This window comes from Ursus arctos, chromosome Y (assembly GCF_023065955.2).
Source record: "Ursus arctos isolate Adak ecotype North America chromosome Y, UrsArc2.0, whole genome shotgun sequence".
In the NCBI taxonomy this organism is placed as follows: Eukaryota; Metazoa; Chordata; class Mammalia; order Carnivora; family Ursidae; genus Ursus; species Ursus arctos.
The window spans coordinates 28,599,487-28,671,575 of record NC_079874.1 but is presented as its reverse complement, the minus strand read 5'-3'; positions in this window follow the sequence as shown (position 1 = coordinate 28,671,575).

Sequence of the window (72,089 nt, the reverse complement as noted above, 5' to 3'; positions counted from 1 at the left end):
CTTTCGCATTGTGCATGGTGCGTATATTTGTTGTTCTTCAACTTTTTTTTTTAATATAATGAACTTTGAAAAATTAAATTTTAAAAAAGCAAATTATCGAAACTGTGGAATCCAAATCCGACAGTAGACAGGGTTGAATATGCACAGGGTGTCTGTCTCGATGGCTCGAATAAATACAGGAAATGCTCGGAACTTCAGCATATTATTGAAAAATATTCCTACATCTGTCTTAGGAGAGAAACATTTTCAAATGGAAAATAACATTGATTGAACATCCCGTTTGTCTCAAGACGGTCACTGAATGGGGGGTCGCCTCTCTGACAACACGAGACCTGCAGAGGTTGCTTTTTTCCCCTGTAACTTTAAATATTGCTTGTAGCTCAGAGACCACTTTTTTTAAATTAAGGTAAGCCAACCTGTGTCCTCTAGCTCTAGGTTTCGCCGTAAATTGTAAGATAGGCATTTCAGCTGCAGCCGGGATGATAAAGGTCTTCAGACAGAGCTTAAACGCTGAGTTGCAAACTTAAAGGCGATGGTCGTGCTTAGTCAGCTTCTCGTGTAATGGTCGCTTAAAAATATTATGTCACCTGCCCTGAAGAAACCTCTCAGGTTATTTGTGGCTGACTTTGACGTTGGGATGAAATGCGCATTAGCAAAGATTTTTATCTCGAATGAGAACTATTGCAACGATAAGAGATTCTGTCGGAGGAGGAGCTAGAGAATGTATCAAGTCGTGTTTGCAAAGCAATTGCTTTTCTCTTTTTTACTTAGAGGGGATTTTCTTTCCTTTCTCCGTTCAGTCTGTCTAGGTGGTCTCCTGCAGCGCGTGGTTTTAAATGTCGTGTTCAGTCATGATCCTCACATTTGTACAGGAAACTTGGACCTCGTTGCCTCTGAGCTGTTGTGGAATCCATCACTGTGCCTGAGCGTGCCACCAACGTCCCACATAAACCACGTTCAGGATGGAGCTTAGATTTTCATTTATTACTGGCATGATTAAGAGAAACTTACTTGTGGATATACAAGGATGTACTGAGTTTTCCCTGTGATATGCTTCATTACTATTTCATTAATTTTTCTTTTGATGTTTATTGTTTCCCTTACATTTATTCAGGGATTCCTCTAGTGTTCTTTTACTGATTTCTGTAATTGAACTTTTAAGTTACTTCAAAAGACTGACCAGTGTCTATGCATTTATGTATCTTTTAGGAGATCTATCTGTTTTCTGTCTATATCCATCTATCCAACCATCCATCTATCATCTATCTATCCAACCATCCATCCATCCATCATCTATCCATCCATCCATCCATCCATCCATCCATCCATCCATCCATCCATCCATCGTATCTATCTATCTATCTATCTATCTATCTATCTATCTATCTATCCATCCATCCATCCATCCATCCATCCATCCATCGTATCTATCTATCTATCTATCTATCTATCTATCTATCTATCTATCTATCCATCCATCCATCCATCCATCCATCCATCCATCCATCCATCCCTCCTCGTATCGACATCTACACCTCTCTCTGTATCTCAATCTACATCTATCCCGGAACTCCTCTGTCACCAGAGCATCCTCAGTATGTGAATATGTGGTAATTAGAACTCTATATGGTGGGGCAGATAGCAAAAAGCTAGCCAGAAATTCCTCATCCCAACTGGTATACCTCTTTTCAGTGTGATCCTCTTGCCCCTTCTACTGAGAGATGGATTTTACTCCTTCATCCCCTTGAATCTGGTCTTGTCCCATGATTTACCCTGAACAAGAGATTGTTAGCCGTGAAGCCAGGTGGGAGCCCTGGGCAGAGATCTTACAGCTCTCTCTCTTGTCTGCTTGGGGTCTGAGACCAGTTGGGAAGGATCCTGCACTGACCTCATCCTGTCCCCATGGTGCTGGCAAATGGTGGCAGACTCCTGAGGAATCCAAAAGGGAAGGAGCAGAAGAACCGCCTAGCTGAAACCAACCGAACATGCTGAGTAATAGAATAATGAGCAAGTAAAACTATCGTTGTTTTAAGTAACTTCATTTTGTGAGCAGAAATTGACCACTGATTTTCTTTACACAGCACAAATTAATAAGGATTGCATATTTTATTACTCCAAATATACATTTTTATATTACTTTTTTTATTCTAAACATACAATCTGCTTTTTAAAAAAACAATCTTTTTTTCTTACTGCTGTCTCATTTAATTGCTATGATCAGAGAGGGAATTTGTATGCTCTAGATTATTTTAAATGCATTGACATTTCCCTTATATTCTGGTAGATGGCTGAATTTTGTGACTATTTTCAAAGGAATTATTTAGTCTCTGTTCAATTTCCAAGTACTCTAGATTCTCTCTGTTTTGTTTTAAAAATTGTGTTCTCAGCATATACAAGAGCAATTTATAAAATATAAATAAATTCAAGGTTTTCAAAATACATAGAACATCCATGAACCAATCGCCATTTTTTCCAGTTACCCTGTTTAAAGAAGATAACGCTCTCATGTTTGACTTCTTGTCTCCATTAACTTCTGTCTGCATGCAGGAGGAAGCACTCTGCAGAGTTTCATATTTTTAATTGCCTAAGTTTATTTAGAGCGTAACCTCGTGCCTATGTATCAACATACAACATAGTCGGTGTTTTGTGCCTTTGACTTTATACCCATGGAATCATTCTCTATGTCTTGTATGAAACTTGCCTTTCCTGTGGATAGTAGTTGTTTAGAAGAAGCCACATTCTTAGGCGATGGAAACCACACATGGAACCCAATCCAGCAGTCTACATAACATTTTGGTAGAGACATCAGCTCCTAATTTTTCAGATTGTCACACATTTTGTCTTCGCATCGCCAAAATTATTTCATTTTTCAGTTCATAGAGTTGGGTTAGAAAGGGTTTCTCACTGTGAGTTTGTCATGCTTGATTGCAAAGCATGTGAGAGAGGGTTTTGCATACTATTTTCATTTTTCATAACTTCATTCTCTCTGACTGTTCCAGGAGAGCATATTCCTAAACATTAAAGAGTGAATAAGTTCCTGGTTTTTGTTGTCTTCATTTTGGCTTGATGCTAAGAAATGTAAAGCTTAGTAATGGCTTTCTTTCTCAAGCGAATAATACAGAACATTTTTTTAGAACGCAGAGGCAAAGCAAACAAGAAATTAAATCAGATAATTATTCGGGAGACCGTGTCAAACCACACTCAAGTAAGTCTTTCATGAATTAAAAAGATTGTTCTGAATGATCTAAGCAAAAGCTGAAGATGAACTAACACGGGATAAAAAAAAAAAAAGACATTTCCTCTGGGAGGACATAGTCTGTTTATTTGCCCATCCACCTGCCTGCCTACGTATTTATTTGTCCATCTACCTCTATATTCATGGGAGGGCATAGAACCTCGGCCATGAATGGCATGTACACTTATCAGGAAAGATATTCATTCTTATTGCCTTAAGGATTTGTGCTAGTGTTGATCGGCGCCTTTATGTTTTTCAGTAGTAATGTATGTCCCCAAAAAGAGTCTGTTTACACCTTACAAAGTGATAAGACAATGACAGAAGGAAGTTGTTAGAAGGAGGTTGTCGAGGGAATGAAATTAGAGCAGAAAATAGTTATGAAATGATGAATCAACTCTCTGTGTGAGTGTCTCTCTTCTGAATCCTTAGCGAAGCTTGGGATTCTGTAGCTCTCGTCTGCTGTGGGGTCCGGAATGGTCCCAGAACTCATTTCGTGCAGCAAAGCTTTGCAATAATATTCTCCTTGGGCAGTTGACTTTTGTCAGTCACGTGTACAACTATTTTCGGCACCCTACTTTGATTACAATCTTCTCTGAGATCGGAGAAGTGAATTTAAACAACTTGGCCATGGGGCGCCTGGGTGGCACAGCAGTTAAGCGTCTGCCTTTGGCTCAGGGCGTGATCCCGGTGTTGTGGGATCGAGCCCCACATCAGGCTCCTCCACTGTGAGCCTGCTTCTTCCTCTCCCACTCCCCCTGCTTGTGTTCCTTCTCTCGCTGGCTGTCTCTATCTCTGTCAAATAAATAAATAAAATCTTTAAAAAACAAACAACAACAACAACAAAAAAACCAACTTGGCCATGGTCACGGTGTAACTTGGCATTGTCCCAAACATTTGGAGCTGACAGGAATTTAGGGATTCATACGGTGAATTTCATGTAACATATAATTAACTATTTAAATATGCAACTCAGTGGTGTTTAGTTCATCCATAATGTTGAGCGACCCTTATGTCTTGTAGTTCCAAAATATTTTTATCACCCCAAACTGGACCCCATACCCATTAAGCAGTCTCTGCTCATTGTCTGCTACCAGCCCCTGGCAAACACTGGTTTACTTTCTGTCTCTATGGATTTGTGGATTCAGGTCACTTTATATAAATGGAGTAACGCAATATGTGGTCTTTTGGGTCGGGCTTCCTCCATTGAGCGTCATGTTTTCAAGGCCCATCCATGTTGGAACACATGTGAAGGCTTCACTGCTTTTTATTTGGTGACTAATATTCCACTGTGTGGACATACGGCATTGTGCTCATCCATCCTTCCGTTGAGGGACAGTTGAGTTGTTTCCACATTTTCGGCGACTCTGAATCACAGTGCTGAGAACATGGATGTACATGCATTAGAGTTCTCGGTTTCACGCCTATCAATTTCTTTTTACATGGAACCCAGTGTGGCTTCCTTATATCAGAGAAGACCAAACTTTCCCTGATAAAGTGAATGCAAGGTAGGCACCAAGTCCCCGTGTTCGGTGTCTTTCCATCTCTGCCAACTCTACACCCAGGAAGACACCCAGGCATGTGTGGTGAGCAGCCCTTGGAGACTAAATGATTCCATAAACCATGGCGGTTACTTGGACAGAGGACCTGGTCTCATCTGTGTTTGGCAGGGCAGGGTGGAAACCCCCAATTCCCCACTTGCTGGGCTGTGTTCCATGGAGCGGTATTTAAGCTGTTAAGAAAGAGTGTAAATATCAACATGCCTTTTCTCATGTGGGTTACAGTGATTCCTATAAAGTGAGTCAGGGGTTGGAAGTATGTGAAAGTCACTTGGGGCATTTCCCCCCGCTATTTCTTTAAAAGCTGACATTTAAAAAATCAGAATGTTTGAGTTTGCCTCTACTGGATTCCGCCACCTTGCCCAGTCCACCTGCTTTCAAAACTTCAGATGGCTGCTGGCATCACTCGGCATGAGGCTCAGTGGGGGTTTTCTATATCCAAATCTTGCGAAGGGAGATGCCTTGCTGACTTTGAAAGAGATACATCTTGAGATGAGAGATGCCAGTATTGCATTACCTGTTGTAAAAATACCGACATCATCCTTTGCATTTTCCCTGACAGGACACTCCTTGATTTATTATTTAACACTATCGTTAAATAGTTGGGTTTAGCTTTTTTTCCAAAAAAGAGAGATAGAGATGTAGAGGAAAAGCGTATATGCAGGAAAAGGCAGCTTAAATGTTCTGTTCCCCTTCCCCGTGTCATCTACTTAATTCTGCACACCGGACTGGAGTCATGAAGAAATGCCGTTGCACGCACCGTAGTTCTTTTCACCCCAAACCATTTTTCGGTGTCCGCAACCCAACACAGAGGCATCATTCTGCAAGTCATTTTCATGCAAAGATTGTTTTTTTGTTTTGTTGTTGTTGCTGTTGTTCCCTGGATGGACTCTTAGTCGCCATGCGGAGGGGGAGAGACATTCTTTGAAAATTCTCAGCAAGGCAACATTTGTGTTATTGTGATATCAGAGGCTCTGATCGGGGTCCCAGCGGATGCAGGTAAAAGTCACTTAACCGGTGATGGTCCTTGGTGAATAAAGACTGGCGTCCGTTCTTTTCAGGCCGGGCGTTGAGGACGCTCACCAGAAAACGGCAGTTGAAAAGATTATCTTAGAGCCGTCTTCAATAATAGAGCGCACTTGAGCCTGGAAGGGTTCGCCGCTCCCTGCGGTCTGAGTGACATTTGTACAACAAGCCTTCTGGTTGACACAAAAGAGTCTGCGAGAAAAAGAGCTGCAGGGAATGTGAACGCGTCCCCCCCCTCGTCTTCGTCAAAGAAGTTTAAGGCAGGCTTCCGTTGCTCGGTTTTTGGGGAATGCAATTACACGACGTGACAGTGTCATAGGAGAATGTGGGGCCCCGAAAGACCATCCGCTGCGGAGAGGTTTGGAATTAGAAGTGTGCGTCACACGGCACCATGAGCGGAATACTTTCAAGGGGTTGATTTTATGTTTTTGTGAAATTTGCCTTAATAAACGCTGAGGGTCAAGTAGCTGTTATTCTTTGCAATATCAAAAGAATGGCTTGTTCCCTTAAGGAGTAAACATGATTGTTTGGGAAGAAATAGCGCCAGTGAGAGCTTTCATTCAGCATGAGGCTGAACTTGAAAATTTCCCCGAGTGAATAAAGAAGATATGTCTTAACCGAACAATGATCTCTTTCAATCCTGCGCCGGACTTCAAAGCATCTTGAAACGTTTAACCATCATGGTCTGTGGAAGAAGGTGATGATTGTAGAGTCTGCATTTTGCACAAAGGACCTTTTAATGCTTCTGAAATATGTGCATTTTTCTGTCTTGTCCAAAGGTCAATACGGCGATGCTGGCTTTTGAGTTTTGCGATTTGGACTTCCTTAAAAGCATTCCTAAAATACAAGTGCAATCCCCTTGCAGAGGCCATGCCAAGCACTGCCAATCTTGCACCCCACCTCCCACGTCAGCGAGGAACAAGATGGGGGGGATGGTCCCAATCTGTGTCCCTGGGTGTGAGGTCTTTGGAGCATGTCACTGACATTAGTCTCCTGTGTGTATTCCCCAAGGATCTTCCAGTGCTTTCCGTCTGATGTTCTCGGGGACCTGGTTGCATGCACTCTGCCCCCTCTACACTAACCAGTGATTCATCCAACTCGCCATGCTTGAAATACTCGCTCACCCTCATCCCTTTCCCCCCAGGCACAGCTATGTGCAGAGGGGAAGTGTAGAGGTCTAGGAATTGGGGAAGGGGCAATGTCAGGGTCAAGAACATGTCACCTAGATGGTGGAGAATAAGTCAATATGCGGCCGACATCGCTGTAGCACGGTAATGGAATTCTTATAAAGAATCAGCGGTCCTCCTCCTCTTCCCACTTCTCCTCCTCTCCTTCCCCCCTTCCCTTCCTTCCCCTCCCCTTCCTGCTCTTCCTCCTTGTACCCTCTCCTCCTCCCACCCCTCCTCCTGCTACCAGTTCCTCCTACCTTTCCCCTCCTCCCCTTCATTCTCCTCCTTCCCTTCATGCCCCCTCCTCTTCCCCCTCCTCCTCCTCTTCCTCCTTCTTCCTCTTCTTTGAAAACCAAAACAGAACAGAAAGCAAACCCTTTGAATTCTTTTAACAGGCAGGTACCATGCTTGAAGTGGCTGCTTCAGAAATGAGTCAAAGTGGATTTCATCTCACACTGACCCCAAAATATTGATTACAAGCCAGCAAAGGAGCCTGAGGTGGCTTAATGAAGCCGTGTGGAGAAAATGCATTCTGTTTAGAAAAAGAAATGCAATGGGCGTACATGCAGACTGCACAACTGAACGTGTTCCTTTCCTGTTTCTTGAAGTGAAGGGAAGATTCTGGAAGCCACAGTAAATGGTGAAGCAAAACCTATAAGGTACCAGAGTTAGGCTGGAACAATTTGTGTTTCCATTCTGTATTTCTCCTGAATTGCTATGTGAGTGCGTTCCTTCTGGTTCTTTCTCCGTGTCTTGATTTCCCCTAAATATCGTTCTTCACCCATTTCTGGTGATGCTCAAAGATGGGTAAAGAAGCCAAGAGACTGGGGTGCCTGGGTGGCTCAGTCGTTAAGCGTCTGCCTCCGGCTCAGGGCATGATCCCGGCGTTATGGGATCGAGCCCCACATCAGGCTCCTCCGCTATGAGCCTGCTTCTTCCTCTCCCACTCCCCCTGCTTGTGTTCCCTCTCTCGCTGGTTGTCACTAACTCTTCAAAAAAATAAAAAATAAAATCTTTAAAAAAAAAAAAAAAAAGAAACCAAGAGACTGCAAAACGCTGTCCATGGCAAAATGATTGTGGTTATTACCATTATTATACTGCGATTGATCAACTGGGATCAGGCAGGCGAACACCACTGAGTTGGGAAAAAATAAGAAATGCCAAGGGTTTGGAACCAAAGTGATCTCAAGCCCCTGTGCCCTGAAATGGGGAGCTTTCTGTGGGAAGTTGAAGGAATCAACGTGCAGGTTTCCTGCTCAGGCTGGTTGTAAAGCAAGCAGTTGTACGACCATTCCGAAACGGTGCACGAAATTAAGTGATTATAGTGTTATATTGCTTAATTGCCTTTCGGATTAGAGGGTTGTGTGGGGCTGCCACTGGCAGAGAGTTGGTGGACCCCAGGGATGTTACTCAGCGTCCTGCAATGCACAAAACAGCCCCCACCACTGACGACTGTGTGTCCTCAAATGTCAATAGTGCTGAGGTTCACAAACTCTGATCGATGCGTATGTATTTCAAGGCTCAGGTGTCTATTTCAGTCCATATTGATTGAGTGTAGCTAAGGTTGTTTTGTTTTTAAGTAAGCTCTACGCCCAGCGTGAGGGTTGAATTCATGACCCCAAGATCAAGCATTGCGTGGTGTACGACTGAGCCAGCTGGGTGCCCTAAGTGTAGCTGTTTTGATAAAATGCTGTGATGGTTAATTTTATGTGTCTGGGTCATGAGGTGCCCAGATATTTGGCTAAACATTATTTCTGGGTGTGTCAGTGAGGGTGTTTCTGGATGAGATTAGCATGTCCATTGGGAGATCCAGGAAAGCAGATGGCCCTCCCCAATGTGGGTGGCCTTCATGAAATCTTTGAGGGTCTGAATAAAACACAAATGGTGGAAGAAGGGAGGATTTGTTCTCTGCCTGATGGCTTGAGCTTGGCCGTTGATCTTCTCCTTTCCTTGGACTGGGACTTAAGTGTTTGACTTTCTTGGACTCAGACTGGGATTGACACCATTGGCTCTCCCAGGTCTCCAGATTATAGACAGCATATCCTGGAACTTCTCAGGCTCCGTTATTACTTGAGCCAATTCCCATAATAAATCTCTTTCCATGACTATCCATACATATTCGTTCTGTTTCTCTGGGGAACTTGAATACCTATTTTATTCATATCAGATGTGTCTCTTGAGTGGATCGGCCGCCACTGTCTTTCTTTATCTTGATCCTTTCCCTGCTGACTGGGACATCATTAATACTTCTGCACTGGCTGCTCCAAGCCCAGCAAGGGCGTCATTGTGTGGATCGGGTTTTCAACAATGAGCTTGTGAATCAAAGCTGATTCTTAACTTGTAAAGAGTCTGTGTGTTCTAATGAGAATCAAAGCATAGCTCTATCCAACATTCATTTTGAGGACCTTCAGCTGCCATTGCCAAATTCTGCTTGGGAGCCTGGAACATACAATTATGCCAAGGTAGGCAATGATTCTACAGATCCTTTTAAGACAAGTTGCTTCTTGTACTCTATGGGGCCCTTCTCTTTGTCCCTTCTGAGAAATTAGCCATGCTAAATAAACTGCCTTATCTCCACTATTAAAGGCTCCCAAAGGCAGTAAGTATTGCCTGGCTAGGTTGTCTTGGTTGGAAATTATAGCCAAATATAAACCTAATTAAAATTTGCAACCAACATTTTGCAACATCATTCCCCTCCCCCGATATTAGATATAACTGCAGTTTTTATTGTTTGCTGCGTAATGGATTTTTGCGGCAATTTACTCAGGTAGAAGAAGCCAAGAATTTAATTTGAGATAATAAGTTTATGGGTTATGTTTATAACTGATAAACATACTCTTTGGCCATCCTGAGAAGAGAGAGCGAGTTGCTATGGTACTGATGTCATGTCCATGTTGTGTGTCATTGGCAGCTCGATTTTTTCCATTTATGGGTTTATGAAACAGAGACATTGGTCTAAAAGTATCAGCCATCTCGGACCTGGGAGTGGAGTGACAGACACATGGGATCTCAGGATGAATACCTTTCTCTGCTTTCACCGAGCTGTGATTTCTAAAGCAGAGAATTGGTGTGTGCACTGCTCAACTTTGCGATAGACACCAGGAACACGTCAGCTACACTTCGCTGTGTTAACATGACAATAGAAGCAGCAAGGCACGATGAAGTTTGTGTCATCAGTGGTTAAGGGAGATTGACATGAAAATCAGCCCATCTTTGAGAGTTTTATCTTTATAGATCACTGCAGCGAATGGCCAAAGAGCGTGCAGTGGATTCCATTCTCTCTTGGAGTCTAGAGAATGCTTATCATGAACAGACATTAGGCGGCAAGATCTATTTTTCTTTTTCTTTTTTGGAAATGGGAATAACAAATGTAAATATCAGCTTTGGAGGTTAGCATGGTCTGTCTGGAGACTGTGGTGGCTGGAGGTTTTGCTCACTGGGGGCTGGCAAGTTCTGTTTCATGGAGATTGACTTGAATTGGCTAATGAACACTCAGGACCCCACAGCCACCTCCCTGATCCAGGCAGAGCAGAGGGGAAGCATGGTAGCTGCAAACTAATGAGACAGGGACCAAACATGCCAGAGACTCCAATCTGGCTGAGGAGGCTGATGTAGAAATGAAATCTTGACTGTAATGTGATCAACCAAATAGGGTTCTTCACCTTGGCACTGTGAGCATTGGGGCTGGGTGGCTGTCTAATATGGGGCATCCTGGGTAGTGTAAAGTGTTGAACAGCATCTCTGGTTTCCACCCACCTGATGTCAGGAGCATCCCATCTCAAGGCTTGACAACCAGAAATGTTTCTGGACATTGCCAAGTGCCCCCTAGGGATAAAGTCACCCCAGTTGCAAATAACTGACATAGATGGTGGGCTAGCTGGCTGGCTGGATAGAAGACATAGGGATGGATGGGTGGATGGATAGATAGATAGATAGATAGATAGATAGATAGATAGATAATAGATAAGATGGATGGACAGACATAGGGATGGATGGATGGACAGATGGATGGATAGATAGAATTGATGGATGAATGAATGGATAGATAGATGATAGATAGATGATAGATATGATGGATGCATAGATAGATGATAGATGGATAGATGGATGAAAGAATGGATGGATGGATGGATGGATGGATGGATGGATGGATGGATGAAAGAACAGATGGATGAATGGATGGATGGATGGATGGATGGATGGATGGATGGATGAAAGGACAGATGGATGGATGGATGGATGGATGGATGGATGGATGGATGGATGAAAGGACAGATGGATGAATGGATAGATGGATGGATGGATGGATGGATGGATGGATGAAAGAATGGATGGATGGATGAATGGATGGATGGACAGCTAAGGCAGCAAGAGTGACCTCAGCAATAGTGACATTCGGGGATGGATCTTTCTGTGGTACGTGGGGTGCCCTGTGCTGTGTAGGGCACTGAGCAACATCTCTGGTCTCCACCCACCAGATGACAGTAGCACCTGTGCCACAGCAGAAAATGTCCCCAGACACTGCTAAGTGTCCCCTGGAGGACAGAGTTGCCCACACTTGGGAACCACTGAGCTAGAATTCAGTCTACCTGCTCTTGGAGGACAGGGGAGCTTTTACTAGAGGCTGCACTGAGTCATATCAGAAGCAAAAGCAACCAGAAAAATCAGTCCTGTGGATGCTGTTGTTATTCAATGTTTTGATACCGTTTTCATCATGGATATTTTATTTTATATTTTACAATTTGTTTCTATTTCTTTAGATGTTGCATTACATGTTATTTACTCAGTGTTTGCATTACATTTCTGTGTCGTGATATTTACATTATATTATTTCTTAAGTTTGTTTGCCTCTTTATCTTTTTACTTTTAACTGTGGTTCAAAAAAAATTCATGAAAGTGACCACCTTGACGATTTTCAAGGATACAGGTTGATGGTGCGAAGTACATTCACAATACTGTGCATCCGTCTCTAGACCATGTTCACCCTGCAGACTGAAGCTCTGTCCCCATCAAACGCTAACTCTCGTCCCCCTGCCCAGCTCCTGGTGACCCCCATCCCACGTTCTGTCTCTATGGATGTGACCCTTCAGCAGCACCATATGTGGAATCATAGTATTTGCCTTTTTCTGACCGACTAATTTCACTTAACATCGCATCCTCAAGGTTCACCAGTATTGTAGCAGGTGTCCGAGGTTCTTTCCTTTTCAGGGCTGAGTGACAGTCTGTTGCGTACTATCGATGTTTTGTTTACCCATTGACCCACCAAAGCATTTGGGTTTTTCCCCACTTTACAGCAATTGTGAATAATGCTGTGTGAATAATGGGTGTGCCAATATTTCTTTGCTACCCTGCTCTCCATTCTTTTTAGCCATATATTCAGAAGTGGGATTCCTGCATCATATGGCATTTCTGTTTTTAATTTTTTGATGAACAGCCATTCTGTGTCCCACCGCATCCATACTATTTTACATCCCTGCTAGCAATGCTCGAGGGGTCCAACTAAAACAAGTGGCAACATCACATTTAAAATTGAAAGTCTGCTGTACAGGGGCTCTGCAGCAGACAAAAACATTTGTTTACTCTCAGTAAGTCATAAATAGTCACAGTAGTGATTGTAGGTTCCTGCCTACATCTAACAAGTCCTACATCATGGCCATAATGGTCCCAAGAGTCTAACTTTTGCCAGGGCAACTGGTATAGTTACTGGTGATCTCTGATGGCTTACTTCTGATCTTGTCTTAAACTTTATTCATTTTTTAAATTCACACTAGGCAAGTTTTCTTTATTATTGTCTCCCTAGACTTCATAAAGGTAAGGCACTCATCTGAGTCCTACCACTGGAAAGAGATGCACCTGTCAAATGCAGGCCGCACACCTGGGGGCTCCCACCTGCCGTGTGAAAGCCACATGTGGGCAAGACCCGTGGACCAGACGCCCACGTGTACCCAATAGGTATTTCTTTTTTTTTTTTTTAAAGATTTTATTTATTTATTTGACAGAGATAGAGACAGCCAGCGAGAGAGGGAACACAAGCAGGGGGAGTGGGAGAGGAAGAAGCAGGTTCATAGCAGAGGAGCTTGATGTGGGGCTCGATCTCATCACGCCGGGACCACGCCCTGAGCCGAAGGCAGACGCTTAACCGCTGTGCCACCCAGGCGCCCCCCCCCAATGGGTATTTCTGATTGAGTTCGTGGTTATTTTTTCTCTTACACTTTCTTTGTATTCCTTAAATGTAAATAATGGAAAAACACTATGAATAGTTATTAACTGATTTTAAAAAAGTCATTTTTAAAACATTTCTTCTGTCCATTGAATTGTTTCAGATTTTCGAGGAAAACTAAGCCTCATGAGCATTTAACAGAGCAATGCATTTCTATTAACATAAGTTTACACGTTTTCTTTTTTTTTTTTACACGTTTTCTTAGAGAGAAAATGATGGAAATTGACATACCCCTTGGAAATACGTAATGCAATATTTCTAGATCTCACGAAAATGTTGTTTCTTCTGAGAGGCAAGAATTAAGAGATTGCCTCGTCCTGTGACGTATTTGTGTGTGATTACTGTGTCGGATTAGACAACAGAATACCTTAAAAAAAAAAAAAGCACAAGCAGGTAGTGCACTGATGAACATATGTATAAAGGAAAATTGCCTTCTGTATTCTAACATAACAATGGAATGATGTCATATAGGCAACATTAAATAAAATAATTTTATATATTTAAAAATAATGGATAGGAGAAACTCCATGCTGTCTATGGAAAAATTAAAATTTTTTGGTAGGATTTAAAGGGTTCAAGAAATTTTGGGTTCTTTACCCAAAATTATTGGTTTTACTCGTTTGCTATGGCTTAGGGAATCCTTCTCCCCGAACTCACCATGTGACGTTTGTAGGGGGACAGCCCCACAGGGAAGGGAAACTTGGCATTCCATAGGAAGGGAAGGAGGCAGACAAGCCAACGGCCATGGGAGCTGACCTGGGCACAATGGCCAGGAGACAGAGAGGGAGCAAGAGTCCAGTTCTGGACATTGTAGAGTCATCATGGGCCGTACAAACTCCCAGCTATGAGATGACTCGGTCTGGGGGTCTCGTGTACAGCATGGTGACTGAAGTTAACAATACCGTCTTAGGATTGCTTGAAAGTAGATTTAAATGTTCTCGTTAAAAAAGAAAAAGGAAAGAAACTGATAGTCATGGGAGATGATGGGAGTGTTAGCTAATCTATTGTGGTAATCGTTTTGCAACATTTACTGAAAAATTTTTTTTAATTTAAATTCGATTTAGTTAACATATAGTGTATTATTAGTTTCAGAAGTAGAATTTAGGGATTCATCAGTTGCATATAACACCCAGTGCTTATCACATCACGTGCCCTCCTTAATGCCCATCCCCAACCCACCTCCCTTTCAGCAACCCTCAGTTTTTTTCCTACAGTTAACAGTCTCTTATGCTTTGTCTCCCTCTCTGATTTCATCTTATTTTTTTTCTTCCCTTCCCCTATGTTCATCTGTTTTGTTTCTTAAATTCCACATGAGTGAAATGTCTTTCTCTGACCTATTTCCCTGAGCATAATACCCTCTAGTTTCATCCATGTCATTGCAAATGGCAAGATGTCATTCTTTATATGGCTGAGTCGTATTCCATTGTGTGTGTGTGTGTGTGTGTGTGTGTGTGTATAATATATCTTCTTTATCGTCTTTATCCAGTCATCTGTTGATGGACATCTCAGCTCTTTCCACAGTTTGGCTATTGTGGACATTGCTGCTGTGAACATTGGGGTGCACGTGCCCCTTCAGATCACTGTGTTTGTATTCTCTGGATGAATACCTAGTCGTGCAGTTGCTGGGTCATGGGATGGCTCTATGTTTAGCTTTTTGAGGAACCTCCACACAGTTTTCCACAGTGGCTGCACCAGCTTGTGTTCCCCAATTTTATCAAACCATCCCATGGCGTACCTGACACATACACGATGTGATGTGTCCATTATATTCCAATAAGATCGATCCAAAAATGGATCAGTTCTCCGTAATGAAAGAAAATGTCTCAAATGCCTATTTGACCAATGAGTTCCATCGATGTATTTCAGATTCGACTCTTTTTGGGGGGCAGGGCACGGCATTAATACTTTTACTCCACAGTCCAGCTAAATTATCACAGGGTCCTTATTGTAGATCTCACTGAGACTCAAAACTTAGTCGTATCACAAATTGGAGTGAAAAGGTGGTCAGACCGGCGGTCCAGCTGGCGTGGTCTTGATGGCTTTACCACGCTCCAATCGTCCGTGGCTATACGGGCTCCAAATGTTTTTCCAGGAAAGGCTGGTTTCTTTGCATAGGAGAGGGGAGACAGTCTTCATTACTCTTTGTGACTATTCTACTCCTTTGTAACAGATTATGGGGTTTTATCAGTATATGCAGTTACGTAAGTTAATGCATGTCCTGTTTCACACATCTAGATTGATTCTAAACGTACACGGATTAATCTCAAATTGGGATGCCTCGTTCCAATCGCCAGTGTTGCTTAGGCGTGTTTCAGGAGAGGTCATTTAAACCTATGCAGGACTAATGTCTCCATATATAAATGGGTGAGTCGGGGGCGCCTCAGAGGCTCTGTCAGTTAAGCATCTGACTCTTGATTTTGGCTCATGACCTCGGGGTTTGAGATCGAGCCCCAGGTCAGGCTCTGTGCTCAGCGGGGAATCTGCTTGAGATTGTGTCTCTCTTCCTCGACCCCTAACCTCCCCCACTCTCTCTCTCCATCTCAGATAAATAAATAAATCTTTAAAAAAGTTGGATGAATCAAATACCTGCTTCAGTCTAACCCAGACTGACTTTCCTGGGTAGAATCCGTTTTATACTGATATTCGTTCTTCTGCCTGCTTTCAGTTCGTATTTACAAGTTTTAGCTGAAGCATTTCTACAGCTGCCGAAATTGAAGTTTTACGCTTTCAATGAGAGATTGCATGTCACGGGTCTCTCCACGTTTGTGGTTTTCAGTAGTGACAATGGAGAAGATCCCGTAGACTGCTGTCTGGACGGGACTGCTGTTTGTAAATCATGTGCCCATGCTGACAATGCTAAGACTTTACATTTCTGCAGGATGATAATGCCTATTCTTATGAGAAGGTGACAGCTTCTGCTCATGGTGGCTCTCGTGTGTGGGGTCCTTGGTCCTGTCCCAGACGAACACCCTGAAAATGACAACTGGACACCAAGAGATGGCTTTGGAGACGTGGCCGCCACATGGCGCTGATGGAAACCACGTCATGTGCAGTCATATAAATGATGAGATAAACAGTTTTTCCCTTGGAGGTGCTGCCTTTCCCCAGCAGACGAGGCACTCAGGCAGCAATGAATGGAAACCGTGCTCTGCAAACTCCAAGGACTTCATAGGTGGCTCCGTCTAAAGTTTATGTCGTCTCTTCTGTAGATTCCTGGTATCCGTGAATCTCGTGTGCCCAGGGGGCCTACCTGGAGTCCAATGGAGGACTGAGGAGGGACATTCAGAGAGACCCACCACCCTCAGAAATTGCATGGAAAATGATGTCCATAATGAGCTTTTTACAGAAGAGGTTGGTTAAGGCTGCGCCTGATTCCCCAGGAAATCCACGATCGAAATTAGAACTAAGGAAGGAATCTCGATGTATTTTAGAATTTGTATGTGCGATGTTGATACATTGCTGTCTAAGATCTTCCAAAAAGGGTGGATTTTTTTGCTTCTAAGGGATGAGAGATATTTTTAATTTTTTATCGACTGGTTGATTTCTAGGAAAATGTTTTCAAGGTGTGGCATAATAAATAGTTAGGTACTGTTTTTATTGCAAAAGTCTCTTGACATAACATGTGATACTGGCTGCATTTGGAGCAAACATTTATAGGCTAATTAGTGGAAAGTGAATCGTTAACAAATGTTGTGCTGTTTTTCTCTGCTTCTGCCCCTGGGCAGAACATGTGGAGTTTTGAGGCAGTGTAAATGGCCAAGGATTAAGGACATCAAGACCCTACAGAGACATGTGAAGGGGGCAGGTATCTTCGTCTGTGCACATATATTCAGGGAAGTCTTACTGCAGCGAAGATGCTTCATGTCAGAGGCAGAATGATGTCTGGCAATGATGTCCACACCTTAAATCTCTGGACCTGTGAATGTGGCCCCATGGCGTAAACTGTGCCATTTTGGAAGAGTTGCCAGAACTGTCAGAGCTCCCGTGAAACTTCTTCCACGAGCTGGAAATGATAATACTTGAAACTATATGGTCTAGATGTGCAAATATCAGTGATGCATGGCTCTGTGACCATTACAGCTCACATCTATTTATGAGGCGTCTTTATGTCCAAAGCACACACTTGTGGGATGAATAACTCCACTGGAGAGCAACAAAATCCCGTGTCACACTCAGTGTCCCTTGGAAATTTCTTTGGAAATTGAGTTATGCCGATTGGATCATCGTTGGGCAAGGACCACGTGGATCTTCTCTGTATCATTCCGGTTTTGGACTATGTGCTGCCAAAGTGAGCTCTAGGTACGCCCGTTGGGAAGGTGATGAAGCACATGTCTACCAAAATGGCCCTTGCCTCTAACTCCAATTGTAACTTCAAGGGGGGTCCTTAAAGACCACCTCCGTTCTGGAAATTTTCTGGAAGGACTCATAGAACCCCATGAAAACTGTTACGGTCAGAGTGGTGGTTTATTATAGAGAAAGGAGAGAGACTGAAATCTGCTCAAGGAAGTGATGCCTGGGGCAGAGTCCAGAAGGGGCCCCAACTTAGGATTTCTGTTGTTTTCTCCCGGTGGACTCATGGGCGATGACACCCCCTCCCAGGTATGATGTGTGAGAACACATGCACGGTATTGCCAATTGGGGAGCTCACCTGAGCCTTGGTGTCTGAAGTTGTATCTCATTATATGTCTTCCTGGTTGACCATGAGTCTCCAGCCTCTGTTGGAGGCTGGTCCGATGCCTGTGTCCTTCGGTTCCTGTGCAGGCTGGAACCGAGATGGCAGAGCTCAAAGCCCCCCGCATGAGTCACATTGTCGACTGCACCACGTGGTCCAAGGCGGGGGGCCAAGGAAGGCACTCTCATCAGGGGCCTGGGAGTCACTGCCCAGGAGCCGAAAGGCCAGGTCAGGTCAGCTCTTCACCACAAGCATATTCATGGACTCAGCAATGTTCTGATTTGTAAGTCCATTTTGAGATGTAGTTGGAACGATTGCTCTTGAAGAAACTAACGGAGGATCCAAACTCACGATGGAACCTAAGCCTTGCATCATACAGATCTCAGCTAAATGGCCAAAATCTTTCTGTGAGTTCCAAGCTGCCTCTGTTTTTCTTTTGCGAGTCTTGATGAGAAATGGAGGGATGCTCCTTCAAGACTAAGCACTTTGGATTACAATGGGAACGGTGCTACTTGTAAGTGAACGGTATTAACACGGTGCTCCAACGAAAATAATCACACGTGCTTGTGAGCAATGCCATCATTCCCCCAAATCTCATTTAAAAAGCCTGCTCCCGAATCTGCCTTCACGGCCATTCCATGATAATGGTCAGAAAATAAAAATTGCAATCATAAAATAAAACGGAGTGGGTTATATGTTTCTGCACCCAGGATCTCCCAGACGCTACGGGATGATGGGGCTCATCCTTGCATGGTTACAGAGACAAGAAAAACCCCATGATGAGGGACATGCGCCTAAGGTTGGACAGGTCTGCCGTCTTCTAATCGGGCTATGCATGGCTGACACCTGTGTCCAAGTGAAAACAAAGCTCCCAGAGTGACTGCGAGCTGGCTCTTCTCTAAACATTAATCCGTTGCCTTTCTGAGGTCTGACTGCCAGAAACGAAGGAAGGAAGGAAGGAAGGAAGGAAGGAAGGAAGGAAGGAAGGAAGGAAAGAAGGAAGGAAGGAGAAGAAGAAGAAGAAGAAGAAGAAGAAGAAGAAGAAGAAGAAAGAAGAAAGAAAGAAAGAAAGAAAGAAAGAAAGAAAGAAAGAAAGGAAGGAAGGAAGGAAGGAGGGAAGGAAGAAGAAGAAGAAGAAGAAGAAGAAGAAGAAGAAGAAGAAGAAAGAAAAAAGAAAGAAAGAAAGAAAGAAAGAAAGAAAGAAAGAAAGAAAGGAAGGAGGGAAGGAAGGAGAAGAAGAAGAAGAAGAAGAAGAAGAAGAAGAAGAAGAAGAAGAAGAAGAAGAAGAAGAAGAAGGAGAAGAAGAAGAAAGAAGAAAGAAAGAAAGAAAGAAAGAAAGAAAGAAAGAAAGAAGGGAAGGAAGGAGGGAAGGAAGGAAGGAGAAGAAGAAGAAGAAGAAGAAGAAGAAGAAGAAGAAGAAGAAGAAGAAGAAGAAGAAGGAGGGGAAGAAGAAGAAAGAAAAAGAAAGAAAGAAAGAAAGAAGGGAGGGAAGGAAGGAGGGAAGGAAGGAGGGAAGAAAAGAAGAAATGCTTTTGTGTTTGATTCAGCACTGAGTCCCAGGTAAGGACATGGTCTTCCACGTCTTCCTGTGAACGGTCTATCTAATCACGCATCCTCACCCCTGATGTGTCAGGATCTTGTTTCTTTGATTATATAGCATCCTAGCACCAGGAACATATCCTATTTTTCATGGGCCCTATAAAGGATAGGTAGGATTTATAATGTGAAATTGTCACTGTTTATGGCACCAACGAACTAGTGTGAAACGAGACAGGCTGGCATCAATATGCTAACGCTCTTCTTAAATGCTAGCCTTATTTCTTTCACCTCAAACGAGTCTTCTGCCCACTGGCTAGGGTTCTTTATCTTCCCCCTCCAAAGAGTGCATCTTACATTATGAATAAGTAAAAGGTCATTTAAATCTGCACCCTCGGTGACCTTGCTCTCATTAGATGAACTAGGTTCTCAGATTTATTTTGCTAGTGAAGCCCGACTGGATTATAATGGAGGACGAACCTTATTATTTTGTTATATAGAGGCTGTGGAGTCTGCAGGTGCAATTTACAGAATTATAGGAACATCGCATATGTCGGCCAGATTGTAATTAAAGTTGTGATGTCCTTGGTTTCGGAGCCTTTGGTATTGTCAGCTGTGTTCTTGAGGATTTGTTTTTATATATACCAAAGGGCGTAGCATGAATTAAGAACACTACCCAAACCATGTCCGTGCTGGTGTGCCGTACCTGCTGGTGGCCATGGGCTTGAGGTGGAAGGTTCATGGTACACCTGTAATGATGACCGTATTCCCCCTCCCCCTCCACGTGAAACTGTGCTGCTCAGGGAAGGAATTCTTCCACTTAATTGTACTTACTTTTTCCAGGCTCCACTAATACCGTCTTTTTTTTTTTTTTTTTTTTTTTTTTATGGATTCCCATGACCAGGGGTCAAGTGCGTTTCTTTAGGTACGTCCCATAGTTTATTTGCAGGAGCTCTGCTGTGTCCAACTAACTTCTACATCTACTGAAGTTCAAAGGAGATGTCTCAAGATTCTTCATGCACGAATCCTTCGTGAACAGCTCATGACCCCTCTCTATGCAAAACTGCATGTGGCTGCCATTGCTTTTGGAACCCGCAGGGAGCTGGCTTTCCCTGGCCTCTGCCACAACCACAGACGACTGTAGCACATGTGTCCTTGGATGAAGTGGAATGCTGCAGGGTTTTTCAGAAGCCTCAATTTGCCAAAAAGACGCTATGGTTCATGCAGAATTGAAGAAAGTCTCTCTTCTGAGCCATACTTGATCAGTATGAGTATTGTCACAGCCCAGTAGAGACACTTGAATCTTACAGAATGTTAATGCAGATGACCCCTTTGGTATTTTGCACAGAGGACCCTTTTGCTGTGTCCAGCTTCACCCTGGTGTTCCCTGAGACTCATTCATGAGTTCCTGGATGCAGGATGGACAATACGAATCTGGGACATCATGGTCTAGGAAGAGATGCCTTCAATGACTGAGCACGAGACCTGGCCATACTTCTTTTTGTTAAGTCAACGCTATTCTAAGGAACCTCTTCTGGTCTGTTCTGTATGTTCCTCCTGTGTGTCCGGCACATCCAGGAATCAGCCATAAACCCATCTGGGGTCGAAGGGCACACTCACATGACTCAGAAGGTAGACAACATTACTGAATTTTCTCCAACCTTCCTCAGTGGTCTGCATGTGGATGAGTCCGCCATGTTGCCCAAGTGTGCATTTTGGACATTGTCATTGCATCGTGGGTCAACGGTGAAGACACAAAAATACAATGCTTGATGGATCATGCAGGAGAAACTTTTTAAATATGTAATGGAACCCATGTTCTGCTCCTTTATCCAAAGCACAAAAGACTCTTTTCCTACAGCTATGGTTCAAATCAAACACTAATAACAAATGAGAAAATGTTACCTGTTTTGGGGGGGGAATGCCAGCGGCTGCTTAGGTGGTAAGAGAATCCATTACTGACCTTCCCTCTTTCTTTATGGCTCCTCGAGTGAATTCAAGGTCTCATTTGCCATGCACAAGACATATGGGTAATGCTTAATTGGAGTGAATAAATTATAGGAATTATATCCACATTCAGGCCCCAGAGGGTTCTGGTTTTTCTTCCACAGAAGAGACTGACCTCATGCTCAACTAATTATCTCCTTGGCCTCGGTTAGTTAATTGAGTGAAGATGTCAGAAGATCTTAAAACCAAAATACTGTTCCTAACTTGGGTTTTCTCATCCTCATTAATTTTCAGAAGTGTGCTTCAAAGTCAGAATATGGCATTCTGCCTCTTTTTGAAACCCAGCTAGAGAGAAGGAGAACCGAAGTTGGGTCAGAATCAGACTCCTTGGAAATGGTCGGGGGCCTTCCCTCGAATTTTCTGCGCATTCAAAAAAAAAAAAATACGTATTTTCACGGAGCCTTTTCTTCCCCGGGCATGGCAGATGGGTTTTGACTATACTCCATTTTTCTTTCCGTTGATGCTGTTTCTCCTGAGCCCCGTGGGAGCGGCCACAGCATTAAATCAGAGTTCCCGCAGCAGGACCGGGCACATATGGGCCATAAAATACCCAGATTGGAGCTGATTGGGATATCAAGTTATGGGAAGATTACCCAGGATGACAACATGATGGGTTTACCTTGCCTCAGAAATGGAGATGTTGTTTCCTTCGTCCGTAGGGTGACATATTAATGAGAACGCCAGTGATGGGTGCGTTTGCTGCAGAGGAGGAAAGAGGAAACGCTCTCCCCTCAAGGACAAGTCACAGTTTGATTTTTTTGCTTCTCCCTTTAAGAAAGGAAAGCAGGTAAATTATGCTTCCACCAGGCAATGTGGAAATTTGCCGAGCATTTGATTCTAAATACAAGGCAGAGTGGACTATTAGGAGCGAGATGGGATGGGATGGATTTGAGCACGGTACCCTCGCAGCCCCTCCCAGAAAGGCAGCTGGAGAAGAGAGGACAGAATCAGGTGCGGCTTTTGCATCCTCTGTTTTCCACGCCTTGGCCTCCTTGGGCTCAGCTGGACTATAACCAAAAAACAAAGATTTGTGCTTCGTTGTTATTTATTCCCATCGGATCCAAGGATGATATTTTAGAGCGGTGTTTGGACGTCTCACCTCCTGGGGCAGTTTGCATGATGAAGCAAAGCCACGCAGATCAACAGTGACTAAACAGCAAGCAAGCTCTCCACCCCGTGTGCCCAGGAAACAAATTCAACACCCTCAGAGCCTACAGACAAGACGCTTGGAGTCCTGTTGATTTCATGAATATTCTTAGGGCATGGAGGACCCAGCAGGAACACGGGGCATGAAGATGATTATGTGAATTCGCATTGCCAAAGATCTTGTTGGATCAAGGCATGCCCCACGTGTCCTCTGGGAAACTGGGGTGGGCATGAAAGGCTTATCAGAATTCTCAGCCAAGGCAGTGTCTGACCTCCAGAAGCCTGCACCTTTGGGATGGATGAAGATTCTCGGGAGAAGTATTTTGTAGTATTAAAGTCACTCTTGCTCTGCAGAACTGGACTTTGGGGGACACACGGTGAAGTTTCTAAAGGATTTCACGCTGAACTCTTAGGTCGTGGGGGTGAACAGGCTATGATGGCCACCATGATTTTGACATCCCAGTGTTTATGCCTTTGGAGAATCCTCTCCCCTCGAATGAGGGTAGGATGTGTGACTTGCTTCTAACCATTTTCTTGCCAAGGGAATATGGCAAAAGTGATGAGATGTTGCTCCCGTGATTGTGACGTGTTATACCAGATTCTATCTTACTAGCAAACTGTTTATAGACTCTTGTTCTCCGCGCTGGCTTTGAAGATGCAACGGCCCTCTGCCCTACAGGTATATGGAAAGGAATTCTACCAACAGAGTTTGTAAGTGGACCCTTCCCCAGTTGAGCCCCCACAGATGAGAGTTCCTCCATTGATTACAGCCTTGCTGAGGACCCAGATAAGCTATGCCCGGACTCCTGACTCCCAGAAACTGGAAGATAATAAATTGAGGTTGTTTGTGGCCATTCGTTATGAGGTATAGAGAATGAATATATTCATGGTAACAAACCTGAATACCCACTATTCCCATTGCCCTCCATGGTTCCTATCCAAGGCTCCTTCCATTCTACCCAAAGCCATCTAAAGGTGCAAAGCCAATGTCAAGGGGCACCATGTCCACCAAGCCCACGTCTTCCTCTTCTGTCTCCCGTTCTTGGTTTTTTTGTTGTTGTTGTTTGTTTTTTAATGATTTTTTATTACATTATGTTAGTCACCATACAGTACATCCCTGGTTTCTGATGTAAAGTTCGATGACTCATTAGTTGCGTATAACACCCAGTGCACCATGCAATACATGCCCTCCTTACTACCCATCACCAGTCTATCCCATTCCTCTACCCTCCTCCCCTCTGAAGCCCTCAGTTTGTTTCTCATAGTCCATTGTCTCCCGTTCTTGTTGGTGATGGCACACACACAAACATCCTTTAAAGGCAACTGTCCTCTTCATTAATCTGCAAATCTATCACGATATAATCCTATCACAATTCTACCACAATCTTAAATTCTGTCTTCTTCGTGGAGTGAATAGCATGTACGCATCTCCCCACAAATATCTTCTTCTGTCATGTGTGTGGGTTATGCTATACATTTTCCAAACGCTCCACTTTCTCAGCTCCCTCTGCAACGTTGAGCTTTCTGATCCGGGCATTCTACCAATTCTCTCAACGTGCTTCCGCAAGTACCCCAGAGCCATGTCATCCTCCCGGCAATTCCTTGCTGATCCTGAGTCTTAGCTAAACGATTACTTTGGCCGTTCATCACTTTGCAGAAAATGCAAAAACAAAAAAGAAAACGAAAAAAAAAGGGCAGTGCTGGGGAAACGTTTTTGCTTGGCAGTTCGTGCTCCGGAAGGCCACCTGGATCGTCCGAGCTACTTGGCCACCTGTTAATTCACCTCTACTTGAACGACATTTTCCATGTCCTCATCTACAAGGATTCTTCATAAACATATCAAGCTCTCGAGCTTATTTTAACACTTTCCTTAAAAGCAAGACAGACTCGACTTCTTTCAAGTATAATTTACATATAACAAAATGCACCCTCTTCAAGTGAACAGTGTGATGTGTTTTGACAAATGTTTATCCAAGTTTAATCACTAAAACAACCCAAAATGTATCGTGTTTCCATCAGTCTAAAGTGTTCTCTTGTGTCTCTTTGAAATCGATTCCCTTCCACCACCCCACCCGTCCCTCGACAGCTCCCTGGCAGCCACTGATATGCTTTTCTGAGTCTAATTTTGCATGCGGTTGTTTTTTTAGAGTTTAATAGGCATGGGATTATGCACTTTATAGTCTGGTTTTTTCCCCCTTGGATTTATTTTTCTTTACTTAGAGTTATCTGTTAAGATGTGTCTTGTAGGAGCTATGCAGATGACACAATCAATAGCTCCCACCCCAATAAAATAATTGGTTAAGATGCCTGAAGTACTGATACCATATGCAGGGCATTAAAGAATATATTATTCACACGATGAGACTTTTATAAGGAGAGCAAAAGGGACAGGGGCTGGTGCAGGGGTGCCCGGGTGGCTCTGTCAGTTTAAGCATCTGCCTTTGGCTCAAGTCATGCTCTCAGGGTCCTGGGGTCGAACCCCACGTGGTGGTGAAGACACTCTCTCACCTGGAAGGGGTCTTCGAGACAGATTCTGGTAACAGCAAATGTCAGTATGTAAGTTGGTAAAAATCAATCCCTGATTTAAATGTCTGGTGGCACTGGTGGACTGTTGAAGCTCTGTTCTAGTAATTCCATAATCGTCTATAATCTACTAATTTTATAGGCACTGACCTTGAACTCAGACCTGGTTGGGGATTTCCACTGGGATTAGGGGGCTTCTCTTTAGTCATAGAGTGGTTCCGTGCTGAACACAGTAGCGGTAAACATAGCTTATTACTTTAAGAAAAATGTTGATTTCAATATATTAGCAAATAGTAATGATGTCGTGATATCTGCTACTTACGATCTGTTGATTTGTGAGAAAATGTCTTTGTTTAAAGTTCTCGGTATTTCTTTGCGTATTCTCCATGACTAGAACTTAAAGCATCGTACCCTAATATTCTTGCAAATAGCGTTTGTCTATGGAATTTAAAGCATCATGTCCCCTAAATATTTTTTTTGCAAATGGCATTTACCTATTATGTATTCTTTAGTGTCAGAATGTGAGTTGAGTATTCTTGTGTTGGGGTAATGGGTCAGGGGCCCTCAGGAAGAACCCATAAGAGACTAGAGGATGTAGGATAGGACAGGTGTGGGAGCCAGGATCCTCTCCTCTCGGATCCCGGGGAGGCTTTGGAAATCCCCAGAGGGCATTTCTCACCCCGAGAAAACAGAACTGAGTGGATGCACCCCAACACCTGTGAGGCATTGGTGGGCAGGTGTCCCCAGGTGTGTGTGGGGAGAGCATCACAGCCCAGGCATCTCCAGGGCAGTTGCCAACCAAGGGTCACTCTGTGCAAAGGAGCATAGGTATGAACCATAGCACCCAACACCACAGCATTCCCTGTAAAGTCTTGTGTGTGGAGAATGACAGCATCTCTGAGCATGAAAATGATCTGGAACCTTCCACCAGTGCACGCTCCCCTCGATTCATTCTGCAATAGCATGCCACTTATCTCCTGCAGTTTCTCTTCCTTTAGGCCAATTACTGTCCGTCTCTGAACGTGACCATGGTGAATTCACCAAGCAGTCCCGGCTTTGCACAGCCTTGTAACCTCCCAGTTAATGCATGGGTTTTCAATGGGTTTGTAATATGCTTCCTGTAAAGAAGGCAAAGCATGATGAAAGCTCCTGCAACCCTTCACTGTATTTTTAGCAATCTCACGGAAAGGGATGTCATGGTAGAAATACCAATTGCCAAGTGTTTTCTTTCATTATAAATGATGTATCTATACCACCTCTAAGATCTCTGATCACCACTTAGACCTCATCGGCTTTCATCAATAAAAGGATAGATGAGGTGGGAGAAGAAACATCAGACAATGGTTAGAATGCTGAGTCTTGATTTCAAGATTTATTTTAATTTCCTCACCATGGCTTTGGGAGAGGAGGTTCTCCACTTACGTAATGCGTCCTCATTCTCTTTGCATAAAAGCTGCTCTACCTTCTCACTCAGGAAACCCTGTGTTGAGACGTATGTAACTCTAGACTGACCACCTGTGGTCAGTGGTCCTCACCGTCTTATGAAACCACCCAAAACAAACATGTAATGGGAGGCTTCCTTCATTTCATATTTGAAAGTCAAGATCTGGGGTAGGGTCTCAGGCCTCTTTGGAAGTGTGGCCTGGATGCATCTACTCCTTTGTTACCTTCTCTGAACGCTTACGCTCCTTGCGGTTCGTGTAATTTTGTATCAAATCACATGATGGCAATTACTGGTATCCACAATTTGCACATTTCAGTCTTACTGTCTTCAGCACTGTATTTTGTCTAAGTGATTGCCAGTTCACGGATAATATGCTTATAATGCCTGTGGTCTATACTTATGCTCCTCCATGGTGCCAGGCGAACTCCTATTCATCCATCAAAACCCTGAATATGTGTTACCATCTCCGGAAAGCTTTTTTTCTTATGTCTCTTCATCAAGGTTATTTGTGTATTTGCTCATGTATTCATTCATTTATTTACTCTTCTTATTTGTAGTGCTTAGCTTATGGCTTGAAACATGGTAGGAAAAAAATGTGGTTGAATTTATCTAAATTATATATCTAAATTTATCTAAATTATACAGGTGGTTCAACACTTGGGAGTCATGGTGTCCCTTAGGGGACATTTAGCAGTATCTGGGAATAGTTTTGGTCATCACAACTGGAAGGGTGGGTGCTACTGGCCTCTAGTAGGTAGAGGTGGGGGTCCTGCTAAAGATCTTATAGCACAGAGGACAGACGTGCAACAAAGGATTGCAGGGACCAAAATATCCCTGGCATCAAGGCTGAGAAACCCTAGTTATTTTGTATGCTTCCCAATGACTAGTTCTGTCCTATAATTTGATATTCTTCAATGTACTTAACAAATTATACACCCAGAGTAGTTACCGGACAATATGGCAAAGTCAATCTTATTGCTTAATCTTATTAAAGGAGTTGATACTTGTTGATTGATTAACTAATTGGTTAATTGAAGAAGAGATGTAACCTTTTCCATTTTATGCAGACTTTTTGAAGACATAAGTGGGCAATGGGCCAGAAAAGAACTTTTCCACCCTCTCATTTTCGGAATAAAATCAGGTGAAATCTGCCCAATATGGTTCATCATTCCCTCGCGTACTCAACTTTTCATCATGTTATTATTTTTTTCACACGCAAGAGTAGATTTATTTATTTATTTATTTAATAATTATATTTTTTTACTATATTATGTTAGTCACCATACAGTACATCCCTGGTTTTTGATGTAAAGTTTGATGATTCATTAGTTGCGTATAACACCCAGTGCACCATGCAATACGTGCCCTCCTTACTACCCATCACCAGCGTATCCCATTCTCCCCCACCTCCCCTCTGAAGCCCTCAGTTTGTTTCTCAGAGTCCATAGTCTCTCATGCTTCATTCCCTCTTCTGATTACCCCCCCCTTCTTTATCCCAACTCTTCATCATGTTAGAAGCGACTGCTGAGGTATCTCCTCCGTATACGATACCCTTCCCTACTCGTTTCAAAGTATGAGTGAGAAGCTTAGTACAGAAAGTTTTACCCGATTTTTTTTCTTGATACTACATCCTTTTTGTCCAAGCGAAACATGGTACAAAAGGGATAACACAGCAACTATTTTGGACGAAACAATCTCCGAGCTGTGTCTGAAATGACGTTTGCCAATGACGGCGGTATAGGTATGTGTTCCCCACTTGGCCATATGGGCAGAAGTAATTTTGCTTTTATTTATTCTGACATGATTCGGAAGACTCGAGACACAGGCGGATTGCTGAGGGAAATACGCGTCTAGGTTTCTCATATACTTGAGAGGCCGCAGGTGAAAGGTGTCACCAAGAGCTGTCAGAAATCTCGCCATCTAGAGAGAGAATGAGCAACTCCATCCTTGTATTATATCCACTGTGGGGATGGCAGAGGGCACCCCGTCTAGTCCGCTGGGCCAGAGAAGTTTTGCCCAAGGAGAGGAGGCTGAGCAGAGTGAGGAAGTTTGCGGGTAGCTGAGAGGAGAAGCAGAGTGGGGGAGGAAAGATGAAGCTATTTTTAAAAATACTTTATTTAAATTCAACAAATGAACATGTAGTGTATTATTAGTTTCAGGGCTAGAGTTCAGTGGTTCATCAGTTGCATATCACACCCAGTGCTCATGACATCACATGCCCTCCTTAATGCCCGTCACCCAGTTACCCATCCCGCTGCCCACCTCCCGTCTAGCAACCCTGTTTGCTTCCTAGAGTTGAGAGTCTCTTATGGTTTGTCTCCCTCTCTGTTTCATCCTATTTTATTTTTCCTTCCCTCCACCTTTGTTCACCTGTTTTGTTTCTTAAATTCCACACGCAAGTGAAATCATATGATATTGTCTTCTCTGACTGACATATTTCTCTTAACAGAACACCCCCTAGTTCCAGCCACGTCATTGTAAATTTCAAGATTTCATTTTTTTTTTCTGATGGCTGAGTAATATTCCATTGTCTATATAGACCACTTCTTTATCCATTCATCTGTCGATGGACATCTGGGCTCTTTCCATACTTTGGCTATTGTGGACATGGCTGCTATAAACATTGGGGTGCAGGTGCCCCTTCGAATCACTATGTTTGTATCCTTTGAATAAATCCCTAGTAGTGCAATTGCTGGGTCATAGGGTAGCTCTATGTTTAACTTTCTGAGGAACCTCCATACTGTTTTCCGGAGTGGCTGCACCAGCTTGAGTTCCCAAGATGAAGCTATCACTAAGCTCTCAGAATGTCTACGAGAAAAAGCACCACTTGTTTGCCGAGCACAGGTGCGTCCCATATGGCTGGTGCTTTATGTGAGACGAAGCGTGGGAGGCAGGTAGTGTGGGAATCCTGAGATGACAGCAGCAGGTATTCAGGGAGGCAGGAGACGGGAGAAGGCATGAAGAATTCACAGGCAAAGTGATGTGGAGATTTTTCACATGAGGGGGATGTGGTCTGTTTAGGGTTTGGGGAGGTTCAAAGTGGATACACAGTGTTGACTGTTTCAGAAGGAAACAGGATGGTGAAAAAAGCTTGAGTTCTTTCTTTGTATCCACCTCCTTTCTTTTGAGCTTTGCAATATTACCGCTCATAATGGAGATTGGACATTGGCATGGGCGTGTGTAGCCTCAGGGTCTTGGGAAATGGACAAGGAATGTACCAAATGACATTGACAGGACATGCCAGCCCATAGGATGTCTGCAGAGTGAGCAGAGGAGATTCAGGGATGATTCCTAGATATTTTGGGCGTAGACAGTGACTGGTGGTGACCTCAGTGGTGCAACTGTCACCAGTGGTGAGCTGGCAAAAAGGGGTACGTGATGCATTTAGGACACCCAAATTAGGGTGTCCTCTAGGGGGCAGAAAATAAGAGTAAGCTCAGAAACTGCACCTCGGGGTCTGGGAAGGATTGTCAGCGTTCCCCTGCTCCTTGCGGAGAGCCCCATGTTTGCTCTAAGGATGCTCATTGCCTTGGGCGAAGAGATCTGGATTTGCCAATTCCCCATCAAAGTACCCAAACTTGAAGACGAAAACTGGGAAATATTGGGTGTTATTTCTCATGGTGGAAACAGACTTGAAACTGAACCCTTCCGTTTTTCACTCATCCTCCTGGAGCGGCCAGTTCGCGGTGCTAGGATCAGCCGAGGTAGCCCCATGCTCGGGTTTGATAAGTGGGACCAGATGTCTTATGTGGCAGGCATGTCTGTGTCATTAAACTGACCTTGACCATTGAGCAATTCGGTATTCTATTTAGCCTGTATCGATTGCACTGCATGTTCTCAGGAAGGTATACAAATATCCTCTCCAATCAAGCTTTGCTTTCTCAAAACCAGGGCGTTACTTGGCATTGGAGTGGGCCAATTTCCCGAAAAGTGGACATTGTATACATTTTGACTGCAAATCGTCTATTATTTATTATTATTTGTTTCTGGAAAAGTGTTTTGAGTGCCTTTGGAGGGCAATGCACAAAATCATATTGACATCATGCTGGGTTAGTCTGAGCACCTAAAACAGGAAAACAGAGGCTGGAGTTTGCATTACTCATTTGTAATTCTCAGATGGGGCAGAGAAGACAGGAGATCGGGCTCTTGCAGTGCAAGTATTTCTGATGGTTTGGGACTGGGTCATTCTGTATGGTGGCAGACTTGTCCTGTGCATTGAGGGATGTTTAATAGCACCCTATTTGATGCCAATAGCACCTGCCACCCTATGTCTTAACAACCAAAAATACCTGCAGACATTGCTCAGTGTCCCAACGAAGATAACGTTGCCAGGTTTAGCAAATCAAAATACCGACACACCCAGTTAAATTTGAATTTCAGATAAAGAAGGAATAATTATTTAGCATGAGTATGTCCCTTGCAACATTTTGTCTGGATACGCTACCTGGGGGACAAGCACTGCCCCTGAGCTGTTCTCACTTAAGTCCCCATGAATTTACAAATGGCTCCCCTGGGATCTTTAGTCTTGGGACCGACATGAGGTTTTGCATTACAAGACTATTTAATATGGTTTTACCTGTGTATCTTTAGGGGAAACCACAAGATCCAGAACAATCTAGTTGAGACGCCCACATTGTTCCCAGTTATTGTTAATTACATACTTTCCACCTCATTTCATCGACAAAAGGGAGACGGCGTTAAGCACTGACATGGGCTAAACTAATCCGTTACTTGGAAAGAATGCTCTGGATGGAGTTCTCAGTGCCCCTTGAGAATCCCGCTTGTGGGAGAAAGGACTGAACGATCCAATTATGCTTTACCAGTTTGATGAATCTTTCCTCCGTAGCACTTTCTAACACCCTGCCTCAGGTTATTTCTGCTGGACAATCTTCAGTTGGTAAAAAAACAAAGTGTGCTCTTCTGTCCCAGGAATCTGGTGGCCTTCATCTTCCAGCCTGTTGGTCCTAATCTAATTACCCAGTGTCAAGAGTCATTTGTTGGCAATGGCAAAGGCCTGTGCTGTCCCTGGGGGGCTCCTCCTGATAACACCAGGCAGCAGACACAGAAAGGGAAAAGGCAACATATCCCAGATGATTTCTTGGAAGCTTTAGAGTGGATGAAAAGCTCAAGTGTTCTTTATGTGGAAAATAATGCATAAAATAGACACACAAACATGTACAATTGATTCACATGAACTCCCAAGGACAAGGATCTGTGTCTGCTGTATTACTTTTTTTGGATGAACCTTCATTCCATTGAACTTTGCCCATGGAAAGTACTCAACAATTGCTTGTTGCTAAAGGGAAGTTAAAATAGAACACTTCTATCTTTAACTAGAATCTTGTTCCCCCCAACCTACTGAATCATGTCACACTGCACACTGTCTCCTGCGTCTTTTCCATAAAACAGATCAGCCTCATCTGTGATGGTGGTGGTGATGATGGTGATGACAGTGGGGATGATTGTGGTGATGGTGATGGTGATGATGGAGATGTGGAGATGATAATGGTGGTGATGGTGGTGATGGTGATGATGATGGTGATGACAGTGGGGATGATGGTGGTGATGGTGATGGTGATGATGGAGATGTGGAGATGATAATGGTGGTGATGGTGGTGATGGTGATGATGGCGGTGGTAATGGTGTTGATGATGGTGATTGTCATGACGATGACAGGGATGTCAATGATGGTTATGAAGATCATGGTGATGATATTGATGGTGATGACAGTGGTAGTGGTGATGATGATGGTGATGATATTAATGGTGGTGATGATGATGATGGTGATGATGATGGTGATGATGGTGGTGATGGTGATGATGATGACAGAGATGTGGAGATAATAATGGTGGTGATGGTGATGGTGGCGGTGGTAATGGTGTTGATGATGGGGACTGTCATGATGTTGATGATGACAAGGATGTCAATGATAGTTATGATCACGGTGATGATATTGATGATGGTGATGACAATGGTGGTGGTGGTGATAATCATGGTGATGATATTGATGGTGGTGATGATGATGGTGATGATATTGATGATGGTGATGATGATGATGGCGGTGATGGTGACCATAAGTAGGTGTTCCTACTTATCTATTCAAAAATTTAAGAAGGTTTTTATCAGTATTCTGCTGTAAGATCGTGAGTGACCTAAGGCTTCCCCATATACAAATCTAAAATCTCCATTAAGGGATAAGACATTATATAGACAAAAAGATAAGCAACCCTCTGAATATAAATTATTACAAATACTCATAATAACATCTATATTATAACATATAATCATCGCTGGTAATGATATATTGGTGTATTATGAATATGAATTATGATAACTATAAATAATTGAGAAGCAGTGTTGTGGCCACGAAAGGCAAAGCCGGGTAACTTTTCTATAGCCTGGCTCCCTGAGAGGTACCTGCATTTGCCATATTATGTTCAATCCCTGACATTTTTCCTCCCCTGGAGTCCATTCTTTCATGTGGTCTATTCCTTGATTGGAAACCACTCTCCTCTCTGCAGCTATAATGACTTTGCTCCTTCCTCACCCTTACTTAAATCCTGTCTATCTTTCAATATGCCCCCTCAACACCTGCCACCTGTGATTTCTGCAACCCACATGGATCTCCCTTCCCCTACGACGATACGCAGTAATTGGGGTCTGGTGTGTGATGGGGTCGGTAACTTGCACAGCTACTCAGCAATTCCTGTCTAATGGAACTCATGCAAATGGATGGCCATAAAACCAGAAAAAGGAAAGATCCCTGCATTTGTATTTGTAACTTTTAATCAGTGGACCTAAACGAATAAAAAAAAGTTCAGCCTTAGAAAGAAATTTGTTGTATAATGCAGTGGAAATGAATGAAAAACTATAATAGAAGAAATACCCCTAAAAAAATGCCCACACTGATTAACAAGTTATTGATTCAATCCAATAATTTTTTGAGCAACTTATAGAATCAAATTTGCCCTTCCTAGTTTTTCTTTTCTTTTATTATATTGAAATACCAGATGTTTCCAAGTTTTTAAAAAAACTAATTTCACTTAAAAATTCTAATAACACTTCTAATAGGCACGCATTGATATTTTAAAATTTGAAATTATGATTCTAGATAAATAATGTGAAAAACAAAGGAAAATAAAGAAATGGGCAAATGTAGTGATCCAAAGGGGCCCACGTACCACAGTGTTCATAGCAGCAATCCACAAAAGTCAAACTATGGGAGAGCCCAGATGACCACTGACAGATGAATGGGTTAAGAAGATATGGTCTATATATACAATGGAATATCACTCAGCCAACAAAAAATTTGAAATCTTACCATTTGCAACAATGTGGATGGAACTAGAGAGTATTATGCCAAGCAAAATAAGTCAGTTAGAGAAAGACAAATACCATATGATTTCGCTCATAGTGGAATTTAAGAGACAAAACAGATGAGCATAGAGGAAGGGAGGGAAAAACAAAATAAGACAAAATCAGAGAGGGAGACAAATCATAAGTGACTCTTAACTCTAGGGAACAAAGTGAGGGTTGTGGGAGGGGTAACTGAGTGGTGGGCATTAAGGAGGGCACGTGATGTAATGAGCAGTGGGCGTTATATGCAATTGATATATTCAAACTGAACTCTACCTCTGACACTAATGATACACTATATGCTAATTCATTGAATGTGAATAAAATAACAAAAAAAGAAAGGAGCAGCTAACAAGATCAAGTCATCAAAGTTTAGGTTTTCAAGTGTAGAAACGTTGAAGTTGTGGTCCGTGTTCAGCGTGTCCTGCCCTGATGACGGCCCCACGCCTACTGCTCCCAGTAAGGCTTTGGCGGGTGTCCTGTGTCGGTTCTGTTTGAAGACGCTGGCGAGGAGGTGGGAAACCAGAGTGGTGTCTCCTAGCCGGATCCGGCACCACCTTCCTGAGAAGGCAGGGCTCATGAGCAGAAAGAGGTGTGTTGGGGGACATTCCTGATGACCCCTGCAACCCTGGTGGCTTCAGTGGTCTACGCTTGCGTTCTGCAGCACGAAACAGTTCCTTTTTCTGACCTGGCTATGTTCTCGGGGAATTCTATCATCTTTCAATCAAGCAATACTTGAAGGGCGTAACGACGGAAAGGAGAATATACTTACGTATTGGATCTGGGAGGGGGGCAATTAAAACACTTTAGCGGATGAAATAATTGTGGTGGTGTTTTAGGAACGAGAACGCTTGTGTTGCTCAGAGTTTCCTAACGATGCAGGGGAGACAGGCAGTTCTTGCGTGGAGTAAAACCGTGGGGCAAAATATGAAAATGTGCTAAAAACAAAATGTGAGAGTATAAAAATAACTTTTACCCACTGGTTTTTGTTCTCTGAAATCTGAAAAGAGGTATTTTTTCCTACTATGAATGCATCCGTCAGAGGTATCTAGTTCAAAGTCGTCGGAGCCATGCTGTGCTTTTGTAAAGGAGGCAAGAATACAGTTTTAGTATTTATTATCAGGGAAATTCCCAAGATGCCCCATTAATTTTCAAAGCCGCAAAGGAAAATCTGAGCTTTTATCCTAGATTAGTTCAAATTATGATGAAAGCCATAAAATAAGCATTATTTCCAAAGCTCTTTCCCTAGGTTATTTTCATTCTACATTAAAATGTATTGTAGTAAGTATGTAAAGATGCGTGTTTGAAAATTAATCTTGAACATACATTGTGTGAACCTATATTCAAAGAAAAATATCTTGCTCCTGAAGTTGGTATGTCTGCATTTTTCATACCCACAATACATAGCTTAATGTAGTAAGAATGAGTAATTAGATTTGCTTTTCTTTATAAATTACCTGACAAATTTATTGGACAATGAGTACCTAAGCCTTCATTTTCCTAACCTAAATGCTGGCTTTATTGTAAAAATAGATCACAGTTGGTGAATGCCAGACAACAGAAAACTGTGTGTGTCTGCAACCACACGGTGACTACGTCCTAAGCACTTTTTATTCATGGTGCAGAGAAAGGTACATGAAGCAGAATTCCACCCACAGGCATCTCCAGTTTTGCTTGTTAATCCTATTCAACATTTAATATGTTGAAACTGTCATTTTGGCTTCCGGTTAAGTCCGTGGATATGGGACACCTTGACTCAGCAGGAAGACTTCAATCAGAGTCCCTCTGGGCAGCACATATGGCTGTCAGAGTTAATCCTTTTCAGTTGGAGACTTTTTCCAGAATTTGTCAGGTTCTTCTAACAGGAACGATGCAACTTTATGAAGCCCAGTGCAGTGAACCGGATCCCTAAGATGTTACTCCTAAAACAGAGATAAGTTACGTGCTCATACATGGGCTCTGTGAGCTCGTGCCTTTAAGCACAGCCCGAAACGTGGACAGCCACCAGCTGGATGATTTGTGGCTGGTCCTCAGACACCTCACCTGCCTTCAAATTTTGTCAGTAACTGCATCTCCTGTTCATTCACGGGGATCCTGACCACTTGCCCGTCTGCTCTACCCTGAGACCTCCAAATGGCGGCAAGCCTCTGACCTCTGGGTTTGTCAAAGCCAGTCACAGGTAAGAAGATGCATTCCAAAGGCTTTGTCTTAATATTTAGAACGAAAATAAAAACAAAATGGCAATAGGAATAAAATAAGATGCCTAGTTAAGTTTGAATTTCGGATAAGCGACACATTCCCGGAAGAACCCATCGCCAGCTCAACTCACCCAGGCTCCCTGGCGGCAGGTAAAACTCCGCCATGTTTATCCCCTGAGTGTATCTAACTGGGTTCAAGAATCAACCCAGTTCACTAAGTGGTCAGACATGTGGCCTTGGAGGATGCTAGTTCCAAAAGTCCCTTGGGGGAGAAGAACGAGTCAATCTGGACCATCTGGTTTGGAACCACTATTGTATGTCTACGGTATTCCCAGTTCACCCAACAAGGTTCAGGAAATCACGGAGCATGGTTGGAGCAAAACTGGACACTTGGAGGGGTGTGGAAAACATGACAAGGTATGGGTTCTTTTAGCGTCTGTGACTGCATCACGTGGTAGAAGTTTACTCCTCATCACAGACAGCACGACAAATTCATAGATACTTGCAGGAAGATGGAGAGAACACAAAACGAGAAATTACAGCAGAAAACGGAATGCTATATTCCATGTAATATTAGGATGGAGTAAAAGGTCATCAGAGAAGGAAGCAGGCAAGGTTCAGAGGAAGCATTTAACAGCTTAATAGACCCATGATATTTAGAGGAAGGGACCAAGAGAATCAGATTATTAGCTCATTGGAAGACAAGAACACACACACACACACACACACACACACACAGAGTGTAAACCATGATTTTTTTGGTTGTTACGTTCTTCCCAAAGGAGGCCAAGTGTGGATCAAAAGTAGAGATTCATGATTCAATTGGAAACAAGTGTATTCTTTGATGACACTCTAATGGGCATTAGAGAGAACCAGCTTATTTTACCATAAAAAAATACATTGGCTTATGGATATTAAGGGAACACACTATTCTTTATGCATATGGCAACTGCCCATAGTCAATCTTAGATCCTAGAAGGTATTTCTCCTCAGTTACCTAAAGCTGCTTTGTTTCTGTTATTTTAACTTCACTGGCTTTTTTTTTTTTCCCTAGGCAAAAAGAAAGTGGTGTCTTGGATGCTGTGGTGATCAGTTTGTCCCTGGTCACACCTTATTTGTGGGTGAAAAAGCACAAATTCAAAGTAGCTCTAATTGGATTGCATTATTCAAATAGCTTCATGCTGGAAGGATGCCTGCATCCAAGCTGATCTGAGAAACCACGAGCTTTGAAAACACTAGCTTTGAAGAATTTAATGCCCTACTAAAATGCTGACATGTACTCTTAAATCAAGATATACTATGAATTCCTATTCCCCCTGTAAAAAATGCAACTTTGGAGGAAATCTGGTATGTATTTATTGCTCTTTAACAGTTGTGATATCCCTTCAAATGATGCTGGGAAAAGCCCGACAATGCTCTCCAGAGGTCCCCTACAGGCCAGGGTCTTTAAACTCCCCCTCTGGTCACATTCAGCAGGGAGTCCGGTATAATCACAGAATGTGGTTTATGGTTCATTTCCCCATGTTGAAATCACATTTTTCACCATGACATGATACGACAAATAAGGTATTTTGTGACTGTAATACCTAGACCCATGGTTCTAAACTGGGGGACATTCTTGACTCACTAGAGGACTGTTGGCAATATCAGGGGATCTTGCTGGGGTATGGGGGTGCTATTGGTCATTACTGGGTGGGACCAGTGCTGCTACTGACCTTCCTAGAGTGCACAGCACAGCCCTCCCCTACAATGGAGAAATATCTGGTCCCAAATGTCAATAGTACCAAGGTTGAGAAACCAAGCTGTAGAACAACAGTCATGATGGAATAATGCTGTGGGGGTTTCTGGTCTACCATCGGGACCACCCGTGATCAGTTACATATTTTGATACAATGTTGTCATAGTACATTCATAAACACGTGATGCTAAATACCATATACAAAAAAATAAAACGACTGCAGCCATTCCCTGGTGAACTTCTAGAGGCATGAACGGCAAAGCATCGCCTGGTACCTGCAGAGATTCAAAGATGGGTATGATGTGGACTCCACCCTGGATGAACTGATAATGTACTGGTGGAGGCATGCCTGGAAACAGGCGAGTTTAATGTCATGCGGAAGCTTGGGACAAAATGGAAGTCAGATAGTGTTATTAACACCTACTTGTTTGTGCATGAAGATGAATCGTGTTTAATGAGAATGATTTGACTTCTTAGACATATGTATAGATATAGATGATACAGAGCTATAAATCTAATGATAAAGATAGACATATAGATGACATAAATGCAAGTATAGATGATGTTGGTATAAATGATAAAGATAGGGATATAGATGTAGTTGATACGGATGTAGCTACGGATATTAATGACATCATATAGAAGTGCATGTGTGTAGAAATAGTAATAGTCATAATCAAATGATAATAAAATTTAGGAGATTTCCTTAGAAGACCTAAGTACTTTGTTGGAAAATTCCCGTTTCCTTGTTCTGTCTCATCTCACAGCCCTGGGTTATATATACTTGGTATAGCTTTTTAAAAAAGGATAGGACACCTGGATGGCTCAGTCAGATAGATGTCTGCCTTCAGCTCAGGTCATGATCTCAGGGTCCTGGGATCGAGCCCCAGGTCGGGCTCCCTGATTAGTGGAGAGTCCGCATCTCTCTCTTCCTCTTGCCCCTCCCCACCCTGCTCATGCTCATTCTCTCTCAAATAAGTAAATAAAATCTTTTTTAAAAAAGAAAAAGGATGATACTGTAATTAGAGGAGCTAAACAAAGCTTTTCTTTTTCTTTTGCAAGTTGGAAGGAACTTATGTGTATTGTTGCTGTAGGGGAAAGCAAGCAGGTGGACAGAAAAAAGGTGAAAAATAGGAGAATGTGGACTGATAAAATTAGGAGCTGTGAGACAAGCAGTTACGAGACAGAAGCCACAGGTGAGGACGGAAAGATGCGAAAAGAGGTGTTTCCCTCTGAGATCGTGTTGACAACTAAAAATAGAAAACTCAACAGGAAATCCATAGTTTAAGTACCTTCCATAAAAAACAAACACTAAGAAAAAATAAATGCATTAAAGATTCTGCTGAACTTGTCTGAAAGGACACAAAATAGAATTAAAGAGACAGAGAGGTAAAACCTTTTAAAAATAATGTTATGTGCAACGGATGAATCACTGAATTCTACCCTTGAAATTAATAATACACCATATGTTAACTAAATTGAATTTAAATAAAAAATTAAAAATAAATAAAATATATACAAATAAGTGACTTAATGATCCATTAAGGGGCTGGCGTTTTGAGGAAATAAAAAGCAAAGTGAGGTAAACAGTGAATCCCCTGTCTGACAGAACAAGAAAGCCTCAACATAAAAATTCATGAAACACAAAAAGGAAGCAAACAAAAATAGTTTTATTGACTACAAAACTTAAGGACTAAGGTAAGAACAGGATTTTTTTTCCCCTCCTGAAAATAAATGAAGTGGATTGATTGTCTAATTAATTAATTAACATCTCCTTCCTGGAGGCGTATGTTGTAGACTCTAGATTTGGAAATGCAATATTAGGATGGAGTTTCCTCTTCTTCTTCTCTCTCTCTCTCTCTCTCTTTTTTAAAGATTTTATTTATTTGAGAGTGGGAGAGCATGGGTGGGAGGTGGGGAGGAGCAGCGGGAGAAGCAGACTCCCCGCTGAGCAGGAGCTCAATGCGGGGCTCGGTCCCAGGACCCTGGGATCATGACCTGAGCTGAAGGCAGACGCTTCACTGACTGAGCCCCCCAGGTGCCCCAGGATGGACCTTCTTAAATGCGGACGAGCAGCCTAGTCTCTTGGGGATCCCACCCAGCACAGAGTCCAATTGTGCAGGTCCTGGGTTGGTGCCTTCATCGTGCATTGCTAACAAGCCCCTGCTGAGGTGGAGCTCCTCTTGCGGGGACCGCACCTGGAAGGCAAGGGTGCCAAAGCATCAAGTAAGAAGCAAAGAGTAGAGGAAATGAGGACAGCACAACATCCTCCAGTGTGTTAATTAGTCTTGATTGTGATGGGAAGATAGTGAAATGTTTAAAGGAGTTAAATAATCACACGCATTTGCACAGCAGCTGAATGGAGCATAGATTTGAAGACATTAACCTGTGGGCAGAGACCCCTGTAGATGCCTCTGGAATAGTCTGGTCAAAAGCAGATGAGAGCTGAGATTGGACAAGTGGGGAGTACAGACAGTTTTTGGAAATTTTTGAAGTTGGGATGAGCAGAGTGTGGGGAGGTGGCGGATGTGAGGGGAGAGGCGTATGGATGGCACTGGTGTTTCCAGATTGGGGGATTGATTGGTATATGCACAGAAAGAGGAATGTAGGTGCACTGGCAATTTGGATGAAGCGATGCTGAGTCCATTTTAGACCTGTGGAAATTCCTGAAGAAGGAGAGAAGTTCAAGGAAAATAGATGGCATCATGGTGTCGTTATAGAGAATCTGTTGGAAATGTTGAACCTCTCGGTTGACCTCAGACTGTGGAATGTTGTCTAACAAAGAAATCTAACAAATGCCCATTGCAGGGTGTAAAATCCTTGAAATGGAAACCATTCTAGGGAGAAGCTATTACATGGGTTTGAAGGAATTGTTTAGGACGTGGAACAGGAGAGAAGATATTGTCCAAACAGAGGCTGACATGGTCATGCTGAAGGGTGACTAAGATAGCTGGATATTCTTTCGTCATTATATCTTGGTCTGGGTGATGTCAGATTTCTTTTAAAGATTTATTCATTTTAGAGAGAGGGAGAGAGAGAGAGAGAGAGCATGAATGGGAAGGGCAGAGGGAGAGGAAGAGAATCTCAAGCATGCTCCGCACTGAGCGTGGGGCCCAACGCAGGGCTCCATCTACGACCACAAGATCACGACCAGAGCTGAAACCAAGAGTCGGGCACTCAAGTGACTGCACCACCCAGACACCCCAACGTCAGATTTTCTTAAGAAGTATCCAGCCACTCTGACATGAGTACAGAGATGTTGAATCTCGTGCAATGCAGGGTTGGGGTTTTGCACAAGAAGAGACAGGAGAATAATGAATTCAGTCTGCTGGTAAGAGGGTTGTTCAGATGCTCAGCCAAGGGTTTGGAAGAAAACCCCTCAAAATACTTATCACTTGGGGACCACGGGGGTGTTTCTGGGCCACCCCTAGACCAAGTATAGACAATAGCTTGAAGATATCTTGGGGTCAGTTTCAGACTGACTAAAGCACTGTAGCAAACGTTGCCGTAAAGCAAGACACGTGAATCGTTTGGTTTCCCAGTGCATATTAAGTTATGTTTCCACCATACTGTAGTCCGTTAACTTGCGATAGCACTATGTCTAAAAATACGTGTATATCGTAATTTAAAAATACGTTATTGCTAAAAAATGCTAACCGTCATCTGAGCCTTTGACCGAAGTCTTTTTGCAGGTGGAGGGTCTTGCCTGGATGTCATGGCTGCTGACCGATCAGGGTGGTGGTGTCTGAAGGTTGCGGTGGCTGCGGCAGTTTCTGAAAATGACAGTGAAGTTTGCCGCATCGATAGACTCATCCGTCGTGAACGGTTTCTCTGTAGCAAGCGATGCTCTTTGATAGCATTTTACCCACAGTAGAACTTCTTTCAAAATTGGAGTCAAGCCTCTTGAAACCCTGCTGCTGCTTTACCAACTGGGTCTCTGCTACCCACGGTGAAGGTTCGGGAAAGGTGTAAAGCACCCCTGTGGCAACATCATGAGATCTCAGGAATCCTTCTCGCTTTTCCACCTGCCACTCTGCACCCTGCTTCCCTGCTCCAATGGCCGTGGTGCCTTTCACTGAACATTTTGATCCTGCCTTTCTTGGGAGAGCTCTGGAGAGCCAATGCTACTGGTAAACAGCCCACCCGGATTGGGGGTTTAGTTTTCATCTGATTCTGTGTCTTGCAAATGGAGTTCAGTCCACCCACTTTAGCTGGTCCTTCTTGGGGTGGGATGGGGGTGGCTGTTCAAGGTGGGGGTATTACTTTATTTTTTTTAAAGATTTTATTCATTTATGGGGAGTGAGAGAGAGCACATGAGCAGGGGTGAAGGGCGGTGGGAGAGGGATAGGGAGAAGCAGACTCCTGGCTGAGCAAGGAGCCCAATGCAGGACTCGATCCCAGGACCCTGAGATCATGACTGGAGCCAAAGGCAGATGCTTGAGCGACTGAGCCACCCAGGTGCCACAAAGTGGGAGGTATTTCTAAGAATGTCAGAAATGAGGTTGGTAGTGTTGAAAGAGAAAGAAAAATGTAACCTTAAACAATTTTTCAAAACAAACAAAACCACATGATGAAAATTATCAGCATCAGTTGAAGCATGTAGAAGTCATATTCTCTGGGTTCAAATGCTAGGACCATAAATTATGGGATATGAGTCTCTGAGTGAATTACTTAAATGCTTTGCACCTGTTTTTCTTTGTGCATAAAATGGAAAGAATTATAATATCTACATTCTTTGATGGTTAGGATTCGATGTAATGTGTTCTTCAAATGATCGACTATTAAACTTTTTGTTAGGGGTTACAGTAACTGGTGTTATAATAATAGTAATAATAAATTATACAATATAAATGCTTATAATTAGAATAATAATTATAAAGACCTACCAACTCCCCCAACAGACCCCATGGGGCTGGAATTTTACAAAATCACTGCTTTTAGGGCTAAGATTAAGGTACCATGTGTGATACTTAGGGCATTTTCAACTTGGAAGGGTCTTCTTATGACCCTTCAATCAGAGCTGTGCCTTTGCAAAGAACTATGAAGAATTGCCTTTCATTCATCCGAAAATGTCTAAACACAAGAAGTAATACGGTTGACCCTGAACAATGGGAGAATTAGGGATGCCAACTCCCCACACAGTTGAAAATACGCATGTAACTTTTGACTCCCCCACCCAAACTTAACTATTCATAGCCTACTGTTGACCGGTAGCGTTAAAGATAGCATACACAATTCATTCACACATACTCTGTCTGTTTTATGTTTTACGTACTGAATTCTTACAATAAAGTCAGCTAGAGAAAAAAACAGTCATTAAGAAAATCATAAGGAAGAGAAAATGCATTTACAGGACTGTACTGCACTTAGAGAAAAAAACCCCTGTGTATGAGCGGACCTGTGCCATTTAAGCCCGTGTCGTTCAGGGGTCAGGTGTATATTGTAGATGGAAGTGCGGTGTTTTAAAAGGGCTGGCAGAATTAAATTCGGAGAGTAACTGAGTTCTCATAGCAGGAAAGCACATTTTTTTGTTTGGAAAGTGCATTTTTTAAAAGTACCAAGGAGACTGTGAAGTGGATCTCTCCTGCTCCCCAGCTGTTAATCTGTGTGGAGCCCATGACACCTGCTGCCAGTGTGGGGTTCTCTAGCTCATGCCGGTCCCTTTTTTAAAAAGTTAAATAACCTTTTATCATAAAATCAATGCATATGTATTATGGAAATGTAAAATTTTTAAAAAATATAGAATAGAAAAATATGGAAATAAAAACATCATTTTCATACCACCCAGTGATTACCACTAATAATTACACTGTAATATGTACCCCTCCAGGTATTTTCATTACATAAAGCATCTCTTTACCAAAAAGGGATTATTCTTCCCATGCTGCTTTATGATCTCTTTTTTCTAATTCAATAATATCCACCTTTCCATTTATAGTAAGTTCACTCCTTGTATTATTGGGGACATACTCAAATTCCCCCAAGTGATCCCCACAGTTTCTACAGTTTATCAGAATCCCAAACAGGATCCCAAATGATATCCATTTATCCAATCATTATGTGCATAAAATTGTATAATATGGTGCATCTCTGCCCTCCCTTTTTTTTTTTTTTGCCATCATCGCATTAAAACCTGAGGTCAGTTTTCCTACAGAACATGCCAGATGTATCTGGCAATTTCTTTGTGCTGCTGTCTGGTTTGGCTGTTTACATTTAAATTTCTATTCCCTCCTTTAGCAATGGCAAAAGTTAAATGTCTAAAGGGTTTCATTTCAAAGAACCGACATTTTTGCATAGCATGTGAGGAAGTGGGAGACACAGGACCCTCACCTTCGGAAAACCCACGTGAGGCTTTTTCTTGGTGGCACCGTCTGACTATTCAAGGTCTCCATATCGCCCTCGGATCATGTGAAGATTTATTGGCTGCAAATGTAATGAAGACCAATGCCTCCTGCCTATTGACCCTTCAATTTCTCCTTTTATTTAATTACTGAAATTTATTTATCCATCAATTTGCCTTTCATTGGCTTCTGTAATTATAAGGAGCCTTGATGTGCAAATGGGGTGGTGTTTGTATCACATTAGCTGTCTACGAAAGGACACACAGATACAAACATTAAGTTTTCTCCACAATCCATATCAGTTTGATTCTTCAGCTTTATCCTCCACTAAGGTCTGTGCAAGGCAGAACAAGGAGGGAAAAAAAAACCCTGAATTCCAACATTAGAGATTACATTTCAGATTTGAAAAAAAGCATCTGTAGTTTTACATTATTTCATTAAGAAATTACATGAATTTCATTAGGAAATTAATGTTTGCAGCCATTGTAAATACAGTTTATCTTTTTTTCCCCTCAAAGAATGCCCTACCTCATAATTTAATAAAATTTTATTGAGTTGCATTCATGTATCATGAAACACATACTTTTAAACTGTATGTTTTAACGGCTTTTGGCAGATCCACCGTTAAGCATCTAACCTCGCTGTCAAGTTGAGTATTTTGATCACAGACTATTTGTAGCGATTTCAGAATATTTTTACCACCCCTCAAAGAAACCCTCTCCCCATTGGTAGTCACTCCCATAATGTTCTCAATGGTAAGCCATATGGAAGCATGGATTAGCACGTCTTTCATGTTTCTTGTTGAATAATATCCATCGTAGGGATAGACCACTTCTCCTTTATCTGTTCATCCAATGATGAATATTTGGGTGGTTTACTCCTTTGGTCTCTTACGAATAATGCTGGAATGCATCTTGGTGTGCAAGTTTTTGAGTGGACCTCCTTTCTGTTGGGAGCATATCTACGAGTGAAGTTCGTGGGTCATACGGTGACTCTAACTTTCGAGAAACACCCACACTATCTTCCAAAGTAGCTGACACATCGGACATTCCACCAGCAACGTCTGAGCCTTCTGATTTTTCCACATTCTCCGCAATGCTTGTTATCGATGGTCTTGTGTTATTGTTTCTATTTTAGCTGCCTAGCACAAATTCAGCCTGCGATTGTTCAGGTTTTAACAGCTGAATTGGAGACTTGACTTCCCACCACATAAAAATGGTTTGATTGATGGAAGAAGGCAGGACCAGGGGTTTTCCTGAAATGTATTTCTTTCCGTACTTTTAAAAAGGCTGCTTTATACACATACAAGCATTTTCAGAAATGACCATCCTACGTTTTCAGCTAGACTTGTAACTTGTAATGTGAAGGGTGTACTGATTCCCAGTAATGAAATCAGCCCTAGCAATGACTGCCCTTTTGTGGCTGAGAGCATCCCTGCAGCGGGATGTCAGTATTCCCATCCTTGCGAGTTCCTCCCACTTGGAAGATTCTCACAGGGAGTTCACTAATGTCCCAAACACCTGCTGGAGTTTCCCCTTCACAATGGCCAGCCCTGCACTGTGCCCATGAGTGTGACCAGTTGTGATCATGGCATCTTCTCTCAGGAAGGCGATCCCATCCCAATGACCAGGAAAACCTGCCTTGTGCACCTCGTTTCTGTTGCTTTGTTACCTTTGCCTTTTCAGACGTGGGACACATATGTTTTCCCTCCCAATTGGTCTAGGCACCATGAGAAGGCTGCTGAGAAACCCTGGAGCAAATGAGCCCTGGGTTGGATTGAAGGGGGCTTCAGGTGTAACACTCAGAACACTGAATGGAGACCAGTCGCTCATACAAGTGGTGCATATGATGGGATCCTTTCAACCTTTGGTGTCTCATAACTGTAGACCAATGCATGTGTGAGAGAACTAGAGCATTCCTCATGGGAGCAAACAGCCGTGCGTCTGCTCTGTGCAGGAGTTCTCTCTCCATCCAGCACCATTACACAGACTTTTCTGGAGCCTGCTCTGGGCCAGGCGTGCAACGGTACACTGGGGGATGAGTAAGAATAAAATGGTCTTTGTGCTCAAACTGCTATGGCCTGTGGAGAGGCAGACCCAGGATCTGACCATTTCACTGAAGGTGAGATGCACCGTTATGTTTTCAGACCCAGGACCATCCTGCAATCCAACAGGCTCACATGTAATCAGACCCAGAGAGAAATTCTGTCTCCTCCTGGAAGACAGGCCAGGTGGGAGCACCTGTTACTTCTAGGAGGAGTCATGTGGGGGAGGAATCAGAGGAGGGGAGGTGTCTGAAGAGGAGGGGCAAGGACTGGGAGCAAAAAGCACTCACCAGGCGACAGCATACTGAGTTGGTCTGAGCCCAACGGAGACCCAGCCTTTATACCTGCCCGGCAGACAGAGAATCGTGAATGCTCCTCTCTGCAGAAAGCCCTTTGCAGCCTGCGCTTTAAGACCAATGAATAGCCAGTTTCGAATCCTTGGGGTTGATCTGGGTCACGGGGTTGTTGTCTCCTGCAGACAGCTACCTCTTAGCTCCCTGCAAGTGATTCTCCTGGACACTTGAAGCATCGGTGTGTATCTCATGAATGATAAATCAGGGGGATAATTGCCCTTTCTTCATGACTCTGTTGGGCCATATGTTGCTGGCAAGCTCTCTTGGTGCAAGCATCATCACAGTACAGGCTGCATTCTGGGGGGTGGCATTCCCAGTGTCCACATCCCCATCAGCCCCACTTAATCAGTGTGGGAACAGAGAGCCTGTTCTTCTCAGCGTGAGATATGGTACATGTCCGAGTCGTCTTATTTCTCCTATATTTATGGAGTTCCTGTCAACAGAGCCTGCCTTCTGATGGACAGCCCGGAGAATTGGAGCTGTGTTCCTGTCCGGGCATGGTCAATCATTCCCCACCAAGGGTCCCCAGGTCCCGACACTGTGTCAGTCAATTTTTCCAATCCATCATTGTGAACAAAAAACTCACGTTTTGGCTATGAGGGGAAAGGACCAATGAAGGGGACGGCATGGTTCCTGCTTTTCGGAAATTTAATTTTATTAGGTGCGTTGTCTACCATTATAGAGAGTTGGTGCCTGGAACAGACGAGTGAAGAGGTGCTGGAAATAGCCTCGAGAAATGCTCTTAGAGGTCAAAGGACTCAATTTTCTCATCCGTAAAATGGGATTAGATGAGATTATGTAGGTAAACAAGCTCTTTGTGATTTTAAAATGATATGAAATTTTAATGCGCAGTGACTGCCTGGTCTAGTTCTTCTCATCCTGTCCACTGCATAGTGCGGAACAAGCATGTTGTGGCTGTAGAATGCAAATTTGTTTGCTGAGTAATGTGTCATAAGGAGAGATAGATGGATAGATAGATAAATTGATTGATAGATACGATGGATGGGTGGATGGATAAATGATAAATGATTGATAGATAGTGGATGGATGGATAAATGGATATGATGGATGGATGGATGGATAGATAGAAGATAGATAGATAGAATGGATGGCGGATGGATGAATAGATAGGTAGATAGATATGGTTGACGGATAGATTGATAGATGAGTGGATGGATGGATAAATGGATATGATGGATGGATGGATAGATAGAAGATAGATAGATAGAATGGATGGCGGATGGATGAATAGATAGGTAGATAGATATGGTGGACGGATAGATTGATAGGTGATAGATAAGATGGAAAGATGAATGGATAGATACATGATAACTAGGTGATAGATATTGATAGTGGATGAATGGATAGATTGATATGATGGATGGATAGATAATGATGGATGGATAGATCGATACATATGATGGATAGATTGATGGATCTATAGATGATAGACGATAGATGGAGAAAGAGTTAGGATTATTTCTCTACTACTAACCTCTCGAAAATGTTAAGAACCTAGCTCAGAGGATGGCATAAAGAATTATGTGAAATTAAGTACAACATGACCCAAACTTCAATATGGGGAAAAGTCCCACCAACAGAGCCCCACCTGGGATGTTATAGGAAATTAATAGACAAACTGCCTTGATTTCCATTCAACCTATACTGAAATTAGTAGGACTTAATAAATTTCAGTGACGTTTAAAGTTTTATAAGCGTTGTGCATAATTCAACACACAGCCGTTATAAAAAACAGAATGCATAAGATTTTATTTCTTTCAGACTCACAGAGTTTATCCCACACTGAGATTTATAATGCTTGCCTCTGAAATATCGTCTGGCCAATGACAGCTTGGTGCCGTTTTTCAAAACGCATATATAGATTTGTTCTATTAAAGGAGTATATTCTGATTCTTAGGAGCGGACTCAGGACCTGCCAGCTCCAAATTTCTGTTTGGCTTCCCTTTTTAGGGAAAGATTTAAGGTCAAAACAAAGATCTTTGGAGAATTTCCCAGGGTCTTACCAAACACGATTATCCTAATAGATAACACCCCAAAAAACTTCCTTTGATCTTAGCATTTTTTAAAGGAGAGGATGTTCACCAATCAAATTTAAATTTAAAAAATTTAAGAATCTGGCCCTCTATAATTTAAATAAATCACTGTCAGGCTCATGTAGTTTAGCAATTTAATGGGCTGGAAAAAATCAATTTAAATGTTTAAAGTTTAGAGGGTTTTTTTAAAGTATAATTCACGTACCCTAAAATTCCTTCGTTTAAAGTAACCAATACTGTGGCTTCTCATACCTGCAGGGAGCTGTGCAAGCATCACCATATTTTCATCATCCCATAGAAACCTCGTATGTGCTACATGGCACCCCTCATTCTTTCTGCTAATCTGCTTCCCGTCCCCATGGCTCTCAGCCATGGTCATGGCCGTGAGTGATCAAAACAGTGGAATCCAAAGGAGCCGTAAAGATGATGGGTTTACTCAGTTCAGTGTCTTGAGTTTTTGGAGATGTTTTTACTATAACAGGTCCCCATGATCACCAATTCATGTCCCCCTTTATCCCAACATTCATCCAATGCAGGAGTCCCCTTTTCCGATCCTAATGAAGGCTTACAAGCAATTAGACTAGTTTGTCCAAAGACGTTCTCATTCTTCTCTTTGTGTAAACTCAAGAGTTGCAGAGCTTTGACTGGGGACGGCTGTCAGCTGTGCGTCGGCTGGAGGGCTTCATTCACAACCCCCAAAATCCCATCTGTCCATGGCGGAACCCTGGCATCCTGACCCGGTGTGAGATGGGGGCTGTGAAGGCCACCCTGCAGACAGAAATATAACCAGATTCTTGAAAGGCCAGATACCGATATGGATGTGAAATTGTCCAATCGCACTAAGTTACCTTGCTCAGAATGCATTATTTCGTCAAAAGCACCCACCGTCTTTGTCACGCAGTTGTGTGAATCTATGGGACATGTGATGGTGACGTCATGCTTCTACAGATCAAGACTTCTGGGGATCTGGTAACCATGTAAGGTGTGGGCTATAGACACTTTTCTGTAAATAGGACATGCGGTGCTAAAGATCAGACACTAATATAGACCTAACACTGTCCAGTTGCACAGTTTTAGTCTGATTAGGGTGCTGTGACAGAATGCCGTAGACTTACATGCCCCATATGGTATGGGGCTTATAAACAACAGATGTTTATTTCTCACAGTTTCAGAGGCTAGACGTCCAAGATCGAGGCACCGGCAGGTTTTCCTGGTTCATGAATGGCTGTCTTCTAGCTGGGTCCTCACATGGAGGAAGGTTTGAGGATGCTCTGTGGGGTCCCTTTTATTAGGGCACTCATCCGCTTCATGAGGCTCCACCCTCAGGACTGTATCACCTCCCAGAGCCCCACCCTCTAAATCCATCTCCTTGGGGGTTAGAATTTCAACATACGAAATTTGGAGGGACACAAACACTCAGTCCATAGGATGCTCTAAGCTACTCGCTCAGAATTACTACTTTTTTTAAATTCCTCGGGATTTTATTACCCTATTGGGTGAAGCCATCAGGCATCAATCACGGCAGTGTCATTCTCCCCCTTAAGCCCTCAAATGCATGTTTGAATGTTTAAGAAGAGTGGTCGCAGCACGAACCCCCTGATTTGTCTTGTGAGGAGACCACACTGAAAATGTGGAATACAGACGCTGATTGAATCCTAATAAATGCTCGTATTAATGCGTCCACACTGAGATTTCAAAGACATTCAGTAACATTTTGGGGAAAGAATAGAGACCTAGTAGACTGACTGTCTATTATTACCAGGTATTAATGAAAAAGAGAGGCTATTTTCAACAACAAAAAACCAAATGGCTGATTGAAGAACATTCTTGTAAAGAGAATTCCATCAGCATTTCTGTGCATTTTATCAAACGCGGCCAGGCCCTGGTGTGGGTCTTTGGAAGCCATCGGTGAAAAACCAAAAAACAACAAACAACAAAAAACAAGAACTCCCTGGGCATTAATAACAATAAATTCTTAATATTAATAAAGCAATAAATTCTTATTTGCATTCATAATAAATTTCTTATAAATAGAATTAAGAAATACTTTATTATTTGTTAAATAAATTAATAAAATATTGATGTATTGGTCATTTAGTATTAATACTTTAAATACATTATTATTTATGATTAATAAAATATGAATACTCTGATCATTTAACATTAATAATCCAGGTTCTAGCCAACTAGAAAAATTACATGTGGAGATGCCTGGGTGGCTCAGTCGGTTAAGCGTCAGTCTTCAGCTCAGGTTATGATCCCAGGGTCCTGGGATCGAGTCCTGCATCCGGCTCCCTGCTCAGTGGGGAGCCTGCTTCTCCCTCTGCCTGCCCCTCCCGCTGCTGGTGCTCTCTCTCTGACAAATAAATAAATAAAATCTAAAAAAAAAAATTACACGTGGAATTCTGTGGTATGCTTACTTATCTTACTAGAATAAAAGCATCCCCATGACTTACCCAAATGTGTCTCTGCACTAGCAAAACATCTCGTCTCTTATCTTGTCCGATACCATGCAAAATAGCTAAGATACTTGTCTTAGAACCAAAAGAGTTCATTGATCCATCTGGCAGTTTTTCCCTTGTAGGTGTTTTTTTTTTTTTTTTTAATTATATAACACAGTGCCTGAGTTTCTAAAGCAAAGTGTTTTATTTTCCTTCCTAAATAGCTGGTTTTGGGGGAAGTCAATAGGAACATGTAGGGTGGTAGAAACCTTGCCAAGCTAGCTTCTGGAACAAATCAGACCCAAAAGCATCACCTTGCCCCTACATAAACAGGGATTCCAACAAAACTTTTTGAGGAGTGATGCATAAAAAACAAACAAAAAAACCCAACAACTCAGTTGATATTTTAATTATGTCTTCTTGTTTTGAACGTAGGATCCACCATTGGAATCAGAATGGTGCCTCCGTAAGGAAAAGGTATGCCAATCTTTCAAAATCGATGGCTTCCCCCAGCACTGAAGAGTTAGTTCACACGGACAGGTGCTCCGTCCTTGGATTCTTTTTAAAAATTGTATTTTAATCCCATTAGAGTGAGTATACAGTGTTGTAATAGTTTCAGGGGTACAATTTAATGGTTCAACACTTTGTACAGCACCCATGCTCATCACAACAGGTGCCCTCCTTCATCCCTGTCCCATTTCCCAACATGCCCCCTGCCCACCTCCCCTCTGGGGACCGTCCGTGTGTTCTGTAGGGTTAAGAGTCCTCTGTTTCTCCGTTTCTCTCTTTTTTCCCTTTGTTCATTTCTTTTGTTTCTTAAGAAACATTTGCGAGTTCTTTTGATGAGATTAGCAGTGAGGACGCCAGAAAGCAATCCCATTAATGGCCTGTCTGCATCCCAGAGATCTCTGGTGAATTTGGGTGAAAGCTGTGGCAACAAAGAGTTAGGGTTCTTTGAATACAATGGCTTGTCCTTCATAACAGTTTCGCCTCCTGTTTTTATGTCCCAATAATGGAGTATTTTAGATGCTTTCCAGACATTAGCTGTGCAAATGTACGAGAAAAATAAGGGTAAACTTGAAATACAATGTTGCTGGTGTTCTTCCGGTATTTAAGAAAGAGTCACTAACAGAAGGTTTGAAATTTCTAAATCAGGTCTATCGAAACCTAATTCAGAAAATAAGCTGTTCATAGATAATTCACTTCATAAGTTTTCAAGAAGACCAAAAAGCACACAGAAAACACAAGAAAGAGACTCTCTCGTAGAAATCACTCGACTATATCATGTGTGGTAATGTATTTTCTGCTCCTGGAAAAGATTGATTATGGCAGGTGTTGCCAACGAGCTGAGTGAGATAATCTAAGAATAATATGTGATACATTTGAATATGAATAATAGATTACCCGGAGAATGCGCACCCTTGTGTTGGGAGCCGTATTTCTTCGCGATGTAAAATTTTACTGTTTTCCGCACAGTGTGCGGCTCGCGTTAAGACAAGCAGCGAGGAGTGTGATGAAGTCTTGATACACGTGTGCTCACGGTTATGCAAATCCCATGCGCTTTTCTTCCCCTCCGTCTTGCGTTCATTGGGTTGCCCTACGCGGGCAGCGCTAATATTCTCGCAATTGGCAAAAAGGGAACTAAAAATGAATACAATCTAAGACAGAGTCACAAGTGAATAAACACAGTCATTAAATTGGACAATAGCTTAAAAAAGGAAGGAAATCCCCCTAAGGAGATAAGGCACTCGAGAGAGACAGTATTTGAAGACTTCATTCTTTTCAACCGGGCAACCTTACGGATGTTCCAAACCGAAAAGTTATGACCACAGCAAAGTTGGAAAGCACTTCACTTACAAGGACTAGAAACTTTTTTGTTGTGGTGGTTGGTTTTGGCTTAAATTTTCCCCCATGTTCATCCTCTATTTTTTTTTCCTGATTTAATACAGAGACTTTTTTTTTTCCTTTGGAAGAATTTAAGGATGGGGCATGCAGACGTCGTAGCTTCTGGATTATAGATTTGTATTCTTTAAATCTTATCTAAGAGCATGGTTGATAATACATGTCGTCTGTGCCAATTTTTTTTTCTTTTTTGCCTTTTTCTTTTCTGTTTTGTCTTCCCAGGTCCTGCTGGTTGCCGGCGATCCGTGCCGCTCCTGGGCTGCCTCCCAAAGGCGTCCAGTCTCTGTCTAGTGTGACACAGCCTTCTCCACCGTCTTTGTGTCTCACTGCTCCGCTTCTCTTACAAGGACACCTGCCCCTGCATTTCCGGAACACCCCGATCCAGTACGACCTAATCCTCACGTGATTACCTCCGAAAACACTCTGCTTCACAAATAAGGTCACATTCACTAGTAGCTTTTTTGGCAACATCTACGATGGGATGAGACGCCGTAATTCATGGGTCTCCAGAGAGGGTCACAGGCACAATAAATGTTGAAAGAGATAGATGTCGTGCTCATTTGAGCAGAGCCCCCAGAACTGCCCTGCGACCCTTTATAAGTTTGCCCGCAATTGGGACAATCCCTGTGGGTCCCAGACGTACCCATTGGTGAGGAGACTTTGATTCTAAGCCCAGATTTCAAGCCTTTCCTTGATGGCTGCCTGATGGAGAAAAAGGTCCTGATCCAAACCTGGTTTTCTTCGTCTACCGGAGTGGGGAGGGGAGTGGTGCCAGCAGCCCCTGTTCCAAGAGGTTCTTGTCACTATCAAATGAGTCCATGTAGAATGGAGTTGTTCCAAAGCCTCACTCGTGTTCTATGTAAGGCTCCAGAGACCCCTCATAACCAGTATGGGGTCAGTGCTTACTGCTTACTAGTTCACGATGGGAACAAGGCTTTCTCAAGGGTCTAGGTTTGGGGAGATATTTCTGGGGTCACCCACTGGGGGACGTGCCCAGGCTTAGCTCTGGAGAGTCCTACATCAGGGGAACTGCCTCAGTCCTAGGTTAACGGGGATAATTGGTCCCCGTAGAGTATGACATAGTCTATCCCTTGTCAGAGACATAAACACACAGTGGGCGATGTCTGATGCTGTCCATTACCTTGGGCAGGACAACAGAGCCATGATCAAAATCTTATGACCGGCCTCCATGTATTGTACCGTCTTGCTCAGGAAGGCGCTCATCCCTTATTTGTCAGGGCATAACTATATAGTGTAGTCCTGACCTGCCTATCTACTACCTATCTACGCACTCATCTAAACACCTACCTATTTATCTATCCATCCATCACCTATTAATCATCTATTTATATCTATCATCTATCATCTATGCACCCATCCATCATCTACCCATCCATCAATCTATCATATCTATCTATCTATCTATCCATTACCTATCAGTCATCTATTCTTATCTATCATCTATTACCTATTTGTCTATTATCTATCCATCCATCCATCCATCCATCCATCATATCTATCTTTCCATCCATCCATCCATCCATCATATCTATCTTTCCATCCATCCATCCATCCATCCATCCATCATATCTATCTTTCCATCCATCCATCCATCCATCCATCCATCCATCATATCTATCTTTCCATCCATCCATCCATCCATCCATCTATCCACCCATCCATCTATCCATTCATCATATCTATCTCTCTCTCTCTATCTCACTGTCTATCTTTTGATCCATCCATCCATCCATCCATCCATCCATCCATCCATCCATCTGTCCATCTATATCTATTATCTATCTATCTATCTATCTATCTATCTATCTATCTATCTATCTATCATCTATTATTTATCCATCCATCCACCTATTATCTATCTATCATCTATCTATCTATCATCTATTACCTATCTATCATCTATATTATATGTATCTATGTACTTACCTATCTCCTTACCTACGTATTCATGGGAAACCTGAATCCTAAGAAGAGAATAAGTTTTAAAAGTAAGGCCCTCCAATAAATGAATAAATAAATAAATAAATAAATAAATAAATAAATAAAGTAATAAAATACAATAAAAAAAAGCACAGCCCCCATCTCTGCTATTTTGCTCAGGGTCCACCTTGTTAACTTTTGTTTCCCATTACCAACCCTCTGGCGACATCAAATTCTCTCACCCGTATTGCCCATGGAGGGCATGACTGGCTTGGGCAGGTTGGCCGCAGTGCACTGTGGCTACTCTCTCTGGCCTGCACTCCCACCGCTCAGCACCCTGAGTCCTCAGGTCTGCTCACTGGTGTCTGCCCTTTGGGTTCAGTGGTGTCCACCCCATCTGTCAACATCGTAGGGCTCAGATAACAAACACCTCGATCACTTCTTACATACCTTTTCTAAAATCCATACAGGCTTTGACACTATGATTTCCCTTAAAAACTTCAGTATGTGATTTAAATATACCAGCAATTTAAGGAAAGAGGTAACACACAGCCCTGCATTGTGAAATCTGACCCTGTTGAGTCAGAGATGCTCCCCACCGCTGAGGTGTACTGTGAACACCAGAGGAACGGAGCAGTGCAGGTGGGACAGGATGAGGTCCAGGACCTCCGACATGACTCCCCAGGTCACAGCTCCTTGTGGTGCCTAACTCTGGCCCAGGCAATGGAGGAGCTTTCTAACAAAGATGCATGGGACTTTACCTTCCCAGAAGTAACATCTGGGGTCATGAACACATCTCTATTTTATCCTCAACTGCAAAGCTCAGGGGACATTGTCTGGGGACCTGCATGGTGCTGGGTTCCCTTACGGTCAAGCAATCCGAACAGCCAGCTGGATCGTACGAGACCAGTCCACAGGCAAGGACGTCTTGCTGGCTTGTGGTTTGCCTGCCCAGGTCTGCCAGTAGGAGGATTAAGTACAGTGACGGGGCATCTCCTGCCTTCTTCTCCCTGGAGATCTCTCACCTCCTCACAAATGGGGGCAAATGATGAAACACCTGCAGCTTTAACCACTGACTTCCCAAGGAAGATGTCCAAGGAAGAGTTTCAATGATACTTGGACACACAGCCATGAACCCAGCACCCACACTCATTCTCAACTCAGTCAGCTTTAAATCTTCCCCATCTGGGGACACCTGGGTGTCTCAGTCGGTGAAGCGTCTGCCTTCAGCTCACGTCATGATCTCAGGGTCCTAGGACTGAGCTCTGTGTCAGGTTCCCTGCTCAGCGGGGAGTCTACTTCTGCCCCTCCCCCCCAACTCATGCTCACTCAGACTCCTCTCAAATAAATAAATAAAATCTTTAAAATAAATAAATAAATCTTCCATGTCAGTAAAGGTATAGAGAGAAAAGATTAGTCCATTGTAATGTTACTGAACACTCATGCTTTATATCTAGGATGTAATCGTTCAATGTTCATTGATGAAACAACTACAAAAAACAGCTAATCCTTCCTAAAAGATGAGGTCTAAAGCTATCATGGAAAGGAAGTCGACTTCTTCGTCTTATGAAAGCTTTAGCAGCCGATTCTGATAAACAATAAATAATAAAGCACCAGCCCTGGAAGATTTCATTATTGATTATAAATGAGAACGGATGTGTGGTTTGTCAGCGAAAATAGTACGAAAGTGAGCCGTATGCTGTTTTATGTTTAAAGCAGTCATGAAAGGTGTGCTTCTTCATTTGTTTTTTTCTAGGCTTTCATGACTTCTGCGACCGACCTCTTTGATGTTTTATGGGTTGTTTGATATTTGCAATTGCTGGATGTTCACAGGGAAAAGCAGAAGGTGATTCTCCTCTGCATGTTTACCTGAGCCCCTCTGCATCCACTCAAAGTTGATGTGTGAATGCACATTAAACGTGAAATTGTGTGTGTGTGTGTGTGTGTGTGTGTATAGGCATATATATATAATTTATATATATACATTTATATTTATAATTTTTATATAAATGTATTATGAGGAATTGGTTCTATTATAAGGAATTAGCTCACATGATTATGGAGGCTGGCATGGTGAGCCAGCAGTCTGGAGACCCAAGAGGAGCTGACGGTGCATGTGAACTCCGAAGGCAGTAAGCTGCACAATTCCCCCCTTGCTCGGAGGGGCGGGTCCTTTGGGGCTAGCCAGGCCTTCAACTGATTAGGTGAGGCCCACCACTTTGTGCCTTGCTGCGGGCTTTCTGCAATGTTCATTGATATAAATGCCAATCTCATTCAGAACCTAGCCCTCCAAGTTGCCACATAAAATTAGCTATCTCAGCACTCTGTGATTCCTTGTATTTTCTCAATTCGCATGTACCCTTCATTATTGGGTTTGGGGTGGGGGGGAGCATGGGGCTGAGGTGGTGGCCACTAGCCTCTTCCTGACCACTGTGAACGGGCATAGAGGAACCCGTTTAGGTAAAGTGGGCTTTTCTGGTTCCAGAGCTTGTTAAAGATCCTGGAGAGACCGTGTTATATTTTAAGCTACTGAGAACCTTGAGAAAACAGGAATTCTCTGCCCAGTACATGCCAATTATAAAACCCACATCTCCTTTCCCCCACTTTCCCAGTTAATGACATCCGAGCAGAATGGTTCAATTTTCCACGTACGCTGACACACACAAACCCATCTACGAGAGGACAGTAGAAGGCTTTTCTCTAGGCTTTCTAGATGGGTTCGGTTTTGATAGATACAACTTGCTCAGCAAAGTCACCAACACGGGGAGTGACAAGATGCTTCAAAAGGTTTTCCCAGTTGCCTGCAGCAGGGGAGGGATCCGTGCTGGGACGGGATGCCGCACCTGGGCTAAGATGCCACGTTGGGCTACAGGTGTGGTGGTCTCTGTTCATTCACCCCTTCATCATTGGCGCGGTCACTTTCAAAGTCTCCGGAACTCCTGGTCACATCTCATCTGGACCAGATTCACATATTTGCATTGTCCTCCTGGCCCCAAAAGGGCATCAGAATGTGGGATTTTGAACTGAAACCTCCCTAAATCATAATCGCCTAGTTTATAAGGACCCGACGGGTACCCACTTTGGCGGGGCATAACCTCCGTATGCAAGCCGTACAATGAAGAGATCCCCGATTAATGTTGCTTAATCTCTCGCCAACCAGAAGAGGGGGGAGAAAAAGGCAATAAAAACTGATGACTTGTTTTGTTTCTTAAGACCTTAAGCCTGGAAATAGGAGGCCAGCCATGGTACACAAGCCTTGAATGAATCCAGAGAAGGATTTTTCATCTAAATGGCCAGGGTTCTCTTTGCTTGGCCTTCTGATCTTAGTAAACTGCCATTACCCTCTCCAATGAATAACGTTTCGGGATTATGAGTGTTTTATTTTGATGGTCTCTTCCCTTGGAGGAGAAGGGTGGGTGCCAGGGAGCGTCTATTTAATGCTGGAACTCACTACGCCTGGATTTAGCTTCAAGCTTTTGATGCATTTTGTTTTTAATTGTGTTTAGCATTTCACGGCAAGAAACAAAGCCCGCTGATAATAAAATTCATCTACCATTGCATTTGAGAGTGAGGTGCTCCAAAAATCAATTTCAGTTGGCTAAAGCATCATCAGTTGCATTAAATAGATCACTAACTATAGATTAGCTTCTCCTCCTCGCGGTCTTGTCCCAGGACGTTGTTTGGAAATGCAAATTCAGACCTTTAAGACTGTGGTCTGGACTGAATGAGTATTTCCAATGTGAAATATTCAAAATATGGCATTTTGAGAAACAGCGCCGAATCACCGAGGGGGTCGAAGGAGAGGTCATGACTAGGAAAGACCAAGGCATCTCAAACTTCCCTCCCCAATATCTGGCAAATGGTTTTAATGTTTCCCACCCTGTTCTCCGCCAGAATAAATAATTTCGTACCTTTGGAGATGAGTGTGTCCTCCTTGCTAAGCCGCAGGACAACAGGCAAATTATTAACCTCTACACCTCATTTCCTTTATCTATAAACAAGATTGCGGTATATCTGTCAGGAGATGAAAATAAGGGGGTGCGGGCAAAAAGCGTGGGCATTTCCGGTACAGAGAGAGAGGTCCTTCAAAAACACTGGCCGCCGTGAATATCTCTCTTCGGTGCTACAGTGTTCTGGGCAGAGGTGGGATGAAATCAGCTCTCCCAGCGGCCAAATACCTCGATGGTTGAGGCTTTGGTGTCCTAGGTGAACAGCACAGGTAAAGGGCATGGGGTTAAGACACCTATCAAGTGGGATCCACCATCCATTACCGGTGGGTAGAACATAAGCACCATGATCGGTGGAAACTAAATGTGACTCTGGTGGGATTTCCTCCGCACATACTCCCTTGGAGGGAATGGCAAGACTTCAAGGTTATGCCAAAGGGGTGCCCAACTCCAATGCCGACGGGCATTGGCTGGTCTCTTTCTTCATTCCCCCGTTGGAAAGTAAGGATTGAATGTAGGAGCGCCATGTTGTAATTAGGAAGGCTGAATGCCAATCCCTAGCTCTCACGCCCCTTATCTCCACAGGCTACGACAGAGATCTCCAAGATTCTTCATCAGAAGGTGAGGATCCAAGATTTGCTCCCACCATGCCTCCTTGGGTTACTGTGAATATACGGGGGGCAACTGCATGTCAGATGCTTATATAAACTGTCAAGAGCCATGAAATGTCAGGGTCCTGCATTTGCTCCAAAATGTTTCCTCCTTGCTGACGTGGTGTAGATTTCTTGACCAGAGATCCCTCCTTTTTGACCCTTCTCCTGCACTTTCTAGCTGGACAATTAGCAAGTCCCAGACCTGGCTGAACTTCCTTGTCCTCACTGTGACCGGAGGGTGCTGGAGAAAAACAGTCCACATAGCAAACGATCTGACTTTAAACCATGACAGCTACCCTCATGGTAAATTGTGGTCCGTCCCCCAGAGCTATGTTCTCCTGGGTAATTCACTCTGGCCATCCCGGGTGAGACTACTTTGCATTTTCTCCTTTCTGATCAAACTCCAATACAGGTGAGCTCTTCACACTTGGGCAGTGGTCCTGCTTTTATTTTATTGTTTTCATTTGTCTGAGAAACAGAAGCATATTCAAGGGAATGAACCCACCTTACTCTATGCAGGTACTCCTCTGTTGCAGAAAGTGTTACTGTGGGACACCTGGTTTACCTACTCAGTTCTTACTGATCTCTGTAGCCGCCACAATGACCCTTGATCAAGCTTGGAGAGCAAAATTAGCAGAACGTGTGCCTAGTTCCTGGGTCGTGATGTTGTCATCCTATGTGACCAAAGCAGTGGGTTAAGATGAACCAGACCAACGACATCGTTTGATGGAAACGTGAAGATTTACGATGTGCGCCCAGGGCTGAGTCTGGGCTCAGTGCCCAGAAGGAGGTGGGTGGGTTGGTCAACAGTGTATCCACAGGTGAACAGCCCCCTTGTAAAACCCTAGAGCCCTGGGCTCATGCTGGGTCCTTGTTGAGCTGATTGTGCCGGAGTTCAGAGCTAGAGGGGCAAGTATGTCTACAGAGGATGAGAGGAAGGGCTCTGAAGACTATTCTAGCCTTCATCTGTGGATGTCTCTTTCCTGCTGTTCTTCCCCGAACCACTCCCTCTGTTTGGACACTAGGCTTTATGCCATCTCACCCATGCAAGGACGATGCTCTGTTGGTCCTTCATGTATCTCCTCAACTGACAGTCCCTTCCTTCTGCACTGTTATCCCGTCAACATCAACACACTGCTGTGATACAACCACATTAAAATAAAACACCCCATCAAGACCCTGCAAAGCTCCCTCTCCTCTTTCAGCAATGCTGACGGTCTTGGCTTTACTCATCATATGGGCTCCATGTCCTGACATTCATTGTCAGTAAGATGGTGTCTCTTGCCGTTCTCACCCAGGCTCTCTGCTGACTCTTGACATCACCATTTTTCTGCCCTCTGCTTGCTTTATGAGCTCAGTTGGAAGCGGCTGATCACCTTCGTGACTGAGGCCCCAGCTCACTGCTGTTATCCAGATGTCCTTGGAGCTCGTTCGATGGTCCTTCTGCAGAGCTCTTGATGGTTCTTCCATGTTCCCTTTGCAGGGTTCCTGGGCCAAGTCTTAAAAAGAATTGTTCTTTTTATACATTGATTCCAGATTTAATCTCCTCCTGTTGTACACGCTTGCTTAAGTATCTCTTATTTCCTAACTCCCAAATCTGTATGCACTGTATTCTTTACTTCCCCCAGAATGGTAGATAAGTCCAAACTTGCAAATCCTACCACCAACCCAACCCCAGGGGACGCATCACAGACATCCCCAGCTGCGCATGTGAAAAAAATAAACTGTGGAGTGCTTCTCCCATCCCTCACATCTGGTCCACCCCTTAGTCTTTCTTGGGTTCACAAAACATTATACCACCTGGCGAGCAGGTGCTCACAGCAACAATCTTCAGGGATTTCTTCTGACCCTTTTATGTACGACTCACATCGAACCGATCAGTGTATTCCACAGGTCTTTGCAGATATGTTGGAAATCTAAACCTTTCCCATGACCATACATCTGTTGTTCGAGTCCATGCACCCATCCATGTTCATCCTTGTCTTCCTCTAGTCTGCATGAAGACCATATCCGGGCACACCTGTCTCTCCCCGAAAACTTTCCAACGATTTCCACCTCCTTCAAAGTAGAGTCATCCTGTTAGAAGCCCTACAAGAACTTCTTCCCCTTCAGACCTCCTTGCTTCTTCCCATTGATCTCTGCCAAGCCCACTTTTGGTGACCCGTCCGACACTTGCCTGCATCTCTGTGACTCCTTCGACATCACGATCACCAATGCCCTGGTCCTTTCCATTCCTTTTCTGTCCCACACTGTGCTCTAGGCTGGGTACCCGACTTCCTCCAAGATGTATTATCTCCAGAGGAGCCTCTCAAACGTCTCTATACAAAACATCTCTCTCTCCACTACTCTACTCCCAGTATGGGAGCTTTCCTTTCTAGCTATTACCATCCATCCCCTGACATATTGCATATTAATTTCTTCATTATCCTTTTCCCCCCTCTAGGATGGGAGTCCCATAAAAGATGGGATTTTCTTTTTCTCTGTCTCTCTCTGCCTTTTTTATTTTGCATTGCTGTCTCCGAAATGCTTAGAAGAGCACTCAACGTATGATAGGTACTCCGTAAATATCTCTGAGTAGGATTCGGCAGGATCTCGAATTTCCTAATATTTAAATCTGCAGGGGAAGGAAAAGTACAAGTTTTAAGGTTAAGTCATTTATAATTGCTTCTGCGACAAATGCCCGGGAATTTGCCTCTGCTAATTTGCTGTCAGTAGAAGCTAAACTGGGAAAGTGGTTCTGTGCTGAACACACAATTTCCCTTCCAAGGGGGCGCAAATGGTATATTTTTATTTCAGGCTGACATTATCACAACGTTTGGCACTGGTTGGTCATTCTCACGCTATGTGACAAACCAAACCAATAGTAAAGCGAACATCTTTCCCAGTATGACCTACTTTCTAATTGTGGTTTCTCTCCAAAGTGGTAATCAGAAACCCTGCTATTGGTACTATTTATTTGGAAGGATGTGATTGAACTCTCAGTGACAGTAACCCAGTTCAAAAGAAGTGAAGAAGAGTAAGTTATAGGCTTTTGTAATGCAAAAGTCAACAAGGACGATTTCAGGCACAGTGGGATCCAGGACTTAACGCCATGCCATTTTCTTTCCCTTGGTTGTCCCTTTTATAGAATGCCTCTTTACGGGAATTGGAGACACCTCCCTCAATTTCACAGAAAGGCGTTTATCTTGAAGAACTCTGCAGAAAAAATGCAACACATTGCACATTGTATTCAGTATTTGTCATAATAAATCAATCCATGTATGACGTCAAATGCATTTGTAATATATTCATTATTTTTTGTTACGATGGCCCCCTTTTCATACAATTGGATTATTTTTAGGGCTAATAAAATGACCACCAAGGTCATAATTTCTACTGCAGTTTATTAGTACCGCACGTCTGTCTGGAGAATAAAATGCAATTTTCCCAGTGTTCTGTATTTTGGTGGGTTTGGGAGTTTCCAACCCAGCACATCTTTGTGTATGTTTTTTTATGTGACTTTTATACAGCAAATACCTGAATCACTATCCTTTTTTAAAAGTGCCCCATAATTCTAGTGGGCATTCTTCCTTTCTGGGCCATCCAAGGTTTTCAATAGAAGGCTCACTTTTAACATTAAAATTGAAGCATAATGTATGAGCTGATGGAGTTGCAACACCACGTTCCTGAGTGTTAGAGGATTTGAAAGAAATGCTAATAATGCAGAAGCCTGGACCCCACCACATCATAAAGGAAAGTCTTGAAAGCCTAAGTGTTAGGATTTATAGCATATTCAAAATGTGTTCTCCCAATGCAAAATGATAATTTGTCCTCTCTAACGGTGGAAACCCTCCTCCTGTTTATTATATACTTCTCAAGACACCAGAGCTTCTGAAAAACATCCACACTGAAAGAAACATCTTCAAAAATCAAATTTTGCCTATGGACTTTTTTTTTTAAATACAGATTTTGTGGCATGGTAATATGTCCCAGAGATAAAAATCACCAAGGTCGAATTAATCTTATTTTTGTCTCTTTGTGATAGAAGATATTACTTCTCCTTTGCTCCTCATCGCTGGCCTTTGGTTTATTATGTTAATCGGAAAAAAATTTTTTCCCTAAGTTTGTTATGTTGGAAGGAAAAAAAAAAACCCACCATTGAATTTAATGTAAATTCTCAATATTCTTATGGTTATCATTGTTAAGCTCTTTCTATGCGAAGCTTTTTGAAAAGGTGAATGGGCTCTTACTTGGGTTCTGGGTGCTCGGATTTGCCGTGTGCAGAATCCAGAGTAAAGCAGCAAGATTAGGAAAAAGTCAAGGTGACAAATTAGAATATGCAGTGGGATGCCGGTAGAGATAAACAGAAAGGAAGGTGGAAATCGGTAATGAATGAAAACGGAATTATGCAAATATTTACACCATGAGGAGACCACATCACAAAGGTAAGCTTGCGAACAGCAGAAGAGGACGGGGAAAAAAATGTGACTGCAAAGGATTTGGAAGAACACAGACATGGCGGGAGGTGGGAGAGATTCTGAGCCACGGGAGCCGCCAACATCTGTTTGCAGGAAATCCGTGCTTGACTTGATTGAACAGAGAAGGTGAGTGGCTTTCTCAGAGTCACACAGCTCACACGCGGGCAAGGAAGGATTTGCACTGAGGATAAATCTGACCTCAGGGACCATGACTTGAATCACAACACAATGGTATTTTGTGCAACATCCCCAATCTAGTTGGTGCAAAAGATCAAAGCTTTCCTGGAAAAGGAAAAGGGGTTCCACCGTGCTATTATCTGGGGATCTGTGGTCTCACCATTGCTACTTTGTATTGAATGCAAATGACACGAAAGCATTATTTCAAATTCAACCCAATTCACTGGCTATCCACTTTAATATTATTCTTTTTTTTTTTTTTTTTAGATTTTATTTATTTATTTATTTGACAGAGATAGAGACAGCCAGCGAGAGAGGGAACACAAGCAGGGGGAGTGGGAGAGGAAGAAGCAGGCTCATAGCAGAAGAGCCTGATGTGGGGCTCGATCCCATAACGCCGGGATCACGCCCTGAGCCGAAGGCAGACGCCTAACCGCTGTGCCACCCAGGCGCCCCTAATATTATTCTTTTAAAATTAAAAAAAAACAGTTACATAAAAAGAAAAAAGATGACATATCCCTTAGAATATGGTAAAAATAAAATTTGTTACATTCTAAGAACGGACATCATCACCTCCTACACACATACACACACACAAAATTTTTTGCAGTCAAACTAGTTGACTGACAACCGCAGGCTCACTTTAAATTCCTATCGCCTGTAGATAATTATAGTTGGGTGACTGTCATTTTATGTCTATTCTCAGGTTTTAGCCACTATTTCTTTGTCAGCTTGCATTGTACAGACATGCACTACATTAGACAATGCATGTTAAATCATTATCGTCCACCCTCCCGCCCCCAAAAGGAAGAAATAAACAAGAAATAATATCATGTTCCATGTCCTGTGGATTTGACCTTGTTCTGGTCCTTCAATGAGTTCTACTTAAATAACTCGTTCTGCAACGGGATCTGAACTTTCCTACATGAGATCACGAGTGTGCATGAAGTTCCTTTTTAACGCAGGAAGTGCAAAAGAAAGTTTGTATGTGAAAAGCTGGAAAGGAGGGGGGGATCAGATGGTGCTCAGAGACGTTCGCGACGTCGGAGACCCATTTCAGGCCGTTCCTCATTGAGGGCTGGGGCCAGGCAGCCAGGCTCCGAGGGGCTTTGCCGACGCCTGTGCCTAAAGCAATTTTTCGCGGTCTGCATAGATTACTGAAATGATCGCAATGACAGAATGGATTGGTTTGGCCCTAAAACTGATTTAGCCGCTGACATGTTAATATTGTAAAAATTTGCTTTGTACACAGCCCTGGAAACCTTAAAGGAAAACTAGGAAAATCAACTGTGCGTGTCTTGGCTTCCCATCTTTTCTTTAATTTGTTGATATTGCTTTTCTTCATGAGGGACCCTAAGTACGTATTGTAGGACGCCGCTGGTGTGAACAAAGAAAGTCGTTTCGTCCTAAAACAAAACAAAAACAAAACACCATTTTTTATTCCCATACAAGTTGGGATGAGCTAACCAAGCATGGCATTGTCTATGATACAAACGATTGCCTTCTTCCTTTCTTCGGATAATAGGCTTTACGTTCTTTTAAGAGCAAAACCTGTTCCCTTCCACCTTTACTAGAAAACCAAGTTGCTTTATGCTGTTTGCTAAATAGTGTGAAGCAAGTGCCACTTGCTAGGTTAGCTCGTTTACTGAACATGAGCCTTCCTGCACCCTTTGCCGGTGTTCGTGCCCATTTATACCTGACGGGTGATCTGAACGCCCCCAAATCCCTAAGTGGCTCATCGTGAGTGGTGGGATAAACATAGTATACACAGAAATCATTGCTAACTCAAAACGTGCCTAAACTTTCACTGTAACATTGGAATTCACAGGCGTCTCGATGAAAGCAATCCAAGACAGAAGCGTGACTTCAGAAGCTGGGGGTATATTAGAAGTCGTTTTCCTTTGACTTTAAGGATGCAAAGACAATTAAAAACGATGAAAAGAATCTGAGTCGTGTCATTATACCCAAAGACGAACTAGCACAGTCTGTATCTCGTGAGCTGTACAAGGATCACGCATTGAATCGCTTTCAAAGACCGAGATCTGGGACAGAATCATAGTTTCTACGTTTGACAGGGAGGCACTCATTTAGATTCATCTATAGATGATTTTGTGAATGGTTCTTCTATCTCAGGGAGTTGGGGGGACTGGACAAGGGGCTACCGAGCCTGGGGAGGGTGCACGGGTCATTGTAGGGACGGCTACGGGGTGCTCGTTTTGAACCAGGCTTTGAGACACCAATATTTGAGTAGATGTCACACATCGCAGCAAAAATTCACAAAGAGATGACGGCAGCTATTCCAAGAGCCACCAAGAGGTTCATTCCGGGTGGAAAAGCCAATGGTGGGTTCCGGAAAGTACTTCCACGTGTCCGGAGGCAGGAGAATTAGTTTCTGCATCCGCCAGTTTTGCAAATTCTGCTCAATCTGGGTGTCTTCATTCATACCCCCATATATTCAGTAGCTTTGGGCCCTCGGCATCCTAAAGATACCACTGAGTCATAGAAAATAGAGTTCAAGTTTACCATATCTAGCTTATTCCTCGTTGCATTGACTTGGTATAGCTTTGGTGAGTTTTTGTGTGTGCTTGTTTGTAGGGGATGGGGGAAACATCGTGGCATCTCAGTCTTCATAGTTACTAAGCCAATTCTTCATTCGCTTCCCTGGAGAAGCCCGAAAATATGGAATTTTACGTTGTAAAGCGTCTTCTGGAGATGGTTGAGGATGCCGTAGAAAGAAACGGCTTCCTTAAGCAGTCACCACTTGGAGGGAAGATGGGATATTTAAAGACAGCAAGAGCCACAAACAGGGCAAGTCTCTGAAACACATATGGCTTGTTGAAAAGAGGGAAGAAAAAAGCCGTCAGCCTCGGGGCATGTCATCATTTCCATGGCGTTCCTCTGACTGGATACCTTTCAGCTTGTTTTCCTTCTCATACCTGGGACAGCATTCGCGGCGAATTCGAGAGATGGGCCATTGTGTCAAGTCGAAGATGTCTGATATTTTCTTCCGACATCATTCACCCCTTCTTTCTCCAGTGGGAGAGTTTTGCCCGTTTGCAGACCTTTGAACTGTGCGTACACACGTGTGTTCTGTTCTGTAGACAGATTCAGGGTCCAAATGGTAGCCTGGCCACGTTGATGTTCACGCAGCAGAGACACCCGCCACGGAAAACAGAGCCTTGCCTCTGGCCAGTCCTGAGGCACAGGCATTGTTATGAGCAATAACAACGCTTCCACAGAGAAGTCACCCTTTGACGTGACAACCCATGACATTTCTATAGCTCGGCAAACGTGTTTTTCTACAAGGACGGTCTGTCATTTTTAGAACGGCTTGCAGCGTTTCTCTTTCCCATCAGCCTGCTTTCAGAGTTTAAACTGAGTGCTAGGAGCCATCATCTGAATGCCTGAGGTTACAAATAGACAGGATTCAGTCATTCCGAAAGACACCTGTTGGCCCATCCATGGCGCTATCCTGATAACGTCATGGGTCAGGCCCCAGGCGTCCTGTGTTAGACTCTGAGATAATATTTGCGTTCCCGTGGCCACCTGTGACCCACACTTCACCTGGGACCGGAAGGAAGGGGCTCGTCTACTGCAAACTACCACCTGTCCAAACCTAGTGCCCACCCGTGCCAACCCAACGCTGACCATGCACAGGGCTCCCATTACACACTAATTGATCATCGATTCATTGCTGAGGTTGCCAGAGGTTTTTTTTTAACTTAAAAGAATTTTTTTAATGTATTAGTTTAAGGGATGCCATATAATATATTTGTTTAAGGGATATAACGTATTAGTTTAAGGTATATAATGTATTCATATAGTATTATATTATATACATAATATAACGTATTATTTTAAGGGATACCATATAATATATTGGTTTAAGGGATATAATGTATTAGTTTAAGGGATATAATGTATTAATATAGGATTGTACTATATATGTAATATAATGTATTAGTTTAAAGGATGCCATATAATATATTCATTTAAGGGATGTAATGTATTAGTTTAAGGGACGTATAATGCATTAGTGTAATGGATACCATGTAATAATATGATGTAAGTACATATTGCAAACTGATTACCACAGTGTGTTTCATTAACATTCCAGAATTTCAAAATAATGTAAAATTATGACATTTTGTTATATTATAATAAATATTGTTATTTACGATGTATTATCATTGACCCTTGAACAACATAGGTTTGAACTGCATGGGTCCACATCCATGCAGATTTTTTTCGAGAAATATAGCACAGTCCTGTAAATGTACTATCTCTACCTTATGGTTTTCTTAATCACATTTTATTTTCTTTAGCTTACTTTTTTTGGTAAGTATACAATATATAATATGCATAACATGTGAAATATATTTTCACTAACTATGTTATCTATCAGTAAGTCTTCTGGTTAATAGAAGAATACTGGTAGTCAACTTTTGGGGGAGTCAAAAGTTATATGTGGATTTCAATTCCATGTTGTTCAAGGGCCAACTGAATCACACTATAATTTCTGTGATTATATTTATAAACATAATATTATATTACAAATGCAATATTTTCTATACATTATATTATGCACATAACCTATTGAATTTTTAATGTATTTCTATTGATAGTATTATAAATTATTATATTAATTATATATAATTTAAAATAATATTAATAAACTGATGTCCCTTTTTAAAAATTTATTTTAGAGAGAGAAAGAGTGGGGTGAGGGGCAGATGAAGAGAGAGAACCTCTAGCAGACTCCACGCTGAGCACAGGGCTGGACGCAGGTCTCGATCTCATGACCCCGAGATCATGACCTGAGCCAAATTCAAGAGTTGGACGCTTAACTGACTGAGCCACCCAGATGTCCCATGTCCCCAATTTTTGAGAGTGTGTAAGAATTCAACAAATCATGATAAACCGATCTTTTTTTTTTAAAGATTTTATTTATTTATGTGACAGAGAGACAGCCAGCGAGAGAGGTAACACAGCAGGGGAGTGAGAGAGGAAGAAGCAGGCTCCCAGCGGAGGAGCCCGATGTGGGACTCGATCCCAGAACGCCGGGATCACGCCCTGAGCCGAAGGCAGACGCTTTAACGACTGCGCTACCCAGGTGCCCCGATAAACCGATCTCTTGACTGGTGTGGTCGTGATCCGATATTTATATTAGCTACCCTATTGCTCCACCTTCCAAGGAGAAACCTTGCAAGAAATATTGTTATGTCCTATAAGGTTGAATGATGAATGCATTTAGTTATGCTTCTTGAAGAGTATGAAACAAAAACCATCTATCTATGGTCACATGCTGGAAATCAGGCCGCCTGGTTAGGCTGAATATGTCCTGCTAGGAGTCATGGACAACAATGTCTGTGACAATTACATTTGCAAGCATGTGCGCTGATCCCGTGCCCACTGCTACGAGGGGTCATAACGAGCACTGTGGGTGCAGAGGGTTTCCATTTTAGTGGGGGATACACAGCCTTTGTAAAAGGAGGGGTTGCACCTTGCCATATATGTCCGGGTTTTGTTGGTGGTGTCACTGCTGCGGGGTTGTTAAATTCGTGGCTTCTCTGTGAGCTTGATGTCACGACAATGGCTCAGCCAAGAATTCCTCAGATGTTCCCACCCCACACTGGGTTCTCCTCTGTGGCTGATGGAACTCTTTCTCTCCAGTGCAGAGGATCCAAAATCCGAGCTTCTCAATGTCCTGAGAATAAAAATAAATCCATCAGAACTCTGCATTTCCAGGTGTATATAAATCCACTTTGCACCCTAGGTGAGCCACCATCGTAAAGGATGTCAGTATATAGGGGGAAAAGGTCCCAAACACGAAACTATGGCAAAAGGATGCTTGTGTATCTTTTTCATGATGTGTTGAGATGTCCATCCAGCAGGACCCCAAACATTAAAAATATTCCCTTAAAAGAAAGTGCTGTTCTTTGACTTGGAGATGGTGAATGAAGACTTGTGTATGTGAGGTCACCCATTAAGATGTAGATGTGTGGTCAGCTGCAAAGGCTATCGGACAGGTAGGAAAAGGCAATGCTGCATGTTACGGTCCTATCACCCTGGACTTTAGCTTGGTTCTAATTCATGCAAATTATTTCAGCATATTTCCCCTGATTTTATGCAAATATGTGTACCCCAGAGGCTCATTGGAAACCACTTTCTCGTTCTAAAGCTTGGCTTGTGAGTTCAGTATCTCACCACCATGCCACTCACCTCTGTCAAACCCTGCAACTCGGGAAATCCCTTTCGGAAGCTCTCTTGACTCCACCCAAGTAGGAAAGGTGGTCTACTCCTGGACGTTGGTGTTGACAATTTATGGAGAAACAGAGAACAGGTCTCTGGTTGCCAGAGGCAGGGGATGGGGGCGGGTGGGAATGGGTCAACAGGTGCAAACCTCTGTTATAGGATAGAGAAGTCCTGGGATGTCAAGGTGACCCTAGTTAGCAATTCCGTGTTGTGCATTTGAAACTTGCTGAGAGTGGGTCTTACAAATTGGCCTGGCAAGAAAAAAGAAATTGTAACTATATGAAGTGATGGGTATTGACTAGAGCGTGGTGACCATTTTGCAATATACTCATGTATCAAATTGCTATGTTATACACCGCAAACCAACACAGTGTTATGTATCAGTTATATCTCAATAAAGCGGGTAAAACTTGAGAAAAATATTATGTTGTCACCTTTAGCAAACTCAAATCATACAATTACTGAACCCGGAAAGAAACATCGAAGGTTCTGTACATCAGTTAGAAAACTCTGTGCCATACATATATTTTTTAAAGATTTTATTTATTTATTTGAGAGAGAGAGTGTGGTGGGAAGAGCAGAGGGAAAGGGAGAAACAGACATTCCTGCTAAACAGGGAGCCCAACACGGGGCTCGATCCCGGGACTCCAGGACCACGACCTGAGCCGAAGGTAGACGCTTAACCGACTGAGCCCCCCAGGCGCCCCTGTGCTGAATATATTCATAATGCCTGTAGAGTATTCGTTCTCTGGGCTTGTATCTTAAGGTAGCCAATATCTCAACGTTCTAAGACCTTCTGTTTAACCAAAACAATGGAATAAACATTTTGAAAGTTTCTTTAAACTTGCAACGGTTTATCTAGGACAGCTTCTCTGCAGTCCAATATTTGGGCTAAAGATTAAAGAAGTAACTATATATAAAGTTGTCAAATGCCTATGTGTGAGTTTCCATCCAGAAAAGGAGCATCAACTTGTAATTCTCATATTGATGCATGGGATTCTGTCTATTTGCAGCTTTCTTCAACAAAATTCTATTTTTTTAAGTAGGCTCCACGCTCTCAGTGTGGAGCCCACTGTGGGGTTTGAACTCATGATCTTGAGATCAAGACCTGAGTCGAAATCAAGAGTCAGATGCTCAACCCAGTGACCCACCCAGGTGCCTCCGAAATTCTGGGTTTTAATGATTGCTAATTGAATAGGCACAACTTGGCTTCTGTGAAAGTTTCTGCTTTAGAACATCTCCTGATTTTCAGCATTGTTTTTGTTTTCAAAAATGCCTTTTTTAAAAGTAATTGTGCTTTTTATTTATTTTATTTTATTTTTTCATAATTTTTATTTTGTTATGTTAGTCACCATACAGTACATCCCAAGTTTTTGATGCAATGTTCCATGATTCATCATTTGCATATAACACCCAGTGCACCATGCAATATGTGCCCTCCTTAATACCCATCACCGGTCTATCTCATTCCCCACCCCCCTCCCCTCTGAAGCCCTCAGTTTGTTTCTCAGAGTCCATAGTCTCTCATGCTTCACTCCCCCTTCTGATTACCCTAATATCTATCACATAAAACATATACTAACGTATGATACACATTGCTTTGATATAATATAGTAACTATTATATTGTATACTTCATATATAAGGTGGTATCTTAATATGGTTTTTTAAATTATAATAATATTTTTTATTATATTGT